This window comes from Porites lutea, chromosome 6 (genome assembly GCF_958299795.1).
Source record: "Porites lutea chromosome 6, jaPorLute2.1, whole genome shotgun sequence".
NCBI lineage: Eukaryota > Metazoa > Cnidaria > Anthozoa > Scleractinia > Poritidae > Porites > Porites lutea.
The window spans coordinates 8,130,412-8,202,500 of record NC_133206.1 but is presented as its reverse complement, the minus strand read 5'-3'; the positions used below and the strand labels follow the sequence as shown (position 1 = coordinate 8,202,500).

Here is a 72,089-nt window from a genome sequence, read left to right as displayed (position 1 = left end):
GACCCTTAGATAAGTTAGATGAGGATGGGAGGCGATTTCCCCCAATTTTTTTTTCCGCCTTTCGGGCCTCAGTTTGGTGTAAAAAAAGAGGGGAGGGCGGGCCCCCCCCGGCCGCTCCCTTGGATCCGCCACTGGTGGGGTAGCGAAATGCATGTTGTTTTCTTAGGTTAATTCGGGTAAAACGTCTCTTTCCAAGAAACGGCCAGGATTACAGCAAACGGAGCTTGGAGCAATTCGGCCCTGATACATGCAGTTTTAAGTTTTTTGTTGTATTACTAACACGATACTGTAATCTACTGATCGCCCCAAATTAGGGAATCCAAGACAGTCTTGGATTCTGGATTCCACGCCGTGGATTCGGGTTCCAGGTAGGCTTAGCTGCATAATTCCAGAATTTGGGGGAATTTTAGACATCGAAAAGAATTTTAGAAAATATCGGAAATTCTAGAAAAAAAAAATGACAAATTTGAGAATTTTAGAGCAATTTGAACATTTACCCGACATTGTGGGGACATTTTACGGGGAAAAATGTTGACAAAACGTTTGTGTTTGTATTCCTACCAACCAAGAGAGGGCACCGTCTGCTCACATGCTACAGCAGTTTCTAGAGCACTATAGGACGTTCGTTTGAAAAGGAAGATAAATACATATATAAACAAATGTAAAGTGATGTTTCGTGGAACCTTTAAGGATTGGTAACAGACAATGTTTTACGATTACAACTCATTCTTTCTTGTCATATCGCCATAAAAAAAAACCGAATTTTTTGTGAGAATTTTCGGGAATTTTAGAGAGTTTTTGGAGAATTTTAGACATTTCTAAAAATAATTTTAGAGCTTTTTTTCGGGAACTTCTGGAAATAATTTTAGGCCATATTTCGGGAATTATGTAGCTAAGCCTAGTTCCACGTAACTGGGTTACGGATTCTTTTTCAGTAGAATCTGGATTCCATATTCCATATTCCAGTCACTAGTGCAAAACTGCGCAGCTTGACTGGTAACTAGAACTCGAGGCTCAGATCATATAACACCAGTTCTTTGTAGACTACACTGGCTTCCAGTCAGACAACGAATTACGTACAAAATACTACTTCTTACGTACAAAGCACTGAATGGCATGCCGCCAAAATATATAGCAGATCTCCTTCAGTCCTATTCTCCCAATTACGATCTTCTTCAAAAAATCTGCCTGTAACACCAAAGTCTAATCTCAAGTTTGACGGTGACAGATCTTTTCAAGTTGCTGCGCCCAGGCTCTGGAACTCCCTAACCGATGACATAAGATCAATCCAGAACCTTGATGTTTTTAAGAATAAGATTAAAACACTACTTTTTAGAGAGGCTTTTATTAGTTAGTTGACTACCCGTTTTTCTTTTATTGTATATATTTTCCTTAGTTAATCTTAGCAAGTCGAATGTATCTTATTTTGTAGAAATTAATTTCTTCAACTGTTATATATTTTCTTTAATAACTCAAATATTTTTTTTTTTATTCTTTTAGAATTACGATTATTGTAAAGCGCCATTGAGCTCACGGAAATGGCGCTATATAAATTCTTGTATTATTATTATTATTATTATTATTATTATGATTATTATTATGATTTTTAGTCGTAGTAGTAGTGGGATCCCGGATTTCTTGAGCTGTATTCCGGAATCCAGATTCCACGAGAAAAAGTTTTCCTCGGCGAAAGTAAAAATTTCCCGGATTCCGGTATCCGTGTTCCCTTATATGGGGCGATACTTAGTAATGCTGTCATCAACCACTATACAGAAAGTACATGTATTGTTGATTAGCTACCGTTTTGTGGTGTGCTGCTAAATTAATGAGCATTTTAAAATTCTTAATTCCGTCTTAATTCGGAAATTAGACGTTGCACTGTAAAAAAGGTGTACTTAATTTGTTTGGAGAATTTAATTAATGTCCATCATTGCTGTAGGGCGTTTTCACATCAGCTTGGCAGCCATATTGGAGTAGCGAAACAATGAAATGGTGACCATGTTAACGAACCCAGCTAATCCTCTCTTCTCATGTAAACACCTCTTTTATTAAAATTTTGATAGCTTCTGGCCCATTTAAGTGATAACGCTCTATCCGTTGCCGTGGTGACAATTAAACTTTACTTCTTATCAATGCTATGTTCTTTGGTGGAAAAGAAAGAAAAGGCTGAAGGATTAGTTTTGCTAGAAAAATACGACGTTTCCCCAGTGACGGTTAGGTAACACGGGAGATTATTTCAAAAGGGGCATATCCCAGGGATACGAGAGACGTGTGAGATTATTCTCAAAGATTAGTGTTTTAAAAGGTTAAGCCAATCGTGGAATCATGCTTGCATTTTCGTTCGAAAATCTGTACTTGTTGTTTAGTTTAGGTTAGTTTCACGTCAAGAAATAATTCCTGTTACCATGGCTTATATAGACCAATTCGTTTAAAGACATGCAAGCCCGTTTCAATCTTTAAGAGCTAAGAGAAACAAACAAACGAATAAACAAACCCACCAAAACCCAAATCTCTAAACGCCTGAAATAGGCCAGATTATTATACGTCTACAGCTACACTGGCGCGCTTGCAAGACATGCGAAACGGTGGCGTAACTTGCACTGGTGACTTATATCTAATACATCCTAGTTGGAATCTTTGATTAAAACAGTAGCACGCGGAAATTTGGAACGTCGTCAGGTTTAAAATATAAGGTGGGAAAGCTGCGTCAGTTTTTAATTTTGTACAAAGACATAGTTGGAAATTTTACCGATTAAATAAATGCTGTTTAAAAATTGGGCTTTAAAGCGATATTGTATTCCGTAAGTAAAAAATATTTTTCTGGCCCTTCTGAATGTACCACTTCTACTATGTAGTACTATCTTCATATTTTTGTAATTATTATTCGTAAAACGACGAGAGAGAGAGATACGTCTGGATACGAGGCAGTGACAATTATATTTTTTGTGGAGTGTTGTGGTCTTCCCCTCCGCTGGATATGGGTGGCGGGGGGGGGGGGGGGTAAAGGCCCCCAGACCTCCGACAACACCACCCCTGATCACTGCAACCATTTTGGGAAAATACGAATATTCCGATGACAAGTCTATGTTTGAAGCATTGTTAAAATCCACAGAGTAGCCAAATACCTGAAAAACTCATGGCAGCGACCTTGGCCGGAACCACTGAAGCTCGACCGTACCGTGACTATGCCTTGAAATCCTTGGGAACTGCCCACCACCCACGCAAACGTAGAAACCCACGCCGTCGCACTTCGACATAACGTAATGACGTATTAATTAAGTATGGCTCGATCTTGGCTATTTGTGTCGTTTCGTCCGCGCTCAGCAGAGGTCGACGTAGTGTGAAGTTCTTCTGTTTGACTGTAAATTTGACTATAAATTCGTTCAATGATCGTTTAAGTTACAATGATAACTCTCACGTCCATTGGAATTGCCATACTACTGTTGGGCCTCGCTCAAGATTTCTTGTCTGTTCCGTTGTTTGTGAGAGGAGAAGATCAAACGCCTGATAGAACTTCTGGTGATCGACGAACCATTTGCCACTACCTCTGCAGTTCTAAGAGAGATGAGCCGTTCAGAAAGGTACGATTTATGATTCATCATTTAGATTGGAAAGCTATTCTTTGTTCGACTAATTCTGTTATTGTGTACAGTAAATCATAATATTATTTCATCCTAAAGGCCACTTAATTCGCTTCTTCGATATGCTTGGTAGAAAGCATAAGCAATGATGCAGTTTTCAGCTGTGTGATCGTGAAAAATTCGAAAACTTATGCTCTCTTAACTCTACGTGGCTCGATGTCAATAAGTGCGTGCAGTTTCTCTTTCCCTCAGTCGACCTTATTTTGACTGAGAATCGCGCCGAAGCCATGCTGCTCTGAAGAATCTAGAGGGATAACACAGATAACTTTAAAATATTTTCTTTACAGATGATTGCTTCCTATGAGTGATATTCATTTAGGCAACCGTAAAAATTGTTGTGGTTCGAGACAGGAAAGAATGCGTAGTAGATTGAATCGGTATTTTAAAATCTCTTGTCAAGATATTTTATTTGAACCGTTTCAGCTACGGAAAGTAAAGAATCAGAGAAACATCGCCGAGACCAAGTTACATTCAAATGTAATCGTCGAACGGACATCATCGCTGAAACGAACGAGTTTATTCTTCGAAAGAACACGCGAATTAGTAATTTGATATTTGACGAAAAAGAAGTCACGCTATCTGCAATGCATACACACTGACACAGTGTCAAGCTTTTGCGGTTAATACTCGTACATATACGTGGACTGAGACTGTCGTGAAGGCTTTAAAGTTATTAATAATTTACGTATAACGATATAAAACAATTTATCATAATTGTTTTGTTCTATTCCTTAGACGGAATGGAATCAAATGTACTGAATTGAGAACGAGTTCCTGTCTCCACCTGCTGTCTCGCATCTTGTCAATTTCACGGCCGTTTCTGATTTATTTCCTTTCAATAGTTGTTTTAATCACAAAGGGTTTCATCAAGAAAGTAGTATCTGTTTATAAACCTGCTTGCAACATGGGAATGCAAATTTATATACTGCATGATGTTTTGTCTAGCGAGTATGTAAAATTAATTACAGGTACTGCCTCCCAATTGCATTTTCCGAATGCAGCCGGTTCCCTATTAAGTGTTATGCTTTTTACGAGCTAGAGAAATATTATCTTCGATCTGGATAGACATCAAACATCCCATACTGTTTTTCAATACCAACGAAAATATTCCAGATTTACGGCTCGGGTGGCTAAATTTTCCTTGAGAAAGGGAAAAAGTCATTTTCGCCCTTGGCGAAATATTTATGATCGCTGTGGTGCAAATGATTGATTACTTCTTTTTTTCGGCAGGTGGTTGACTTATGTATGGATCTTTATGTTTAACCAGGCATGAAGAAGTTTTCAAAACTTTAAGACTCGATTAAAGTTGAAATATACACACATGGATTACATATGTTTATTGCAATTCAAAATATAGGCTTTTCACTGAGTTACAAATATTTCTTACTCTATTAATACTCGCTTACAAGTAACAATTACAACTGATGAAGAACAAAAAACAATTACAAAAAATACATTAAGAAAATGCCGGTGAATAAGTAATTGTGCATTGAGAGGATAATGAATAATTTATTCAAGTATTTTTTTAAAATTTCACCATACATAAGTTCGTTACCTAGAGGTGTATTTTGGAAAGTGCGTTTAACAACGTTCACATCGCTAACAGACCCAAAGCCTTTGCTTAAGTAACTATATGTCTACTCCGGTCCTGATAAGCTAAAGCTGTATAAACTTCTGTCTGTTTTTAAAACCTCTGTCCACTCCAGTACGGTCTAGTAAACAGGGTCCAAAAGAGTCCTTCACGGATGAAATAAGGCTTTGTGCAGAGAGTGGTAAACGCATATTAACCCTTTCGACTACTTTGCAGTGTTGGCTTTCTACAAACTTGTTCAAAATTTCCACCTGCCTGACATTGAAATTTCGACTTCCTGTGTTCTAGATTAAACTAGCAGTCATACTCGTCTGTAAAAAAGAAAAAACACACTCACACACACTTGATTATTTAATATTTTCAACGGCTTTTGTTTGTTTGTATATTATCACCTGAGTTTTTTAAAGAGGGTAAAATACAGGCGGGAAACCGCGCGTGGAGATATTATGTACGAACCCTTTACAGAAATTCGTTAAGTGCTGACTGTATTATACGATTATGAAAAGCCTAGTAAACATATTAACCTGTATTGAAACACCGTGCTCGAAAAAATCGACGGGCAGAGCTATTATGTCATGCGAAAGAACAACGTCAGGAGCTTATGAAGTCAGAGGCTCCTGACAACGTTAATAACAAGGCAAGAATTTGAATTGATAGGATGCACAAAGGCTTTAATGCATAAGCGCAAAGTCCAGTTTATTTTGGTCATTGAGAAGATTTCTATTAATGTGTACGTGAAGGAAGTCCAAATTGTGACGTCAAAGACGACGAAGGTTAATATGCAGCTAAGGCCCAGTTTTTCAACGGCCGATTAGCGCCAGCCCAGGGTTAAAATTTGAATCAGGGTTTCTTTGACCTCTTGTTCAAACGCATTTTCTCGCATAACGTTTTCAATTTTTGGTAGAGCATGGAATTAACAAATTGTATTTAAAAGGAATTAAACTCAATTTCCCTTTTAAGCTTTGATATATGAACTTAACCCAGCTTTGAACAACCCGGGCCAGAAGTTTAAAATTGGCATGCATGTAAGCAATGCAAGCGTGCCCATTCCCTTCCGGGGTGCATTTCAAGCTCATTTTTCAGATCGTGTGTTCCCGGGCCCACGGTGGGCCATTTGTCATCAAGGGTGTGCCCAGGGCGGGGAATTTGTCATTGAAGAATTTAATGTATTCTACCACAGTTCAAATGACAACAACAACAACAACGACAAAACAAGAATAAGTTATAACATGATAGGTCTCGTAGGTTGTTGGACTACCAGATTAAGGGGCTGTTTACATGCGGGGAGGAAGATCCGAAAAGGCGGAACTGACAACTTTTCGTAGGGTTTACATGCAGAAGTTCGGTTGGGCCCTTTTGCTCTCTTTACTAGCACCAATAACTACCTATCAGCAGAATTATGACAATTATGAGCTCGTGGTAACTCCAAACGAAATGGTCGGCCTTTATCGTCTTGATTATCCATTAAACGACCCGCTGTCATTTTTGTCTGGTTTGTCCCTAGAACGAGGATCTTCCCAGCGAAAGCAGTTTACATGGTGCCAGGATCTTCCTAGTACTAGGATCTTTCTACCTCTCAGCTAAAATCTCAGTATTGGGATGATCCTAGCGCTAGTATAGGGACAGGTGCAACCCTTTGCATGAAAACTGAATACAGGAAACATATGGCAATATGATGATCCACCTTCTAGGATGTTCCTCCCTCCACGTAAACAAGTTCTAATGTGTTTCTTGTATTATTATTACTTCAGGGAACTTCATTTGATCGGTGTTTCAGAGAATGTTCCCTCAAGAAAAGAAAAGGTAAGGTTTAAACACAAACGGCCAAATTAATGATAATTATTGACAACTGAACAGAATTTTCCTTTTTCCAGATTCAGGTGAAAGTTTATCTTCTGTTGAAAAAAAGGATGATTTGAACTTTCCTATGACAAGATCACGACGGGAGACCAAAAATTCGTATGAAGGTAGGATAACGGTCGTGCTTCATCAAAATTTGAGTATTGAGTATTTGGCGTCAGTTTTGTCGTACAAAAAAGTTCTAAAATTATAAGTTTTACAAGAATTTGTTTTCTCAACACAGATTGCCCAAATAGTAAGCATGTACTTTTTGGACACGTCGTGAAAAAGGACAAGATAAGTGTGGATTTTAAGAAAATGAAACCGAACCTTACTGTTGAGTGGGAACCGGAGCATCAAAGTAAGTGAGATAGGTGGTGAAACGCTACGAAGATTGATTCTGTGAAAGTAAATTATAGTTTCCCTACACACTTCTTGTCTACCCGCTTCGGTACAGAAGGAAACATAAGTCTGTGGTGACATTCCTCAAGGCTATGCGTGCCCCATGGGGGTACCCCTCGGAATTCTTAGTTGGGAAGTGCTGGTCCGATCTCCAAAATGTAATAGAAAAGATCTTTATGCTATCTGTAGTTATCCAAGCCTTAAAAAAGTCGGTTATGTTCCTCTGTACACCTTTCGCAAATCGTTGTTGGATATACAGCGACTTGGCTTTTGAAATCACCTTGCACAGCACATCAGCCAGACGAGATTCACCCTGTGCAGATTCACCTGATCGGGATTCGGGTTTCACCTGATCACCGCAGTGTCCGTAATAAAGAAGCTTATATGAATATACTCTCTCTCTGGGGCCGAGATTTTGTGTCCGTTGTCCATATTAGAGAGAGTCTGTGTTATAGAGGTTTTTTTTAAAGAAAATATTAAATGAGAATTTTTTCGGGACATTAGAAACTGTCCGTAATGGAGAGGTGTCCGCACCGAGAGGTTCGATTTTATCATCTAAAATCCATACCTGTTTTCAGACCTGGCTTATATAATTAGACCCATGGACTCGAAGTTGTTTTCGGTTCGTGAACTCATTACTTCTGACCGTGGGAAGTCAACATATTTTTGAAACGTTTTATTTTCTTGTATTTTCTAGTAGTATTTGAAAATGAACATTGTTTGAGGTACAAAATCCTAAACCTCAATAAATCCTATATGTGCCTTTTGCGCCATTGTAAATACACTGACACGAAACGGCCATTAAAGTGACCGTACATACTTCATAAAGAGTTGTGTCTGTGTTGTTTTCTTACTGTTCGCCCCATGTAAAAGAATCCGGATTCTGGATCGAATCCGGGAAATATTTACTTGTGGAATCCGGAATCTTGGGCCTTGGAATCAGGAGTACAGCTCAAGGAATCCGGAATCCCACTGACGATTGGAATCCGGAATCCAAGATCTTAAATCCAGTAATTGAAATCCGGAATCCACGGCGTGGAATTCAGAAACAAAGACTGTCTTGGATTTTCTTACATGGGGCGATACTGTTTTTGGTTTTATTAATATCACCTGTAGTTAGAAAGTTAAAATGGCTTTTATAGGACCGGAAACAGTAAGAAAACAACACAGACACAACTCTTTATGAGGTACATGGCTGTTTATGTGCATGTTAACCCTTTTATCGATCTTACGATAAATTACCATACACATACAAATCCTTTTAATTTGACTCCCAGTGGGCTTTTGTGTCTGCTTGGTTACTTTAATGTATCACGTTCTGGTTTATCCACGTAACTCAATCACTCTTTGTACCTAGTAATAGTTGACACTACAGCTGCCCCCGCTCTGTATGTTGTCAGTCATTGTAGCCTTGGTTTTTTTGTAGCTCCTTGAAATACAGGTGTATACCGATTCATTTTGAAGATTTCCACACATAAAACATACAGCAGGTGAAACAAAAAAGCAGTCAGGTTGATCAGTACGCAGCGTTGATCAAAAAACCCTCGGCGTTTCGATAATTTTTTCACACGCCTTCTAGAGGAGAGCAGAGTCTACATTTTCGCGGCGTAAGCTGCCGAGCGAAAAGTATGGTACTGTTACGCACTTTGCTCACACTGTGAAAATGTATCCACTTCTCGCAGGGTATAGTAATCGTTCATCATTCTGCTGATAGAAGCTAGCTTGATTTACTCGTTCGCTTAGGAAAACTTTCTTGTCAGTGGACGGAGCCTTACATTCACGACCCCAAAGTGATTTGTGTCTGACAAAGTTTAATCGTTTCCAATCATTTGTAAATGATAAACTCGTTCTAACGAATCCTCTAAGTGCATACACACAGTTATACGGCACTTATAACTCTTAATACGTCCGCACTTATTGATTTTCGGTCCATAATTTCGGTCATTCAAGAGATTTTCTGTTCTATGGTCTGTGGGTTTTTGATGCTTGTTTAAGAGAGTAAAACGAGACAAAGAAATGAAAGTTACAGTTTTTCTTTCGTACTTTCAAAACAGCTGCTTCACAGAATGCACACACGTCGTGCATAAGAGTATTGAACTATGACTTTACAGTGACTGTCACAAAATCAACCCAAGCGGTCCCTTGGGGAATTTTCTGTTTTACGTCATCTAAACCATTTCGTATTTGTGGGCGTTCAGCAATTTTTAGGGCTAAAAGGTCATCATTACCCAAAGATTCCTCGCGGCCCCCTGTTTAAGCAAATCGAGATTTTTTCTGGTATACTTACTGCATACTGTAACTGTAAGTACATATATAGGTCAAATTTGATTTCAGGTTGCAATTTTTCAATTTGGGTTGATTCTCAATTCCCCTTGTCTTCTAGGGCTAGGAGACAAAGGAAACTGAGAATTCTCTTGGGTTAAATCAAAATTAACGTGAAGACAAATTTGACCTGTAACATATACACGCGAGCTACTAGGATGCCTCCTCGGGATTTTGCCTTCTGGGCAAAAACCACGAGAGGCCAATTATACGGTGGCTCTTTCAGATGATTACAACTGGACTTCCTATGGTTTGCTCTATCATGGCGTTAAAATGGATCAGCGGCATGCCTGCATAATAGTACCAAAAGTGAGTATCTATACTAAATTACTCTTCCTTAAACTCGGAACGGCGAGAAGCGATTCGACATCGCCTGTACCTGTTTTTCTGTCTCCTCTGGTCATGATTGAAGAATTGTACAGTAATTCCAACTTAATCATTTTGCGACTCAAAGTTGTTTAGGTGGGGCAGATGTGCGAAACCGTGGGGTATAGTACTTAACATTTGCATGGGAGAACCGGAAATTCCATTTGCAAACCTTCAGAAAACATGGACTGTGATCTGAGCCGATGCCATTTTTCAACTCTTAGAGTCTGTTCAGCTTAATACATTTTAGCGGGGGTTCATCCACCTCGTCAAACTGTATATTTTTATGTTTATGCAAAAGACTTCCACCCGAGTGATTTGTAAGCACCGAGCTTTTTGTTAATTTTTTGTTAATTTTTGATGTAATTTTTTTTAAGCACCAAGCTTGGTTTCCATGAATTCTTATAACATTTATACTTCTACGTGAGCAATGTCTGCAATTTGATCGGCTTAGAGCAGCGGTATTTCAGCTTAACTTGAAATACCTACATGTGAAAATTACAACCTTTTGCGGGTAGTATAAACAAATACTAGCAGGATTTGTACGTGATATTTGGCATAGATACTCGTGATATTTCAAAACTGTCTCAAATTTCACTCGTGGTATTTATGCCAAATATCACTACCAATCATGCTATTACCTATACTACTAATAGGTCTGTCATATCCTTGCATTACTCTACCGAGTGAACTAAAACTAAATTGTATTAGTCACGATAAAAAATCCTTCAGAGATGATGACTTCAGTTCTTGTCCATTGTCAGACCGCCTCCCACGTAGAGGTTGTTACGGCTTCGTTAGCGGACCTTCCACGTAAGGGAAGCCCTATTAGCGCTTAGAGCGTCTCAGCTGGCGTCTTCGTGGGAGGCTGTTTCTTTAATTTCACGTTGTTGAATGTTTTTAGAGTTACTCATGTGTCAAGTATGGATAAAGCCCAATTTTCTCGGATTTGCTGCCAATAACTGTTTTGATAGATACGTACGGTACATATATAGTAACAAAACTAACCTTAAATAAATGCTAAGCATGTGGAATCACTAGGCTAATCCTTATGGTCGGTTGTGCGTTAACGTAGTAATCACTATTGTCAGTGTTTGATCATAATCAGTGTTTTTAGTGCCTAGCCTAATCACTGTTTACAGGGCGTAACCATAAATTGACACATAACTTGATCCATGACTCCTTAACTCATTTGACTCATAAAACAAACTTCCCTGCTAGCAGAGGTCTCTCTCTCATTTTTGCCTCGTCGTGAGAGACCTCTGCTAGCAGGGAAAAAACAAACTTTCCCGGGACGATAATATAATATGGCATTTATCTCGTTTTGTTCAAGGATCACTACAAGGATCCTTACCGCAGGGATAAGCTTCAATGGATTATTGCAGATGGAGAAGGTCCTTGGAAGTATCCTGACCCTATCCTCCTGGCGGTAAGGAGCTAGCGCTATGCTGTATATTTTTGCGTGGATCTGGCCACGTTAATTTATAGCCCTTAACTTGCTAGTACAAAGATAATTTATTTGCTATTAATACTAATTTGAACTTCGCAGTCGGTGTAAGACCTCAGTTTACCTTTCGTAAATGGTCGATGTGGCGGATTTTTGAGAGTTGATTCGCCCCATGTAGGGAAACCCAAGACAGTCTTGGATTCTGGATTCCACGCCGTGGATTCCGGATTCCAAGTACTGGATTCCAGTCTTTGTCGATCAGTGGAACTTCGATTCTGGATTCCAATCGTTAGTGGGATTCCGGATTCCTTGAGCTGTATTCCAGAATCCAAAGCCCAGGATTTCGTATTCCACAAGCTAAATTTTCCCAGATTCCGCAATCGCGATTCCCTTACATGGAGCGGGTTGATGCCATCATTGGTGATGGGTAATCCTAGGACAGATGCCTTAAATTAAGTTACAATAGAGCAAAAGTACAACTTCAAGCCCAAGTTGAATTTACGTTTGATTACGTTCGGGAGAGGCCTAGGCTCACCTCTCAAAGATGTATCAGTGACAAAAGACAAATCTAAAATAAGATATGATCATCGCAGTTATAGTCACAATTTAATTAAATTGCAAGTTAAGTATAAGCTTGAACATAAATGAAAAAAAACAAAACAAAAACAAAACAAAACAAAATGGGGCTTCAACGGCATCGAAACCCATGGCCTCAGCTGTGTCGGCACTGCGTTGCTCTACCAACTGAGCTATAAAGTCCCATACTTTTGCAGAGGGCCAACTTTTTTGAGTTTATCTTTGACACATGAAAGCCTGAAACTTTCTTCATTCCAAGTTATAATTAATTAATTCCAAGTTATAATTAATGAATGAGGCTGAGTATGATACGAAGGAGGGTGTTATAGAGGCTGAAGGCCGAGGTGGATAACACCCTCCGAGATCTGCTTAATTCTTCATATCCTAAGAAAGCCGACTTCATTAATTGCTTTATTATTCATTCAAAAAATTAATAATTTCAAGTTTAAAAACATAGCTAAAACATGCTTACCTGCATCGATGTTAAGTTTATCTTCGATAGTGTACGTTTAGGTTTGTCCAGCTCCACAAATATTCTCCAAATCGCAGATGTCGCCCTCCGAGTTGTCTTCTTGCTGTTTTTGCTATGTTTTTAGCCATTATTTCGCCTAGTTCCAGCTGTAGTTCTTACTCTTGAAACGAGTGAAGTGTCCTCCATTTTAGTTTTCACAACGGAAACAACTCAACCTCGTCCCCAGGTCTTCTCGGGTAACGGTGCATTAACCTGTAGCGGGCTGCATTTTTGACGTCATTTCCTCGTTAAACACAAAATTCTTCCAAATTTGGTCATCAGTAACTGGTTATGGTGAATTATGCGTGTGCTTTTAAGCAATCAGAATCGGGGAAACATATTGAATGAATAATAACATAAGTTATTGTTTATCGCTTTTTTCTTTATAGATCTTCACATATCCTGGCTTTTATCAAAGCTTGCCTTTGGAAAAATATGGTACGGTTTTTATTTTTATCAGTTGTGGAGGATAACTCCATGTGAATTACACGGTAGCCTGTAAGAGTAGCTATTTTTAAGCCTAGGCCAAACGTCGACCTTTTCATGAGACGAACCAAACTTTGGGTCGACCTAAATTAAGTTAAGATCGTCTTTTGGGGCAGGCGTCCAACTTATCAGCTAAGTCAGACGAAAAATCAGCCAGTAATAAATTTTCTCCCTAACATTTCATACAAATTTTTAATTTGTTAGTTTAGTTCGTCGCATGTGAAGATCGACGTTTGTCGATCCCGGAGACGATCTTCAGACGCTCTATCCGTCTGAAGCAACTCGATTCGAGACGGATACAACTTGTTGGATGATCCAAACTCATTCAGACGAAGTTAACTGAGCCAGACGTTGAACTTTCCATGAACTTAACTCACTGAGTTTAATGCGTCTCATGAAAAGTTCGACGCCAGGGCACGACGGGATATATATGGAGGCAGGGTTTCTGATGCAATCCGTAGCTGGAACATGCATTAAATCGCTCTCTACTCGAAGACCCAGGGGCAGTCAGTTGGGTCGGGAGAATAGACGCCCATCTTTAGAACTTTCGTAACATATTTTCTCCCGACCCTACTGAGTCTCCTAGTATACTCCCTACAGTAATACAGTGGCCCATTATCCTCGACTAACTTATTTTTTAACCATACATAGGTTACCTAAGGCCAGGTCATCCCTTGGCCTCGTCAGATGATTTCTTTTGTCTCATTTTTTGGGAGACTTTTCTATTGTATTTATTTAAATTTAAAAGCGGAGTTTCTTGATACACGAGGATTGTTAATTATAGAGCGGCGTTCTGATTTTCTTTATAAATGTCTTTTTAGCGCCTGATCCCCCAGAGCCTCCACCTCCACCTTCACCTGCAACCTCTAAAGGTATGTGGCTCTAAGTCGGACTATTATGCCGTAATATCTTAGGTGACAAATTGCTCTAAATTTTGGGGCGAAATCTCAACGTCTATTCATGTAATTTCAAAATTGCTATGGCAACGTTCAGAATGGCTCCGCAGTGCCAATATGGCGTCAAGTTTTCAAAAACGAGCGACTAGATATAGGAATGACTCCGATCTTTTATTGAAAGATAGAAAAAGTAATGAGATAATAATTTAAAGTTGACCGTTTGACTCGATGGTGAACGACATCACCGAGATGTGTGACTTCTGTTTCGGTTTTCGTTTTCCAAATAAAGCAGACACTGAAATCAAAGTATAAAACATTTTTGTTTGGTACAAAAAATTCCAAAACTCAGAGCAAAAATTAAGAAGAAGAGACGAATATTCAGTGTTCAGTGGTAATGAGAAAATATTATCACAGCGGCCACTTCGGACTGCGAGAATACAGCTAGAATACTCTGAGCTATTTGTACAGGTAATCACATGATTTCGAGTGCAATTTGGAATAAATAAGCACGAGTAAATTTTTTCAAAGGCTAACAAAATTGCACAAGCTCGTAGGGCGAGTGCAATTTGTGGTCTTTGAAAAAATTTACGAGTGCTTATTTATTCCAAATTGCACGAGAAAAATCATGTGATTACTTATTAATAATATTCATGAAAAAATTGCGAGATAGCTTTAAAATCTCTTTAATAGAGAGTCAACCCGCGTAAACTACGTGCAAAAATAAATTATTCAAATGCTGCAAATATCATCACACGTGCAGTCAAAACAACATTTTGCTCGATGTTTTTAAAGTTTGCAAGCTGCAGAAACGGGCTTAACAGTTCATGGAATTGTTCAATGTGTTTGAAATAAAGATTCTGGGTTATTACCTCGAGTTTTCCGCTCTTGCAGAGAATTTCTTCTTCCTCCTCTGATACTTGTCGAGCTTTGTTTGGGCGCTTACCACGGCCAGCCAAGCGAAGCTGTTTCGCTTTTTCCTCCAACGCCTCTTTGGACGAACTAAATTCTCGGTCACGTACAATGGACAGGGTGCAGCCTTTGTTCTTTAAGTGTCTATCAAGCGATGTCTTCATTACTTTAAGGCTTTCTGGTTCATAATCTTTACCTTTTTTGTATTGTTTACTTCGGCGTAGAAATGCTCGAGCAAAGTGTTAAGCTCAGCCGGCTCATAATTTTCTATTTCATCAGCAATTTCCTTACCTACGCACCAATTCTTCCAAAAAGAGAGCCAAAAACCAGTGCTTTTCGCAGTGTTTTCGTTTTTAGAGCGGTTTTTCAGCTCCTCTACAGTTGTTCGGTCGCAAAAGCAAATGTGCTGCAAACGCCAACCATTGCGGTTTTTCCTCGAAACTGGTCCGGAGCGGATCCAAATTTTGCGCCATTTAGATGGCGCATTTGATTGGCTCTCAGTGAGTTCCTTTGTTTTTTAGCCAATCAGAATGTCACGTTTGTTACTCTTTTCTGCACTAAATTACCTTTTTTCTGCACTCAATTACCTTTTTTCTGCACTGTGTTACCTAAAAACTACATTCCTCTTAGCCAATCACAATCGAGAAATTTTTTCATGTATATTATTAGGGTATGTAACCACTGATTGGTTACTGTGCTGGAATGGCGGTCTCCGAACGCTGATTAAACGCTATGGTTAAATTTTCATTGTCAAAACTAAAGTGCAACCATTGCGTTTTATTTTCTCCACCCTATTTTTTTTATTTAGAAGGTTCTCATACCAAGATTATAGCCGCAGCTGCAGGATTGTTTGCCGGCCTTATGTTGCTATTTGTTATTGTGGTGGCTTATCGAAAACGGGTCAACGTTTGCCAACCTTTTTCGCGAGGTACGTGAATTTATTCTATAACTACTGTTGTCAATTGGTACCTGAGGCGTCCAAAGACAAACAGTAAACTACCATAATATCAACATTTTGTAAAGTTTCAAAACACGTATGCAAGATTTTTCCCACCAGTAATATCAAAAGGCCTAATCTTGTTATGGGAAGGACAATAAGTATGAGCTTTGTTATAGTCACGCATGTGTACTGACGTGATAATTATTGGCCCGTCGCGGGAATATTGTTCAGCGGATTGTACACGTACTCTTAAATGAAACTACATCTTCACGCATTTGCTAAACCTTGTGTTGTTTAATGATGGTTTTTCTTTAGGAGACAGAAATATCTTGGAGAATGTTAGGATTAATAACCCATGTTGTGTAGGTATGTACTGTATGACTACCTTCTCAATTCGCCCCTCTAATTAACCTCGAACTGGAACACTGCTTTGAAATCGGAAATTTTAACACAATTTAGCATTTCTCTGTAAATTTGACATTTTTCGTATAATTCCTAGGTGACTAGTCCAATTCTTGCCCAACGTTTTTTTGATATTCATTGTTACATCAGCCTTTGATAGAGCTCGACTACTGTCTGTGGAGCCGGATTGAGATCGATCATCGGGGCCGAACCAATACTCAGAGTCTAGAAAAAATCTTACTAAAAGAGAAGGCACTTTCTTCCAAACGGCCAGACCCTAGCGTGACTCGGTTGATTTGGATAATTTCATTTCCCTTACGAGATAAAAGATTTAAAAAAATCAAACAACATCAGAAAAAACAAACAGTGTCCTCAGTTACTTAAAAAAGCCATTAATTATCAGAATTTCGATCTAATGCTAACTTAGTCAACGTTCTTGAACTGTTTTGACAGCCTTTATCACGGACGTTTTCACTTACTCATCGAAACATTTGTTTTACAGATGATGATGAGGCAAACGGAAATGTGCAATTGCTGCCAGTAATTAGGAACAATTTACAACAGTCAGGTAAGACAAACATCGTCTATTCATTACTGAGACCGAACGTAGTGTGGAAATCAATAAGTGACTATGTTTATGCCGTACTCCAACTGGAAAGAGAAGTGTCGTTAGCTATCATGACAGTAAACTTCAAATCATACTGAGGCGATGTATTCCGCGATGTTTTACATCATCGATGCTGTGGCGGATGTGAAGTAAAGTCTATACAGTTGTATGAAATTGCTCCAAATTCGCAACTGAAAGGCGATATTGGGCCATCTGGTCGCTTCGGACGGTCAAGTGACAGTGGGTCTGATCCCTCTAGCATCGGAAATTTCATCATCAGTATCATCATCATCATCATCATAGTCATATACATTACCCAAAAGTAATGATAGCAACATTTCAGGTTAAAACACCGTAGTTTTCAATTGCATTTTTGTCTTTAGTATTGTTGGGCCATTTTTTACATGAGGAAACTTTCAAGGTTGGATTTTAAGTGACGCGACACGAGGAAACATCTCTGTTTCAAAAACGTAGTCCTCCGCGGGTTTTTGTTTTCTGTTCCTTTGACTGCTTTAGGAAAAAACCGGAACAAACTAGGAACGCAGAATAAAGGAACTTTAAGTATTATATCAAATTAATTTGGAATAATAAGTATTCATATCTCCGGGAATTCCGTGAAATCCGTATTTTCTGCAACTCTTTTAAGAGTCTTTTTCAGTTAGCAGTCATTCATGACTGCAAGTTATCTTATTAAACATTCATGTCTCCGGGAAATCCGTAGAATCCGTTTTTTCCATCATCCTATAAGAGTCTGTGTCAGTTAGCAGTCAGTCATGTCTGCAAGTTTATCATTAAACATTCATGTCTACGGGAAATCCGTGAAATCTGTATTTTACGCTGCTCTTTTAAAGAGTTTTACTGTGTGTGAATTTCATTTCAATGCTTAATGCATTTCTTTTCCATTTCAAAGATCTTTTCCCCACACACAGGGATTTAACGGTGAACCACCAGAGGTCATGATCAACCTTTGCTGAAATCCAGCACTGATTAGATTCAACAGATAAATTGGATATGCTGGAGACGAACTCACGTAGATATCATGAAACAAAATCGCTCTGGGTTAACCGTTGTAGTCTTCCCGAGTATGAATTTCACCAGCAGTCAATGCTTAATGCAATTCTTTTCCATTTCAAAGAATTTTTCCCCACAAACGGAAAAATGCATTCTACGGATTTAACCTTTGCTTCATTACAATTTTTGCAATCCAACACTGATTGTATAAATTCAACGGATATAACGGATATACCGCAGACAAACTCACGTAGATACCAATGAAACAAAATTGCTCTGGGTTCAAGTAACCCTTATTTGCTGATATAAATTTAAGGCTATCATCTCTTCAAGCAGTATGGGAACAAGTGTGCCTTTCCATGACCGTTCCTCTCAGGAAGAACGCTTTTGCGGTAAAAACGTCCAGATTTATTTGTAGTTTTTAGCAAAAGAACTGAGGATGTGCTTTTAACTTTTCCCTGTATAAAACTACCAAGAGATATAGCTTTAGAAAGATTTTCGCAGAACTTAGTATTACAGTGAAACCTCTATTAAGCGAACACCTTCGGGACCTTCCGCTTAATAGAGGGTGTCCGCTTAATAGAGGTTTGTAAAAATTGCGCAATGTTTGTTAACGATTAACATTCAACGGCTACTCTGTACATGTTGTTAAGGAAACTAAGGTAGCTGTGCTGTACTTTACGCATGAGTTTTAGGTGAACTTTGATCGCGGATGACAATTATACTGCCAGATATCCGTCTAATCTACAGTCTATTGACAGCCAAATGCATTGATTTATCTTTATGAATAGACTACAGTACGTATTTCAAGGAAGTAATCCAACGCTACCATTGTCAATTCAGTCCGGTGTCCGCTGAATAGGGGTTCCTTATAACGGGACATATAAGACGTTAATTTCGAGACCCGGCTTAGTGTCCGCTTAATAGAGGGTGTCTACTTAATTGGGGATCTACTTAATACAGGTTTCACTGTATTTTAAGGCTTGAAAAAAGGGAACTGAATTTTTGGGTAAAGATCACCATCACAGCACCCACCATCACCATCACCATTATCATCACCATCACCATCACCATCACCATCACCACCACCATCACCACCACCATCATCACTATCACCATCACCACCACCATCATCATCACAAGCACCATCTCCTAAACCATCACTATCACCATAACCATCATAACCATCACCACCACCATCACCATCACCATCACCATCACTATCACCATAACCATCACCATCACAACCATCGCCACCACCACAACCATCATCACCATCATCATCACAAGCACCATCTCCTTCACGTTCACTATCACCATAACCATCATCACCATCACCAACAGCATCACCATCACCATCACCATCACTATCACCATAACCATCACCATCACAACCATCGCCACCACCACAACCATCATCACCATCATCATCACAAGCACCATCTCCTTCACCATCACTATCACCATAACCATCATCACCATCACCACCATCATCACCATCACGACCACCATCACCATCACCATCACCATCACCATCACCATCACCATCATCACGATCATCATCACCATCATCATCACAAGCACCATCTCCTTCACCATCACTATAAGCATCATCACCATCACCACCACCATCACCATCAAAAGCACCATCACCAACAACAACAACAACAACAACAACATAAGCTTTATTTGTATGACTATAATTATGTATATACAGTATTGCAAAAGCTTTAACATAAAATTACAATCACCATGGCCATCACAATCACCATAACCATCATCGCCATCACCATCACCATCACCATCAAAAGCACCATTTCCATGACCATCACTATCACCATAACCATCACCATCATAACCATCGCCTCCACCACCACCGTCACCGTCCCCGTCACCGTCGCGAGTTTGTTTGGTATGAAGTGAGCTTACTTCGATCTATTTAGTCAAAGACTCACTCGGCTCCTCGGATGGTCTGCATAACTTTGCCGCCGTCAAATGCAGCTATTGACTCTCAGATTTGCCTCTCTTTGCGAAAATGAGATGCAGATGGCCTGACGATAATCACCATCACCATCACCATCACTGCCACCACCGATGGTTACATCACCGTCACTATCATCACTGAGTTCTTTGAGTTCGATTTACATAGGTCAGGTGTCTTACTTAGGTTGCCTTTCTCAGTTTCTGCTGCTTGGTATGTTCCTTTAACTTTGCCATCCCTATATGAAAGAAGAAGGCAAAATAAAATATGCCCACTTCCATCTCTCATTTTACTGAAGGATTAATAACTTGTCTTTCATTTGTTACTAGGTCCCGAACTTTTCTACGCGTGTTATTACCCAGAAAGCGATGAATTCCAGAAGCTTGTGGCTTCTGTGGTGAATTTCTTTAGAATGAATGGTTACATGGTTGTAATGGACGTAATGAGCTGCAGCGAAATGGTAAATCTTGGACCAGAACGATGGGCAGAACAGCAGATTAAAAAAGCAAGCAAAGTACTCGTGTTTCTGTCACCTCGACTTTTACGTTTGTGTGGTGCAGAAGAGGACGAAACACAATACTCTAGTCAGGTATTGTCATATAATTTCTTTACGTTACAAAAACATGGTTTTTGAATTGCTAGAAGAAGTCAAGTAAAGAAATGTCTGCAATTAATGGACGATTGACGTCACGTATAGACAGCGGCGCGGCGGCTCAGCTGGTTTTGCAGTGCGAAGCTCAAGAAAGTGGAGGAAGCTTACTGAAAGAGTAGCGAAAATAAACAAGAAAACAACTCAGAGGATCGTGGAACTGAGAAACGTTAAAAAGAACTACAATTAGAAGAGAAGAGGACTAGTTATGAGCTTGAGAATGTTTAATTGGAACGACAAAATAAACATCAGGTACATCCGCTTTTGTAGGACATAAAGAATTTGTCATATTTTGAAGAGATATGCAAGAGATTCAAGTTATCGTCATCAACAAATATCAGTTTACCTTACGCCCTAATTTTGAAATGGGTTTTCAGGGAGATGATATTAAGTTTAAATCGTCTAAAGTAACGAGGAAATCGACAAGCCAAATTGCTATTTTATTACTAAATTGTTCATTTATTTATCATATTCAATTATGTCTTCTTATCTACAGGAACACAAGCGTGTTTGGTATGAAGTGAGCTTACTTCGATCAATTTACTCACACACTCACTCGGCTTCTCGGATGGTCTGCATAACTTTGCCGCCGTCAAAGGCAGCTATTGACCCTCAGGATTTTCCTCTTTGGGCGGAATTGAGATACCGATGGCCTGAGGATAAGAGAAGAATCTTGAATCGCTTGAACGACAGACCTATAATTCAACCTTTGTAAATAGAAGGATTTACATACTGTCCTTTTTCCTCGCTATTACTTCAAAATCTGGCAAATTTTTGAATTTTCTCTGTTGATTTGCGATAGTCGAACCAAACTTAGTTCTGTTACCAAGAAAAAGAAAAAACAAACAAACAAACAAACAACAACACACAAGGACCTAAAAGAAATAACATTTTTCTTTTTCCCCTGGTTTGCCCACGCCTTGCGCCGTACTATTTGCCCTTACAATAGCTTGCGAGGTTTGCTACTCAGTGCAAAGGCTAGAGATGAGTTACTCTTGCGATTTAAACCTTCCGCACGAATCCATAAGTCTATGGGACAAGCTAAGAGCTTAAACATTTGCTTAATAGTAAAGAGGCAGTTTACCAATCAAAGCGCGCGCTTTACTTTAAGCGCGAATCTATAAGGGTGCCTGAAGTGAGAAGTTGAGGAAGAGACTAAGGTGATGAACTTGAAAGAACTGAAGTTGGCCAACTTTTGCATGTTTTTTTTTTCAAACCGATGAGCAAAAATACTTAAGTACTTGTTTATAATTTCAGCTCTGCTGTGACTATAAAATGCTTTTTTTTTCGCACCATGACGTAACCCCTTTAACTTGAGAAGTTTAAATAATAAGCTAGTAAGCAAAAACGCCTTAGAGCTAGGGGTATAGGGCTATATACATTGTTCTATATCCTGGCAATGTGGTTTTATTGTTGTTATTATTATCACCATTATTATGATCACAAATGATACCGGTAAAGTAAATTATAATTATTTTACACTATATGTACCCTGCGAGCCGAGGCTACATTTTCGCTGTGTTAGCTGGCGTGCGAAAAGTAGCTTCTGCCGACAACCGTTCAAATCCGTACAGAAATCTGGACGAATAAATTAAAAGACGGGTTTTTTTCCTGTTCTTGACCGGCTTAGAGCATTGCGTGAGTCTTGCGTAGCAGATCAGAGTTGTCGCAATTTTATTATTCCGGCGAAACTCTCGCCATTTGACGACAGACCTGATGATTAATTTTGCTCGCGAATCGCTTGACCAATTTCGCGCATGCACGATAGAAAATTGAACGGCGTCGGCAGAGGCTACTTTTCGCACGACAGCTCACACAGCGAAAATGTAGCCTCTGCTCGCAGGGCACACTATATAAAGCTTTGAGTTTAAACCTTAAAATAATTTGATCAAAAAAGGGTTAGCTTTTTCTTCTTTCTTCGGTGCCGCATATTTCTACGACGAAGTCACGGTTCGAGGTTGTCCGCTATAGTGAGAAGTGATTCCATTTGCTTTTATTGAAATGGATGGATGGAAATTGACCGCTCTTTTTGATATAAAAATCATGTCCAGTGACATACAAATCATGTCAAAGAGAAAGGGTTGGTTGACCCACGCTTCAAAAAAGCTGGTATTAACCACTTCAATAACCGTCGACCTGCGAGCAATTTGCGGTATGTGTCGAAATTGTTAAGAGCTTGCTGTGTTTGATCAGATGCATGTTCACTTTTCCAATCATAACCTTTATCTAATGCTACAGTCTGCTTACTGACAGGGTCATAGAACGGAGATAACACTTCTTAAGAAATAATGGCCATGAATTGCCAACATGTGGTGCTATTGGTTATACTCGATCTCACGTGCTGTGTTTGATACGTTTAAACACATTTCTATCACGTCTCAGTAAAAGCTTTGGAATGAGGGGAACAGCGCTGGAGTGGTTTGCATCCTATTTGTCAAATCGCCTTCAGCGAGTTTCAGTTAATGGCAACTGTTCCAACGCTTTCCAGTTAAAGCAAGGTGTTTCACAAGGCGCCTGTTTAGGACCGTTACTATTCACCTTGTATGTCAGCAAACTGCCTAGTGTGGTCAAAACGAGACTTGCCTGGTATACATTCTTATGCAGGAAGACATGCAGTTATACTTAGCCTTTAAGCCCGACTATGTCTTGAGTACTAACGAAGCTATTTCCGTTATGGAGCTCTGCGTTCGTGAGATCAGAGCGTGGATCTTGTGTGATAAACTGAAGATTAATGACGATAAAACAGAAGTTGTCATTATAGGTAGGCGATAGCCGCGTATTACCATCTCACAAATGGCTGGCGTATAAGAAATTTTTTAAGCACCAAAGCAACACAATTGGTTCATGCACTGATAATAGGACATATCGAATATTGTAATAGTATTCTGTATGGTCTTCCGTCGGTAGATAACAAAACTTCAACGCCTTCAGAACTCTTGCTCAAAGTTATGCTTTTCAACTTACTAATATCAAGGAAAGTCGAGGGTACAACTTGAGCTGGTCAAACAACGGACTCCTCCTACAAGCTCCAAGAGTTATTGATGACCGTGCCTTGTTGGCTGTGTCACCAAAACTGTGGAACAGCTTGCCGTCAATATTCGTAATGAGGAAAATTTTAGTACTTTTAAATATTGCTTAAGACACATCCAAACTAGTTTTTAGCAATTGTTTTAAAACTAGCTTTTTATTAGGTCCAATAGATATGTTGTAAATTCAGTTAATCATGTAGTTTTGCCTTCTTATAGTTTTTTTTTTTTAGTTAATAAGCTTTTAAATGTTATGAGCATTTAATCATATGAAAATATTATTTGCACAATGTAAGTAATAATTTTATTAGTATTATTTTGGCCTGGAAATGAGGTTCATCGATGGTATATTTGCCTTGAAACGAGGCTGTATGGGCGATACAGAGTAAACTGTCTCAAAGACGGACACCTTTAGGTACTATACGTCCCTCTTAGAGGAATGCCCGTCTTACATAAGATAGAAAGGCAGCCAAAGGAGTAAAGAAAGGCAGGGACCAATTGAAGGTCACCGAGTTTTAGCGAGGTGTCCGTTAAGACTAGACCATCCATCAGCCCGGTCCAGATGCGGTCACCTAACTGTTTATTCAGACTCAGTAAACTAGGCTAAAAGACAAAATTATCTAGGAAATAATAATAATGATGATGATGATGACGGTGGTTAATATCATTTTTGTTGATACTTTTACATGGCACCTATTTAAATCATTAAAACTAACAGTGCAGCATGCGCACTAACGAAGAAAAAATGTTGGGTGCGCTGCATGATACAAGCCATCTCTCAACAGGTGTGTTTTTAGCGCTCTACTTAACCCTTTGACGACTGCATTCAATTGGTCGTTTTTGTTCCGTATGGAACGATGCACATTTTGTTTCCTGGACCCTGATTTAGCTTTCATTTTAAGCTAATAAGTTGGTGAGCAACAACGTCAGCAAAGATAGATCTTTCCACCGATACCTCACTTTGCCATATTCCGACGAATCCTAACACTGAGTTACTATCACAAAAAAGTAACATTTTGGGGAAAAAATCCACTTCCAATTTCGCTGTTTACCTACTACTCTTTGAAGAGTAAATTGTTCCCTTTCCTAAAAAGTTAGCCAGCCACAAAACGCAAAAAAAAGACGATAAAGTTTGCAACCATCCTCAGAGACCCAGGGGCAGATAGTGGGGCTGAGGGAAAGTCTAAACGGGCGGAAAAATAAGGCACGAAGAAAAGTAAAGAACGGCGAGAAGAGCCCCTGGGGACAATGTCTTACCGGACCAGTTCCGAACGGTCGCCGCCGTTCTGGCATCTGATTGGTGCCAGAAAACTTGTGTTTTTCCCTGAATCCGCCACTGGTTGTGAAATGTAGGTTGTTTTCTTAGGTTAATTCGGGTAAAACGTCTCTTATCCAAGAAACCGCCAGGGCAGTTAAGGTTACAGCAAACGCGTTTGCTGTAAACGGGGCTTGGAGCAATTCGGCCCTGATCCATGTAGTTTTAAATTTTTCGTCGTATTACGATATTAGCGATATTAGCGATATTGTAATCTACTGATCGCCCCTAGTAAGGGAATCCAAGACAGTCTTGGATTCTGGATTCCACGCCGTGGACTCGGGATTCCAGTTACTGGACTCCGGATTCTTTGTCAGTAGAATCTAGAATCCAGATTCCAGGTAATGGATTCCGGATTTCTTGAGCTGTTTTCCGGGTTTCAGAGCCCAGGATTCCAGATTCCTCCAGAAACGTTTTCCTGATTCCTGATTCAACGAGCAAAAATTTGCCGGATTCCGGTATCTGGATTCCCTTATATGGGGCGATACGGCTTAGAAATACTGTCATCAACCACTATACAGAAAGTACATGTCTTGTTGATTAGCTACTGTTTTGTGGTGTGCTGCTAAATTAAAGAGCATTTTAAAATTCTTAATTTCGTCTTCATTCGGAAATTAGACGTTGCCCAGTAGAAAGGTGTACGTAATTTGTTTGGAGAATTTAATTAATGTCCATCATTGCTGTAGGGCGTTTTCACATCACCCTGGCGGCCATATTGGGGTACCGAAACAATGAAATGGAGACCCTGTTGGCGAACCGAGCTGATCCTCGCTTCTCATGTAAACACCCCCACTTATTTAAAGAAATTTGGATAACTTCTGGCCCACATAAGTGAGAACGCTCTATCCGTTGCCATGGTGACAATTAAACTTTACTTCAATGCTATGTTCTTTGGTGGAAAAGAAAGAAAAGGCTGAAGGATTAGTTTTGCTAGAAAAATACGACGTATCCCCAGTGACGGTTAGGTAACACGGGAGATTATTTCAAAAGGGGCATATCCCAGGAATGCGAGAGACATGTGAGATTATCCTCAAAGATTAGTGTTTTAAAAGGTTAAGCAAATCGTGGAACCATGCTTGCATTTTCCCATGTTGTTTCTTGGGCGGTTCGAAAAAATCTATTTGTTGTTTAGTTTAGTTTAGTTTCACTTCAAGAAATAATTCCTATTACCATGACTTGACCAAATTCGTTTAAAGATATGTAAGCCCGTTTCAATCTTTTAGAGCAGTAAGCGAAACAAACAAACAAATTAACAAACCAACCAAAACACAAATCTCTAAACGCCTGAAAATACAATTTGTAGGCCAGATTCTTATACGTCTACAGCTACACTGGCTTGGAAGACATGAGACGGTGGCGTAACTTGCACTGGTGACTTACATCTAGCATATCCTGGTTGGAATCTTTGATTAAAACAGTAGCACGCGGAAAAATGGAACGTCGTTCGGTTTAAAATATAAGGTGGGAAAGTTGCGTCAGTTTTTAAGTTTGTACGAAGACTTAGTTTCGAAATTTTAACGATTAAATAAGTGCTGTTTAAAATCTGGGCTTTAAAGCGATATTGTATACTGTAAGTAAAATAAATATTTTTCTGGTACTTCTGAATCTACTACTACTACCTTGTAGTACTACTACTATTTCATATTTTTATGATTATTATCCGCAAAACGGCGAGAGAGAGACACGTCTGGATACGAGGCAGTGGCAATTATATTTTTTGTGGAGTGTTGTGGAAACGCCATGATATTGATCTTCCCCTTTACTTGGGGTGGGTGGCTGGATATGAGGGGCGGGGGGGATTTGGGGGGTAAAGGCCCCCAGACCTCCGTCAACAGCACCCCTGATTACTGCAACCATTTTGGGAAAATACGAATATTCCGATGACAATTCTATGACGGAAGAATTGTTAAAATCCACAGCGTAGCCAAATGCCTGAAAAACTCATGGCAGCGACCTTGGCCGGAACCATTAAAGCTCGACCGTACCGTGACTTTGCCTTGAAATCCTTGGGAACTGTCCACCACCCACGCAAACGTAGAAACCGACGCCGTCGCGCTCCGACACAATTTCTTCGGGTAATGACGTATTCAGTATGGCTCGATCCCGGGGGAGGGTACTGCCATATATGGGTAATATGGGTATGTGCCGCTGTGAAGGGTATGGTTTTCAAGCAGTTTACTCTTGGATAGGGTATATAAATCAGAGCGTTTAGGTCTAGAATAGGGTGTCATTTTCCAGGAAACTGATCAATTGGTTGAAGATTTTAGTCTAGAATAGGGAAACCGGGAATTACCACTCAAAAATATGAAAAATCAAACCGGTTTTGTTTTGGCTGGACTGTGTTTGTGACCTCAGTAGTTTCTGGAAAACAGCTACTCGGGGATAGGGGGGATTTTGAGAGTTTGGTCTAGTATAGGGTAGCAAAATTCAATTGAACGAGCGCTGTTATTGGCTAAGGGTTCCAGGGAACTCAGCGACACATATCCCCACCCAAAAATTCCTTAAGTACCCCCCCCCCCCGCTCCGGGGCTCGATCTTGGCTATTTGTGTCGTTTCGTGCGCCCTCAGCAGAGGTCGATGCAGTCGATGTGGTGTGACGTTCCTCTGTTTGACTGTAAATTTGACTGTAAATTCGTTCAATGATCGTTTAAGTTACAATGATAACTCTCACGTCCACTGGAATTGCAATACTACTGTTGGGCCTCGCTCAAGATTTCTTGTCTGTTCCGTTGTTTGTGAGAGGAGAAGATCAAACGCCTGATAGAACTTCTCGTGATCGACGAGCCATTTGCCACTATCTCTGCAGTTCTAAGAGAAATGAGCCGTTCAGAAAGGTACGATTTAGCATTCATCATTTAGATTGGAAAGCTATTTTTTGGTCTACTTATTCTGTTATTGCGCATAGTAAATCATAATTATTTCACCTTAAAGGCCATTGTATTCGCTTCTTCGATGTGTTTGCTAGAAAGTGGGATGAAATTGCAGCTTTTAGTTGTGTGATCGTGAAAAATTCGAAAACTTATGCTCTCTTAACTCTACCATGGCTCAATGTCAGCAAATGCTTGCAGTTCCTCCTTCCCTTTGTCGAGCTTACTTTGACTCAGAATCACACCGAAGCCATGCTGCCCCGAGGAATCTAGAGGGATAACCTGTATAACTTTAAAATCTTTCCTTTACACATGATTGTTCCCATGACTGATATTCATTTAGGCAACCATAAAAATTGTTGTGGTTCGAGCCAAGATCATAATGAAACAGACACTCAATTGTAAGAATACGTAGTAGATTGAATCGGTATCCGGTTATTCAATTTTTAAAATCTCTCGTTTAGATATTTTATTCTATTTTAAGCTACGGAAAGTAAAGAATCACAGACAACTCGCCGAGACCAAGTTACATTAAAATGTAATCGTGGAACGGACATCATCGCTTAAACGAACGAGTTTATTCTTCGAAAGAACACGCGAATTAGTAATTTAATATTTGACGAAAAAGAAGTCACGCTATTTGCAATGCACACACACTGACACAGTGTCAAGCTTTTACGGTTAATATTCGTACATATACGTGGACTGAGACTGTCGTGAAGGCTTTAAAGTTATTAATAATTTACATACAACGATATAAACCAATCTATTATAATTGTTTTGTTCTATTCCTTAGACGGAATGGAATCAAATGTACTGAATTGAGAACGAGTTCCTGTCTCCACCAGCTGTCTCGCATCTTGTCAATTTCACGGCCGTTTCTGATTTATTTCCTTTCAATAGTTGTTTTAATCACAAAGGGTTTTATCAGTAAAGTAGTATCTAATTATAAACCTGCTTGCAACATGGGAATGCAAATTTATATACTGCATGATGTTTTGTCTAGCGAGTTGGTAAAATTAATTACAGGTACGGCCTACCAATAGCATTTTCCCCGAATGCAGCCGGCTCTCTATTACAAGTGTTAAGCTTTTTTCAAGCTGGAGAAATATTAACTTCCATATGGACAGACATGAAACATGCCACCCTGTTTTTCCGGCAACGCCAAATTTACAGCTCGAGTGGCTTAATTTTCTGAGAAAAGGAAAAAGTCAATTTGGCCCTTGGCGAATGCTGTGGAGTAAATGATTGATCACTTGTTTTTTCGGCAGGTGGTTAACGTATGTATGGATCTTTAAGTTTTTGTAAGCGTTGCTTAACCAGGCATGAAGAAGTTTTGAAAACTTTAAGACTTGATTAAAGTTGAAATATACATACATGGATTACATATGTTTATTACAATTCAAAATATAGGCTTTTCACTGAGTTACAAATATTTCTTACTATATTAATACTCGCTTACAAGTAACGATTAAAACTGATAAAGAACAGAAAAGAATTACAAAAAAATTCATCAACAAAATGCTGGTGAATACGTTATTGCACATTGAAAGGATAATGTATAATTTATTCAAGTATTTTTAAAATTTCACCATACATAAGTTCGTTACCGAGAAGCGTATTTTGGGAAGTTCGTTTAACAACGTTCACATCGCTAACAGACCCAAAGCTCTTGCTTAACTAACTATATATTTATATATATATATATATATATATATATATGTCTCCGGTCCTGATAAACTAAGGTGTATAAACTTCTGTCTGTGTTTATAACCTCTGTCCACTCGAGTGCGGTCTAGTAAACAGGGTCCAAAAAAAGCTAAAAAAGTCCTTCACGGATGAAATAAGGTTCTGTGCAGAGAGTGGTAAACTCATATTGATCATTAATTTCGACTACTTTGCAGTGTTGGCTTTCTACAAACTTGTTCAAATTTCCACCTGCCTGACACTGAAATTTCTACTTCCTGTGTTCTAGATTATGACTTCCTACAAACACATTTGGACTGGCTTAACTAGCAGTCACTCTTCTGTAAAAAAACATGATTGTTTAATATTTTCAACGGCTTTTGTTTGTTTGTATATTTGTTTTATCACTTCTCAATTCATCGTTATCACCTGAGTTTTTTAAAGAGGATAAGAGTGAGAAGAAAAACCGCGCGTAGAGATGTTATGTACGAACCCTTAACGGAAATTCGTTAAGTGCTGACTGTATTATACGCTTATGAAAAGCCTAGTAAACATATTAACCTGTACTGAAAAACCGTGTTTGAAAAAAATCGACGGGCAGAGCTATTGTGGCGTGCGAAAGAACAACGTCAGGAGCTTATGAAGTTAGAGGCTCCTGACAACGTTAATAACAAGGCAAGAATTTGAATTAATAGGATGTCCGAAGGCTTTAAGCGCAAAGTCCAGTTTATTTTGGTCGTTGAGAAGATTTCTATTGATGTGTACGTGAAGGAAGTCCAAATTGGGACGTCAAAGACGACGAAGGTCATATGCAGCTAGGGCCCAGTTTTTCAACGGCCGATTAGCACCAGCCCAGGGTTAAAATTTGAATCCGGGCTCTCTTGTTCAAACGCATTTTCTCGCATAACTTTTTCAATTTTTGGTAGAGCATGCAGTTAAAAAATTGTAGATAAAAGGAATTGAATTGCTTTTTAAGCTTTGATATATGAACTTCAAATTTTGCGCTAGCCCTGGGTTTTCTTAACCCATCTTTGAACAACCCGGCCCAGAAGTTTAAATGTCGCATGCGGCTAACTTTATTGTAGGGATTGTGAGCAATGCAAGCGTGCCCATTCCCTTCCGGGGTGCAGTTCAAGGGCATTTTTCAGATCGTGTGTTCCCGGGCCCACGGTGGGCCATTTATCATCAAGAGTGTGCCCAGGGTGGGGAATTTGTCATCGAAGAATTTAATATATTCTACCACTTCAAAAAACAACAACAAAACAGGAATAAGTTATAACATGATAGGTCTCATAGGTTGTTGGACTACCAGATTAAGGGGCTATGCATGGAGGAAGATCCGAAAAGGCGGAACAACTTTTCGTTGGGTTGATGCAGAAGTGCGGTCCGTATGGTTACCAGGTAGATAGGAACTTAAAGAATGGCGGGCGAGAAAATGCAATTCGGGCCCTTCTGCTCTCTTTACTGGCATCAATAACTACCTTCAGCAGAATTATGACAACTATCAGCTCGTGGTAATGCAAAACGAAATAGTCAGCCTTTATTGCCTTGATTACCCACTAAACGACCCGCCGTCATTTTTGTCTGGTTTGTTACTAGAACTAGGATCTTCCTACCTCTCAGCTAAGATCCTAGCGCTAGTATAGGGACAGGTGCAACCCTTTGCATGTAAACTGAGTACAGAAAACATATGGCGCTAGAATGATCCACCTTCCAGGATCTTCCCCCCTCCATGTAAACAGCTTCTAAATTGTTTCTTCTATCATTATTACTTCAGGGAACTTCATTTGATCGGTGTTTCAGAGAATGCTCCCTCAAGAAAAGAAAAGGTAAAGTTTAAACACAAACGGCCCAATTAATTATAATTATTGCCGACTAAAGAGAATTTTCCTTTTTCTAGATTCAGGTGAAAGTTTATCTTCTGTTGAAATAAAGGAGGATTTGAACTTTCCAATGACAAGATCACGACGGGACACCAAAAATTCGTTGCCAGGTAGGAAAACGGTCGTGCTTCATCAAAAGTTGAGTATTGAACGAAGACAGTTATAAATATTTCAATGCGGACCTCTTCCGTAAGACGTCCTGGGTTGTATTGTGTAATTACTTCCGATTCCTGTGGAACTCTCAAGTCGGAAATTGCGATATTAGAGACCTTTAAGAAACTACGAAGGCGACGACAAGGAAAACGTCAAGAAAGTAATAGGTTTAATGAGAAAAACAACAACTCAGCACGTGCATCACGCTTTTTTGTACATTTCTTTGCCGTCCCTGTACGTGACCAAATTTTAAGCTTACTTGAGAACGAGAACAACAAGGCAATAAATTCTACCTGATCTCTGTCTGAATTCGGGCGCGATCCTCTCTCTTTAGCTCCAACCAAAATTCCCTTCTTTTAAGTAACAGGGCGAATTGGGATAATCGCGAAAAAGTTGAAAAGGATGTGAAGTCTATTTTTCAGCGAGGTTTCGCCGTTGTTGAATCGTAAAGTCCCTATTGCAGAATGCTGGTGCGTTTGGTACGATGTTTATGCTCACATATCTTCGCGAAACCGAATTAGGAGAAACCTTTTTGATTAGCTCATAGCAAAGCCCAAGAGTAGACTACGACAGCGGTTTGTGCAAAAAAAACAAAACAAAACAACAACAACAATATAGCAGCAACAACAGCAAAAGCAAAACGTTGATGGCGCATATACTTACGCCTGTAATTCCAAATTGCCCATTTCTTGACGTCACTTTTTTCGTACAAAAAAATAAACTTATTGGTTAATTACAAGAATTTGTTTTCTCAACACAGGTTGCCCAAACATTGATACTAAGCATGAAGGTCTTGGATACATCTTGGAAAAGGACATGATAAGTGTGGATTTTAAGAAAATGAAACCGAATCTTACTGTTGAGTGGGAACCGGAACGTAAAAGTAAGTGAGATAGGTGGTTACGCTGTGAAAGTAAACTATAGCTTCCCTTCACACGGTCATTCAAGAGATTCTCTCTTTCGTGATCTGTGGGTTTTTGATGCTTTTTCAAGAGAGTAAAACGAGACAAAGAAATGAAAGTTTCAGTTTTGCTTAGTACTTCCAAAATAGCTGCTTCTGATTACAGAATGCACACACGTAACGCATAAGAGTATCGAACTATGACTTTACAATGACTGTCACAAAATCAACCCAAGCTGTTCCTTTGGGAATTTCTGTTTTACGTCATCTCAACCATTTCGTACTTGCTGGCGTTCAGCAGTTTTTAGGGCTAAAACGTCATCATCACCCAACGATTCCTCGCGTCCCCCTGTTTAAGTAAATCGTGATTTTTTTCTGGTGTAATAACTGCATACTGTAACTTTAAGTACTTTCCTATATATATGTTATAGGTCAAATTTGATTTCAGGTTGCAATTTTTAGTTATGGTTGATTCTGAATTCCCCTTGTCTTCTAGGGCTAGGAGACAAAGGAAATTCAGAATCCTTCTAGGTTTAATCAAAATTAACGTGAAAACTAATTTGACCTGTAACATATGCGCGCGAGCTACTAGGAAGCCTCCTCCGGATTTTGCCCTCCGGGCAAAAACCCTGCGAGGACAATTATGTGGCGGCTCTTTCAGATGGGTACAACTGGACTTCCTATGGTTTGCTTTATCATGGCTTAAAAGTGGATCAGCCTGCCTGCATAATAGTACCAAAAGTGAGTATCTATACTAAATTACTCCTCCTTCAACTCGGAACGGCGAGAAGCCATTTGACATCGTCTGTACCTGTTTTTCTGTCTCCTTTGGCCATTATTGAAAAATTCTACAATACTTCCAACTTAATCATTTTCCGACTCAAAGTTGTTTAGGTGGGGCAGATGTGCGAAACTTGGGGTATAGTAAATACCATTTGCATGAGACAACCGGAAATTCCGGTTGGAAAATCAAATGGATCGCCCCATTCCGTTTGTGAAGCTTCAGAAAACGTAGACTTTGACCTGAGGCGATGCAATTTTTATTCTCTCAGAATCTATTCTGCTTATCTGTTCTCCCACCACGTCAAGTTTCAGTTTTATCAGCAGTGGCAGATCCAGGGGAGGGGCCCGGGGGTCAGCCCCCCCCCCCCCCCCTTATTCTTAGACCAAACTGAGGCCCGAATTAGTTTTTATGCAAAAGACTTCCACTCGGGTGATTAGTGTAAATGGTAAGCACCAACCTTGGTTTCCCTGAATTCTTACTAGGGCGCTATATAACTGAACAGTAATTTTATATTTTACATTTACATTGTTACCGGCTCAACTTTCGCGCTACAAAGTTACATTTCCTGTCAAGGTCTGCGCATATCCTTGCATTACTCTACCGAGTAAAGTAAAAATAAATTGTGTTGGTCACGATAAAAAAAATCCTTCAAAGATGATGACTTCAGTTCTTCCCCTTTGTCAGACAGCCTCCTACGCTGAGGTTTGCTGCCAATAACTGTTTTGATACTGACGTAAGGTACATATATGGGAACAAACCTAACCTTAAGCACGTGGAAGCACTAGGCTAATCATTATGGTCGGCTGTGCGTTACCGTAGTAATCACTATTATTGTCAGTGTTTGACCATAATCAGAGTTTTAAGTGCTTAGCCTAATCACTATTTACAGGGCGTAACCATAACTTGACACATAACTTGATTCATGACTCCTTAACTCATTTGACTCATAAAACAAACTTTCCCGGGACGCACATAATATAGCAATTATCTTGTTTTGCTCAAGGATCGCTACAAGGATCCGTACCGCAGGGATAAGCTTCAATGGATTATTGCAGATGGAGAAGGTGCTTGGAAGTATCCTGACCCCATCGTCCTTGTGGTAAGGAGCTAGCGCTATGCTGTATATTTTTGCGTGGATCTGGCCACGTTAATTTATAGCCCTTAACTTGCTAGTACAAAGATAATTTAATTGCTATTAATACTAATTTGAACTTTGCAGTCGGTGTGAGACCTTAATTTCCCTTTCGTAAATGGTCGTCGTGATTTTTGAGAGTTGATTCGCCCCTTGCAAGGGAATCCAAGACAGTCTTGGATTCTGGATTTCACGCCGTGGATTCCGGATTCTAAGTACTGGATTCCAGCCTTTGTCGATCAGTGGAACTTCGATTCTGGATTCCAATCGTTAGTGGGATTCCGGATTCCTTAAACCTTTTTTCCGGATTCCAAAGCCCAGTTTCCAGATTCCACGAGCCAAATTTTCCCGGATTCCGTAATCGCGATTCCCTTACATGGAGCGGGTTGATGCCATCATTGGTGATGGGTGATCCTAGGATAGATTCCTTAAATAAAGTCACAATATCTAGAGCAAAAGACTACTTCTTCACGCCCAAGTTGAATTTAGGTTTAATTTGATTACGTTCAGGAGAGGCCTAGGCTCACCTCTCAAAGATGTATCAGTGACATTAAGACAAATCTAAATGAAGATATGATCATCGCAGTTGCAATCACAATTTAATTAAATTGCAAATTAATTATAAGCTCGAACAAAAATGAAAAAAAAAAAAAATAATAATAATAAAATGGGGCTTCAACGGCATCGAAACCCATGGCCTCAGCTGTGTCGGCAATGTGTTGCTCTACCAACTGAGCTATAAAGACCCATACTTCGGGAGAGGGCCAGTTTTTTGAGTTTATCTTTAACACATGAAAGCCTGAAACGTTCTCAATTCTAAGTTATGCTTATACTTTTTTCGGAATTTTGTCGGTAGCAATGGTGACGGATAGCGGTTAGTGTACGAAAGGCCGGGGTCTGATTCTTCTGATCAGGGACAGGGTTTAAAAAAACCGCGAACCAAGTTATGATTATTTATCATAGGTATTGTTTCGTTATTAACATGCTGCTTTGATTAATTACAAATGTTTTGTATACTCTATTAAAGAGTCGATTGAAAACGCTTCTTTTTTTTATATCTAATGAATTAAGTATGTATCAGACCGAAATGATTATAGGTGAATATAATACATATGTATTATCATAAGTTATTGTTTATCTCTTTTTTCATTATAGATCTTTACATATCCTGGGTCTTATCCAAGGTTGCGTTTAGAAAAATATGGTACGGTTTTTATTTTTATCAGTTGTGGAGAATAACTCCATGTGAATTACACGGTAGCCTGTTAAGAGTACCTATTTTTAAGCCTAGGCCAAACGTCAAACTTTTCATGAGACGAACCAAACTTAATTTGGGTCGACCTAAATTAAGTTAAGATCGTCTGTTGGGTCAGACGTCGAATTTATCAGCTAAGTCAGACCAAAAAGCAATTTTAGCCGGCCAGTAATAAATTTTCTCCCTAACATTTCATACAAATTTTTAATTTGTTAGTTTGGTTCGTCGTATGTGAAGATCGATGTTTGTCCCAGAGACGATCTTCAGACATTCTATCCGTCTGAAGCAACTCGATTCGAGACGGATACAACTTGTTGGACGATCCTAACTCATTCAGACGAAGTTAACTGAAACAGACATTGAACTTTTCATGAACTTAACTCGTCTGATGCAAAGTTCGACGTTTCGCCTAATCTTTGGCGTGAATCTCGGTACTTTTTGCCAGCCATTTGTTTCGGGAGTAGCCGGAACATGCGTTCAATTGCTCTCTACTCGGAGACCCAGGAGCAGTCAGTTGGATCAGGAGAAAAGACGCCAATGCTTGAGAACTTTCGTAGTACCTTTTCTCCCGACCCAAGTGTACTGAGTCTCCTAGTATACTCCCTACAGTAATACAGTGGCTTTCCCTAGTTGTGACTGACTAACGATGGACCTACAATAAGCGTGAAATGTTGGTCGAATAAGCAGGTAGTTGACTCATCATATAAAATACTGACAGAAATGACACGTAACTATGACCTATCGTCTGCCAAATATGACGCATATGACTTGAACGCCCTTTGTGCCCTTTTAACGACTTGCTGAATCAAAAACGTTTCTTTAAGTATAGAAATTTCTAGAGACTCAGAGCAAAATTTGAAACAAAAACAAACATTTCGTTTGAATGACTCGAACTTCATCAGCCACGTGAAGTGTCAGGTAGCATAACAGAAGAGTTGTTACGTTTCCCCAGGAGAGGATTGAAAATGGCCGGTAGACGTTATGGCTAGGTCAGCTTAAATGCCTGTATTGCTTCGTAATAAAGAAGTGATTGAATTTATTTTTTGGGTTAGGAAAATTGATCTTAATAACGGAGTGGCCATATCAATGAGGTGGTCGTATATGATGGGACCAACATCCACATACAAATTCTCATAACCATTTCTCTTGATCGTTAGGAGAAAATAAATGTTAGGGACTTGAAGGGACATAGTCAGCTATGGGAATGCGCTGACCTGGACACTAATTTTGCCAGTTTGAAATACTGAAACAATTGAAAGAATGATATGTCATTGTTTTCTGCGACCAATCGGGAGAGACCTTATGAGCAGCTCTTACACAACTGGTTTGAAAAGGGTTTACCTCAACCTGAAATCAAATGTACGCGTCGGATACATCTAGAAGAGCCGCTTCAATCTTTCCCAGTGTTTCATTCCATCCTCGATCTTTTACTGAAAACCTCTTTTTCAGCAAACGTTTTCTCATTCTATAACATTAACTTCCTATCATTTTAACAATAAAATGACTACTGAATACGTCGGATTTATTTATTTATTTAGGACCAATTTGTGAAGAAAAAAAGAAAAGAGAGGATTTGGAAAGGCCAGCAAGCTCCCAACATAAACTGCAGCATCGTTAATTTTTCATATTAGTTTGATGTTTGCCGGTTTTTCATAACCATTATCCTCCACTAACTTATAACCATAAGTTAACATAGGTTAACTAAGGCCAGGTCATCCCTTGGCCCCGTCAGAAGATTTCTTTTGTCTCGTTTTTTGGGAGGCTTTTCTATTGGATTTATTTAAATTTAAAAGCGGAGTTTCTTGATACACGAGGATTGTTAATCATAGAACGGCGTTCTGATTTTCTTTATAAATGTCTTTTTAGCACCTGATCCCCCAGAGCCTTCACCTCTTCCTCCAACCTCTGAAGGTATGTGGCTCTATGTCGGACTATTATGCCGTAACATCTTAAGTGATAAATTGCTCTAAATTTTGGCGCGAAATCTCAACGTTTATTCATAATTTCAAAATCACTATGGCAACGTTCCGAATGGCTCCGCAGTGCCAATATGGCGTCACGAGCGACTGGACACAGGAATGACTCCGATCTTTAATTAAAAGATAGAAAACGTAATGAGATAATAATTTAAAATTGACTTTCCACCGTTTTACTCGATGGTGAACGACATCACTGAGATGTGTGACTTCTGTTTCGTTTTTCGTTGACAAGTCACGGGGAAAGATTCCAAGTAAAGCAGACACTGAAATCAAAGTATAAAACATTTTTTTTTGGTATAGAAAATTCCAAAACTCAGAGAAAACATTACGAAAAAGAGACGAATATTTAGTGTTCAGTAGTAATGAGAAAATATTATCACAGCGGTCACTTCGGACTGCGAGAATACAGCTAGAATACTCTGAGCTATTTGGGGATGTAACCACTGATTGGTAACTGTGCTGGAATGGCGGGCTCCGAACGCTGATTAAACGATATGGTTAAATTTTTATTGTCAAAGCTAAAGTGCAACCATTGCGTTTTGTTTTCTCCCCCTATTTGTTTTAGGAGGTTCTCATACCAAGATTATAGCCGCAGCTGTAGGATTGTTTGCCGGCCTTGTGTTGCTATTTGTTATTGTGATGGTTTATCGAAAACGGGTCAGCGTTTGCCAAACTTTTTCGCGAGGTACGTGAATGAATTCTATAACTACTGTTGTCAATTGGTACCTGAGGCGTCCAAAGACAAACAGTAAACTACCATAATATCAACCTTTTTTAAAAATTTTCAAAACACGTGTGCAAGATTTTTCCCACCAGTAATATCAAAAGGCCTAAACTTGTTATGGGAAGGACAATAAGTATGAGCTTTGTTATAGTCACGCATGTGTACTGACGTGATAATTGTTGGCCCCGTCGCGGAGTATTGTTCAGCGGATTGTACACGTACTCTTAAATGAAACTACATCTTTGCATTTGCTAAACATTGTGTTGTTTAATGATGGTTTTTTTTTAGGAAACAGAAGTATCTTGGAGAATGTTAAGATTAATAACTCATGTTGTGTAGGTATGTACTGTATGACTACCTTCTCAATTCGCCCCTCTTAAATTAACCTCGAACTGGAGCACTGCTTTGCAATTGGAAATTTTAACACAATTTAGCATTTCTTTGTAAATTTGACATTTTTCGTACACTTCCTAGGTGACTAGTCCAATTCTGCCCAACGTTTTTTGGATATTCATGGTTAAATCAGCCATTGATAGGGCTCGACTACTGTCTGCGGTGCCGGATTGAGTTCGATCATCGGGGCCCAACCAATACTCAGAGTGTAGAAAAAATCTTACTAAAAGAGAAGGCACTTTCTTGCAAACGGACAGAGCCTAGCGTGACTCGGATGATTCGGATAATTTCATTTCCCGTACGAGACAAAAGATTTAAAAAAATCAAACAACATCAGGAAAAACAAGCGGTGTCCTCAGATACTTAGAAAAGCCATTAATTATCAGAATTTCGATCTAATGCTCATTTGGTGAAAGTTCTTAAACTGTTTAATTAACAGCCTTTATTACGGACGATTTTCACTTACTCATCGAAACATTTGTTTTACAGATGATGATGAGGCAAACGGAAATGTGCAATTGCTGCCAGTAATTATGAACAACTTACAACAGTCAGGTAAGACAAACATCGTCTATTCATTACTAAGACCGAACGTAGTGTGGAAATCAATAAGCGACTATGTTTATGCTGTACTCCTACTGGAAAAAGAGGCGTCGTTAGCTATCATGACAGTAAACTTCAAATCATACTGAGACGATGTATTCCGCGATGTTTTACATCATCGATGCTTTGGCAGATGTGAAATAAAGTCCATACCGTTGTATGAAATTGCTCCAAATTCACAACTGAAAGGCGATATTGTGCCGTCTGGTCGCTTCGGACGATCAAGTGACAGTGGGTCTGATCCCTCTAGCATCGGAAATTTCATCATCACTATCATCATCATCATCATAGTCACGTACATTCTCCAAAAGTAATGATAGCATCATTATCATCGTGCATCATCATCATCACCATCGCCACGACGATCACCGTCACCATCACCATCATCATCCTTATCACCACCACCAACATCATCACCATCATCATCACTTTCGCCACCACCCGTACCGTCACCATCACCACCTCCACCACCAACACTATCATCTTCGCCAGCACCACCACGATGACCATCACCATTATCATCACGATCACCATCACTATCACCATAACCATCACCATCACAACCACCATCATCACTATCACCATCACCATCACCACCACCATCATCATCACCACCATTATCACAAGTACCATTTCCATCTCCATCACCATCACTATCACCATAACCATCACTATCACAACCATCGCCACCACCATCGCCACCACCATCACCACCACCATCACCATCACTATCACCATAACCATCACCATCACAACCATCGCCACCACCACAACCATCACCACCACCATCATCACTATCACCATCACCATCACCACCACCATCATCATCACCACCATCATCACCATTACCACCACCATCACCATCACTATCACCATAACCATCACTATCACAACTATCGCCACCACCACAACCATCACAGCCACCATCATCACCATCACCATCATCACCACCATCATCATCACCATCATCATCACAAGCACCATCTCCATCACCATCACTATAACCATCATCACCATCACCACCACCATCACCATCAAAAGCTATCACCATCACCATCACTATCACCATAACCATCATCGCCATCACCATCACTATCACCGTCAAAAGCACCATTTCCATCTCTATCACTGTCACCATAACCATCACCATCATAACCATTGCCACCACCACCACCGTCACCGTCCCCGTCACCGTCCCGAGTTTGTTTGGTATGAAGTGAGCTTACTTCGATCAATTTACTCAAACACTCACTCTTCTGCTCGGATGGTCTGCATAACTTTGCCGCCGTCAAATGCAGCTATTGACTTTTTTGGTTTGGCCGGAATTGAGATACAGATGTCCTGACGATAATCACCATCACCGTCACTATCACCATCGCCACCACCACTATCATCATTCAGTTCTTAGAGTTCGATTTACATAGGTCAGGTGTCTTACTTAGGTTGCCTTTTTCAGTTTCTGCTGGTATTTTCCTTTAACTTTGTCATCCCTATATGAAAGAAAAAGGCAAACTAAAATATGCCCACTTCCATCTCTCATTTTACTGAAGGATTAATAACTTGTCTTTGATTTGTTAATAGGTCCCGAACGTTTCTACGCGTGTTATTACCCAGAAAGCGATGAATTCCAGAAGCTTGTGGCTTCTGTGGTGAATTTCTTTAGAATGAATGGTTACATGGTTGTAATGGACGTTATGAGCTGCAGCGAAATGGTAAATCTTGGACCAGAACGATGGGCAGAACAGCAGATTAAAAAAGCAAGCAAAGTACTCGTGTTTCTGTCACCTCGACTTTTACGTTTGTGTGGTGCAGAGGAGGACGAAACACAATACTCTAGTCAGGTATTGTCATATAATTTATAATATGGTTTTTGAGTTGCTAGAAGAAGTCAATTAAAGAAATGTCTGCAATTAATGGACGATTGACGTCACGCATAGACAGCGGCGCGGCGGCTCAGCTGGTTTTGCAGTGCGAAGCTCAAGAAAGTGGAGGAAGCTTACTGAAAGAGAAGCGAAAAAAAACAAGAAAACAGCTCAGAGGATCGTGGAACTGAGAAATGTTGAAAAGTAGTACAATTAGAAGAGAAGAGGACTAGTTATGAGCTTGAGAATGTTTAATTGGAACGAGAAAATAAATATTAGGTACGTCCGCTTTCGTAGGACATAAGAATTTGGCATATCTTGAAGAGAAATGCAAGAGATTCAAGTTATCGTCATCAAAAAAATATCAATTTACCTTATCCACTAATTTTGAAATGGGTTTCCAGGAAGATGATATTAAGTTGAAATCGTCGAAAGTAACGAGGTAGCCGACAAGCCAAATTGTTATTTTATTACTAAATTGTTCATTTATTTATCATATTCATTTATGCCTTCTTATCTACAGGAACACAAGCGTGTTTGGTATGAAGTGAGCTTACTTCGATCAATTTACTCACACACTCACTCGGCTGCTCGGATGGTCTGCATAACTTTGCCGCAGTCAGAGGCAGCCATTGACCCTCAGGATTTTCCTCTCTGGGCGGAATTGAGATACCGATGGCCTGAGGATAAGAGAAGAATCTTGAATCGCTTGAACGACAGACCTGTAATTCAACCTTTGTAGATAGAAGGATTTACATACCGTCCTCTTTCCTTGCTATTACTTCAAAATGTGGCAAATTTTTGAACTTTCTCTTTTGATTTGAGATAGTCGAACCAAACTTAGTTCTGTTACCAAGAAAAAGAAAACAAACAAGCACAAATACACAATGACCTGAAACAAATAACATTTTTCTTTTTCCCCTGGTTTGTCCACGCCTTGTGCCGTGCTATTTGCGCTTACAATAGCTTGCGAGGTTTGCTACTCAGTGCAAAGGCTAAAGTTGAGTTACTCTTGCGATTTTTTTGTACTTTGAAACCTTCCGCACGAATCCATAAGACTATGGGACAAGCCAAGAGCTTTAACATTTGCTTAATAGTAGAGAGGCAGTTTACCAATCAAAGCGCGCGCTTTACTTTAAGCGCGAATCTATAAAGGGTGCCTGAAGTGAGAAGTTGAGGAAGAGACTAAGGTGCTGAACTTGAAAGAACTGAAGTTGGCCAACTTTTGCATCTTTTTTTCAAACCGATGCCGAAAAAGCATTCATGCTTTTGATGACTAAAATACTTGTTTATAATTTCAGCTCAGCTGTGACTATAAAATGCTTTTTTTTTTGCACGTAGCCCCTTTAACTTGAAAAGCTTAAATAATAACCTAGTAAGCAAATGCGCCTTAGGGCTACGGTTATAGGGCTATATACATTGGGCTATATACATTACATGCATAGGGCTGTATACATTGTTCTACATCCTGGCAATGCGAGATTTATTGTTGTTGTTGTTATTATTATTATTATTATTATTATTACAAGTGATACCGGTAAAGGTAAATTATAATTATTTTACACTATATATACCCTGCGAGCAGACGTTACATTTTCGCTGTGTGAGCTGGCGTGCGAAAAGTAGCTTCTGCAGACAACCGTTCAAATCCGTACAGAAATCTGGACAAATATATTAAAAGACGGGTTTTTTCCTCTTCTTGACCGGTTTAGAGCATTGCGTGATTCTTGCGTAGCAGATCAGAGTTGTCGCAATTTTTTTATTCCCGCGAAACTCGCGCCATTTGACGACAGACCTGATGATTAATTTTGCTTGCGAATCGCGTGACGAATTTCGCGCATGCACGATAGAAAATTGAACGGTTGTCGGCAGAGGCTACTTTTCGCACGACAGCTCACACAGCGAAAATGTAGCCTCTGCTCGCAGGGCACACTATATAAAGCTTCGAGTTTAAACCTTAAAATAATTTGATCAAAAAAGGGTTAGCTTTAAAAGCCGTAAAAATTTAGCAACTTGGATTACCACTAATCTTAGCCGTACAAGTTCACATACATGGTACATGTAAAGCCGCGTATTACCATCTCACAAATGGCTGGCGTATAAGAAAATTTTTACGTGCCAAAGCAACACAATTAGGTCATGTAATAGTATTCTATGTGGTCTTCCGTCGGTAAATAGCAAAACTTCAACGCCTTCAAAAGTCTTGCTTCAAGTTATATTATTGAACTTACTAATATCAAGGAAAGTGGAGGGTACAACTTGAGCTGGTCAAACAAAGGACTCCTCCTACAAGCTCCAGGGGGTTATTGGTGACCGTGCCTTGTTGGCTGTGGCACCAAAACTGTGGAACAGCTTGCTGTCAATATTCGTAATGAGGAAAATTTTAGTACTTTTAAATATTGCCTAAGACACATTTTCAAACCACAATAGTTTTTAGCAATTTTTTTAAAACTAGCTTTTTATTACGTCCAATAGATGTGTTTTAAAATCAGTTAATCATGTAGTTTTACCTTTTTATAGTTTTTTTTGTTAGTTAATGAACTTTTAAATGTTATGAGCATTTGATCATATGAACATATTATTTGCGCAATGGAAGTAATAATTTTATTAGTATTATATTGGCTTGGAAATGAGGTTCATCGATGGTATATTTGCGTTGAAACAAGGCTGCGTGGGAAATACAGAGTAAACTCTCTCAAAGACGGACACCTTTAGGTACTATACGTCCCTCTTAGAGAAATGCCTGTCTTATATAAAGCAGGGACCAATTGAAGGTCACTGAGTTTTAGCGAGGTGTCCGTTAAGACTAGACCATCCACCAACCCGGTCTAGATGCGGCCACCTAACTGTTTATTCAGAAGTAAACTAGAAAAAAGGCGAACAAAGGCTATCCGAAGACGAAATAGCTTCATTTCTGACTAAAACAGAACGAAAGTAACCCTAGAGTGCGCAAAGAACACATTGCTCGCGATTGACGTTATCTACGTTTTGAGGAGTACCAGTCCTTAAAAAAACTCTTTTCATATTATGCCGAAAAATAGGAAAAGTTTACAATAAAATCAACGAGGAAATATTTTAAATGAATAATAAACAATTATTGAATTGATTTTCAACCTTCCCTAAATGAAAATGTCAATAGTGAAAAACTTTACCAAATGCATTCTTTTCCTTGTATATGCAAATTTTCTACTACAGCTGTATATGTTATCTTCTGTTTCTTTAATTGGTACTTATTCTACATTTGTTCAACGGTTTATTACTTCTGAAGATGTATGTTGGAACATTTATATGAAACGTCACGTCAGTGAAAGTCTTCTTTTTCCAGAAATGGGTTTATATTTCCTCATTGCAATTTGTTTCTTCTTAAGCTAAGATGGCCAAAAAACAAATAGTTGTCCTATTTGACCCCGTTTTTTGTCTTGTTTCCCCACTGAGGAGTCTGGTCCCAGGCTAAAAAACAAAATTATGTACGAAATAATAATGATGATGATGATGATGATGATGATGGTTAATATCATTTTTGTTGATACTTTTATATGGCACCTTTTTAACTCATTAAAACTAACGGTGCAGAATGCGCTCTAACGAAGAAAAAATGTTAGGTGCCGGCGCTGCATGATGCAAGCCATGTCTCAACAGGTTTGTTTTTAGCGCTTTACTTAACCCTTTGACGACTGCATTCAATTGGTCGTTTTTGTTCCGTATGGAACGATGCACATTTTGTTTCCTGCACCCTGTTTTAGCTTTCATTTTAAGCTAATAAGTTGGTAAGCAACAATGTCAGCAAAGATAGATCTTTCCACCGACACCTCGCTTTGCCATATTTCGACGAATCCTAACACTGAAGTTACTATCAGAAAAAAAGTAACATTTTGGAGAAAAATCCACTTCTAATTTCGCTTTTTACCTACTACTCTTTGAAGAGTAAATCTTTCCCTTTCCTAAAATGTTAGCCAGCCACAAAACGCAAAAAAAGACGATAAAGTTTGCAACAAGAAGAAAAGCCAAGGAAAAAGAAGAGAGCGAAGTAGAAAGATCGAAATAAATTCACAGCACTGATCAGGCGGTGAAACGTAACGCTCACTGAAACAATTAAGCTAGCAAGGCTGGGGGAATTCGTCATATACCCGCGAAAAAGGAAATTGAAATAATGAATAAATTGTTCATTTCGCTACCCTGTTTGAGAGTAAGGGATATTATTTTGTGATCCTTGATGACTCTTTTCGTTTTGGCTTTTTCAACTAACATCATGGATCATATTTTTTTTGGACAAAAAAAGATGGCCGTTTCCACGAATGTTTACCGCTCATCGCCAACGTTCGTACTAGTTTCAGGTCTTTATAGATCCTACGTTCTGCGGCATATTCGTTTGCGGTCCTTTGCAGTCCCTTGTGGTTAATGTTTGTACTTTATGAATTTTTGGGCTGTAGATCTTTTATAGATCCGATATTCTGTAATTTTTGCATGGTTTTGTCCATGTTTTTTAGGTTGGTTTTGGCCAACTCTTTATTTTCTCTGCGAGACATCAACTTGACACTTGGACTCATGCCCCCCATAAGACATGTGGTATGACGTGATTCTGTGGGTGTTAGAAGTTCTGGGTCAGGGCTAAAATCAGAGTGCGCGGATAATTTTTCGTCAGAGCCTGATCTCTCGGTTGTTACGCCATACTGACGAGCCCCATAGAGGGCGAAGTAGCTGTCTATGGCTACAATCCCGCTCTGTTTTGAGTGCTTTCGGTGTCGTGTTGAGTTAATTTTCACGTAGTAAGATCAGCATTGCAGTATTCTGCTTGCAGAATTTAATATGTCTACATTATTATTTTTGCTTATCAGGTCTTTATAGATCCTACGTTCTTCGGCATATCCGTTTGCGGTCCTTTGCAGTCCCTTGTCCTGATTGCAAGAGGCTTAATTGAAAATGCTCTTGCAGTTTTAAAAGGAATAACACTGCGGTTACAAACATCAGACGGTGACCCTGAAAACCTGTACCCTGTTCAGGGCATAACCCGTTGAGGCGAAATAACAAAGCGCCTCTCCCCCCACCCGGACTCTCGTTGAGACTGTAACATTACCAACGAAACCGTGAAAGCCACAGCTTACATCAGGCTTTTAGTGAAGCTAGAACCTTCCAAGAATAGAGAAGTCTAAACGAACAGTACTTATTCAAGTTGAGAAACGAACTTATAGTGTCGTACCCAAGTTGTCCTCCGCCCGGCCGACATTTGAGTTCCGGTTTTCGGCGTGGACAGTTTCGAAGCATATATTGGTTTCCGAGGGGTGCGTTGGTCAAGAAAACAATTTGTGAACGTTTAATTTGGTTCGAGTCTGTGAACAGCTTCTGTTTTCAATTCATCAACTATTCTATACTCCAAAAAAGCGGACACTGCCCCTCTGGTTGATGCTAATCTTTTACCTGTGTCTTGTTCTCAATCCGCTGTCAAAGTACGTCACACCGCTGCCACTTTCGGAAGAGTCCGAATTTAATCCTGCATGCACGGGCAGACAGAAACTGCGAACGCCATTTGTTAACATTCATCAGCAGCAAAGCTTATATTAGAAATCATTCTTAACAAAGCCAATCCATGGCCTTTGGAACTCTGCTAGTGTTGCTAGCTATGCTTCAATCTTCAATAACTGGGCGATCGGACCATCTGTCCAAGAGAGATATAAAGCCGCAGTCTTCAGCTATGAATGACAAGGTATGACACGACTTCATACTGTAAATTTCCTTCTAAATTCTATAACAGAGTACGTTTATTTAGCGGATTGTCAGTGCATAATTTAACCTAAAGCCCTTATTTAACTAGAGAATGCATGGTAGTTTGCTTTTAGCACTGAGTTTCGTGAAGAAAGGCGTGTTTTCGAATAAACGGATCGAAACATAAAAACAGCTTTTGTTTAGGTGTCAAGTTCAGTCAGAGACTTGATTAGTGTACTGAAGGAATGCATATAAACATCCTTGGAAGGTTGTATGCAAACACTTTCGGTTTTTGCTATTAAGTTTACTACATCAAATTCTAGGTTTCCCTCTTTTGAGCTGAAATTGTCAGCTGCCATTACATTCACAGAAGGTAGAGACCACTGACATCAGAGCTAAAAATGGATCGTTTATGAAAAAGTGTTCTCGCTGCCGAGCACTAAAAACACTGCCGCGGGGTCTCATTTTATGAGTACAACTGGATCAGTATTTATTTGCCTATAACCAGCTGTTATTCGCAGTAGCAAAGACTCTGAATCATACAATGGTTGTGGTTCAACATGCGAATTTTGCCACATTCAGTTACGACTTAATGATCCTTAATCTCGTTTAGTAGCGGCTAGCTGCCCGCGAAAAAGAGCAATCATGCTTTTGAAACCCATTTTTTTCGAAAAAGTGAACTGTTTCGCAGAGGAAACATGTTCTTCAACGAGATTTATCCCACATTTGAAGTGAGAATCCTTGCCAAATTTTCCTCATTTCTAAGAAAATTGGCAGATACACGGGTCAGTATTCTATTACAAGCACGTACAAACTAACGCCAGATCAAAGGGTCAAGCTTATGTCAATAGGAAATCTTGTTACTGCTATAATTATAATAAAAATAAGAAGTATGAATTTTCGTGAGAGGAAGAAGAATCTTGATACTTTTTAGGTAGGTCATAAAAGGCGGAAACTGAAGAAAAATTCTTTAGGCTTACTCGCTTGAGATTTCGGTCGGGGTGGTTAACTGAGCAGAATGAAATAAAGAAACTACAGTCAACTAGCTTTATAGCGGACACTATAGAGACCTTGAGTCAGTGTCATCATCAATGAGAGTCCAGAATAGAGGGAGTTTATTTCATTCAAATATTTGAAATTCATTTTTGCATGGGATTTAGCTGCTGTCCGTATGTTTCAATAACAGTTTTTTGGTTGCCATGGTAGTTCCTTACTTCTCTTTTTAAAATTCTTATTGGGAAATGCTGGCGCACTACCCTGCGGTTAGAGGCCCCTCAGTCGGGAACCTCCTAGTTTATATCTCAAGCCACTCGTCATTCAGATGAATTTGCAACAACATGTCCACTGATTTCCCGGAGGGGTACTATAGTTAATTTTTTTTGGGTATGTACCGCTGGTATCTCAGAGACCTACCCCATTACCATAACATAACATAACATAACATAACATTTTATTAGCATTAGCATTCCCATATACTGAAATGGTACTGCTTTTAAACTATTACAATACTGAATATTATAAATTAAGTTATATTTAAAAAAATCAAATAAGCCAGTAGTATGTAATTAAAAGTTATAATTAATTAGAAGTCTCTATTTCCCATGCTTTTGTTCTATGCTGTAAGTTGAAATGCTTCATAAACATAGTAGCCAAGTTTTTTACAAACTTATGGATCAATATTGTTAAAAAGAAATATAACTTTTTCAAATTTGTCTACGAATTTGGAGTACTTGGCTTCTACGTCTTGAAAAAAGTGTTGTCTTAAATTTTTGTATAAATTGCATTCGAATAGAAAATGAATATCATTCTCTACTTTATTCAACGATAATTTATTCGATATATTTGAATGAAATAAACTCCCTCTATTCCGGACTCTCATTGATGATGACACTGACTCAAGGTCTCTATAGTGTCTGTTATAAAGCTAGTTGACTGTAGTTTCTGTATTTCATTCTGCTCAGTTAACCACCCCAACCGAAATCTCAAGCGAGTAAGCCTAAAGAATTTTTCTTCAGTTTCCGCCTTTTATGACCTACCTAAAAAGTATCAAGATTCTTCTTCCTCTCACGAAAATTCATACTTCTTATTTTTATTATTAATTAATTCCCAGGAATTTTAGGAAGATGGTATCTATAAATTTCAATTCTTAACTTGTGATTACTTGATCGTAATTTTGCTACTGCCTGGCGATGTTTTTCGTTCTTAATAAGGTCTAATTGAATTTTCAGATCTATAGACACCAGTCTTAAAAATGGAATAGAAATTCAGTTTTTTGTAAGATCGCAACATGTCAGGGGCACCCAACGAGAATATAGTTCAAAACCACTTAAACATAGCATTGTTTAACGTATTTTAGTTTTTAAAGGGTAGATATAGGCACATTTTTATCCCCTAAAAATTTTTCATCTGTTCGGATTTCCTAGCTGAAAGTCTAGTGATGCGAAAATTATAGGGATCAAAACTTAACTTTTCGAAAATTTCAGCCAGAAAAAAGGCTCCCAAAAATTCTAGGTGACCTTTTAAGGGTACACATCCGTTAAAAATGGGCAATTATACCATTTTTTAGATGTTCGAAAATCCTAGGAGAGGCAGGCAAGCAAGAAATTTTACAGCAAATGTTCCGAAAATTCTAGCTCTGAAATCGTCTTCCGAACAGATATTTTCTGAAAATTGTGGTTGGGTGCCCCTGACATGTCCATCTGATCCTTTTTGAAGTAATCTATGATAGCCTGTTTTACTTTTGGCTGCTTTGAGTTAACCAAATTTGGCTCTACACGAATTCTTGTGCTACAGTATTGTACTTTCATGATTTCGTGAAAAGACAGCATGAAAGACGGTTTTCGGTTATTTGCAAGTTGATTTGAAAATAAAAGGCATTGCTTTGCAATACTAGTATCAGGTAGAGTAACAGGATGAAACCAAAATTTTATGACATTTAGATTAATATGAGATTAAGTGATAGTCTTCCTACTTCATTACCTAACGAGATTTAATGTTTGTAGTTCTTTTATTTAGGCCAATCAAATGTTTGTAAAGTTGTGTGTAAATTTTTTCAATGGGGTATTTTTCCCATTTCTTAGCATCAGTTCTATCATAGGCATCCCATACCTCAGAACTGTATAACAATATAGGAAGAAATAGGGCATCAAAAAGTTTATTGCATACATATAACCACTAAAAGCTTATAAATATTAAAATCAAGATTATAGCGTTTTGCACCAAATATTGATCTTCTTGTTTTCTCCGCAGATAATTGTTTGGAAATTGTAAAACTTCCATTTGAATTAAATGTTATGCCTCGATAAGACTATTCAGTGACATAAGCGATTTGATTCCCATTTAGGAAGAAAGTGTATTTATCTCGTGTTGATTTACGGTTTTGTTTTTGAAAGATGTGTGCTTTTGTTTTTTAAGATTTATTTTTAGTAATCATTTGTTGCAATATTCATTGAGGATATTAATTTGTTTTTGAAGACCCTGTACACTTTTGGAAATTAACGCTAAATCATCTGCGTAAAATTATCAAGAAAGGGGTAATCCGTTAGATTATTGGGTCTTTTGGGAGTCCAGCATACTTGCTATATTGTCTAGATATAGCTTAAATAACAATAGGGAAAGGATACATCCTTATCGTACTCCTTTGTTATAGTTAAAGTAGTGGGTCCTCTTATTGCCAATTTTTATAGCACAGTTTGATTTTGAATACCTGTCGGCGATGAAATGATAAGACTTATCAAGCACTCTATAAAAGAGCATTATGCCATACCGAATCAAACGCTTTTTGATAATCAACAAAACAGCAAAATATAATTTTCCTTTGTTGGCATTAACCACATACTTGTCTATCATTGAAAGTTCTAATGAGAAAATGTGATCAGTTGTTCTAAAGCCTTTTATGAAACTAATTTGCGATAAATGTATCAAGTTATTTGTCTCAAAAAAATTGCATACCGTTTATGCCTGCGTTTATTCCATAGGAAACAGAATAATTTCCCTAGGTAACTGGTGACGTAATACCTCTGTAATTTAAAGGATCGACTTTTCACCTGATTTGAATATTGGGCTAATTAAGCCGGTGGGCCAAGCATCTGGACAGCCCGAGAAGACAGTGTCTAGTTTTCAGTAAAAAGTTAGTTTTGTGAAAGATCGGGCTAGTATATGAATACCACATTTCAACATCTCACTTCGTATTCTGTCCGGACCTGGTGCTTTTTTAGATTTTAACAACTTAATGGTTGCTTTTGTATCATTTTCTGTAAAGGGCTGGTCAAGATTGTTTTGCAGCATGAAATTCAATTCTTTATTTTTCAGGCCTTTTAACCCTTTAGTCCCAATAGTGACCAACATCAATTTTCTGCCAATGATATCCGTACATTGTCAAGAGACCCGGTTATGAGAATTAATAAAATGATCACCTAAGAGAAAATACTTTGATCTTTTGTCAAATTCTCTGAACTCATTCTTTAAGGAAATATATAGAGACCAGTTTGGAGAATTTGTGAGGTTTAAAGGGTTAAAACGTTTTCTTGAGCTTTACCTACTTGTCAAAATGACTGTACAATTTGTCTGTTGGAAAAGCCGTGTCTCGCGGCACAGAATGTGTTTCAGTAGACTTCGATTTTCAAGTTGACCAAAATTTGGTTGGATTGGATGTAGTAACAAGTTCGTCGATTTTATAATTCTGGTAATCTTGTTTTTTTGCGCCTCAGCAGGGTCTTGTAATCTTTTTTAAACGAAAAATAATTAAGTCTTGTTTGTTCGTGAAAAGGGATGGTATGTTTTTTGTTTGAAACTGAGTTTAGGTGTTTTCTAAAAAACTACATTTCTAATCAAACCAGGGCTGTGATCGCCGTTTGCTCTTTTTTTGCTTGACAAAGCCTTATTGAAGAGATTGTTTTGCTGCTGTTTCTAGTATTACAACAAATTTTGATACTGCCTCATTGATATCAACAGCTTGTTCAAGGTCAGAATTTTCAAAGTCTGATATTAATCTTGTTAGCTCTGTGGTTTGCAGGGGGGGCTAAAAATTTTTCTCGATCTTGAGTCTGGAGCCCACCTAAATTGCCTAGGTAGATCAAATACGTCTACTCTAGATTCATTATTTCTTTTAAAAGCGTTGGTGGCACGTATCTTGATCGAACAAATTATTTGACCATGATCGGAGAAAGGAGATGGTTGATGTACTATCAAGTTTTGAAACTGTTGTAGGACATCATGACTAACGATAACATAATCAACCGTGCTAATGCCTTGATTTCCATGAAAGGTTATGTGACCGAAGGTGTCACCTTTACATCTCCCTTTTGAGATCCTGAGATCCAGGGATTTACACATTTCGAGTAGAAATGTCCCACGGTCGTTAACGAGACGATCAAATTTTCTGTCTGCGACGCGTCATAAGGGATGGGTAGGTCATCTACAGGTGGGGAGGGGATTTGCTATTCTTGTCGACTAGAAAGTCTCTTTCTACGCCAGTTCTAGCATTAAAATCCACGGCTAGAATAAAGGAAAAAAAAAATTTTGAAATTATTGACGACCTCGCTCTCTAGATTTGAGAATGTGTCAGGATCGAAGTACAATGAGTCTTTCGTAGGGATGTAGCAGCAACAATTACGCCCTTCCTCATATGAAAAAGAGCTTTATCTATCCTACAGCAGATGTAATTGGGAGTTTTCTTGATAACTGTAATTTGTGGAGCTAACAACTTTTTGACTGCAACTAAAATACCTCCAGACCAGCGACCCGAATTTTTTTATAGACCCGATCTTAGTCACCTCTTGGCAAATATGTAATTTTTGCGATCCCAGCTTAGTCACTTTCTATTTTTATGAATTGACCCAGTTTTAAGATTGATTGAAAAACACTTTACTTTTGATCGAAAATGCAGTACAAACATTATGGTACGTTTGCTAACCGTAAACAAGGAAGAACTGCCTTACCCCAAAAAATGTGCGACCCCATTCTAGTAACTTTATCGAAAATGCGTCCCCATTATAGTCAATCCAGTCGGAAAATGCCATCCCATTCAGCGGTACACCCCCATTATTAGCCTCTTAGAAGGAAGTCCCCCCCCCCCGCCCTGGGAATGATTTATTCTGTTCAATACTACTGGGTCTAGACTTGCCCACAAGTCGAGCTCAAATTTTTTCTTGGCGCGAACTATTTGCGTCCTGTCCCGTGTGTCGTCGCGAGCTGTCCAAGTACGAAAACAAAAACAGAAAGCACATCTTTTCCACACTCGATCACTTGTTGTTGATAACATCTTTGTAGTTCACTTTCCTTAACCCATACGTGATCGTGTCCTTGATAGAACGCATTTGCACATTTGCACTCGGCTTTGTAATTGAATACAGTTGTAATACAGCCCGTAAAAAGTAAATAGCTCAATTTGGATCAAAACAGTTCGAGTCACGTTTCATGTGGCGTGATCGGGTTTGATTGACGGCGCAGCAGTAAACCCGTTCGTGATTGGATAAAAACCACAGGAGGAAATTCCTCCTGTGGATTTCGCGGCTGCAGGGGATAGAAGTCCTTCGTGCTGGCGCCAACTACCAGAACCGGGAATGAGAAGCAAAGGAGTTTGAGAAGGTCTAGGTTGTCTCCTCTGAAGTCAAATTTTCTAAATCAATCGTTAGAATTTTTGTGACGTTCAAATAGTTATTTTAAAATGAAGATCTAAGTCTAAATGCCTGTATCATGTGCTTCAGTTTACGCACCGATCTTATTTTTCTTAATCCACGACGGTTTGAATTAAATTTTTCCCGTGTTTTGTTTCGAAAGCTTTTATGATGAATTAACAAATACTTAAGTTGAAGAGCCTGAAAATAAACAATTATAGCTTTTTTTCTGTTTCTCTACCGGATTCAACGAGGAAAGTGGCTAGAGCTTTTTTAACGCCAATGCTAAAGCAGGGTTAAATCTATCAAGTTAAAGATAAAGAGGTCAAATTCAGACACTGAGGTCCTTTTTTTTGTTTAATACTAACCACAATCGAAAACTCAAGAGAAGCGTCAAGGAGAGAAAGCGAAAGGAAGAAAGTCGAAATCATGCCTTCATGTGCATGAACTAAACTAGGGAAGTGGCAATTTTGAAGTCTTGTGCTCGACCTATGACAATATTTTGGGCATTATACTATATTATAGAGCGTTTTCACATGACCTCACGGCGGCGACCATGTTGGTGTTCCTACCAAATCCTGTGATAGTCGAACTCTTTTCGCATTTAAAAATTTTCCATAAATTTGTATAGATTCTGGCCACGTGATTGAAAACGCTCTATAGTGGCTAGACAACGCCTCGTCCGGCATCAATAGGCCTTTTTGGGCACAAGCTCCTGAGGGTGAATGGGTTGATTACTTCATAATATTGTTTTGTTTTTTCTTTCAGGATGCATCCCCAGTTTCTTGTAATAATAAAACATGTGCACCTAAAACTAACAAAGGTGAGGTTATAAATCTCCGTCTTTGATTTTTTTATATAATTTGTCTTCATTCATCTGTAATGAAAACGTTATTGAGATATCCACGTTGACTTCAATGATGTTTACATTTTCGTATAAGGGATTTACACATTCTATATATTTTTCTTCCGGAAGAATTTGAAAACACGTTAATCCGGCTTTTTTTTTGTTTTGCCGGTGCTATCTATGTGATTCGCTGGTTTTGCACTGCCCATCTCTTACTGTGCATAAAAAGATGGCCGCCGTGAAAAAGAGCATTCTGAAGAAAAATTATTAAAATGATGTTGACTGAAGAGAAATTCTATTAAAATTTTCGCTTGCGGTTGTTTCCTGCCGAGATGAGACTTAATGTGTTGGGAATGTGCATAACTTAAGTAATTGACAACTGCAATTGAAAAAGAAAACGTGCTGCTTTGTTTTTGACTACCTCAATGAAATTACATGTTTCCCATTAAGGAATTATTTTCAACGATTTCACCATAATTCGTTACACGCCAGAAACAATGGGTAAGCAGCAAAACGACCTAAGGTGAAACTGGATTTTGCGCGCCGTAGTTTTTATTTCTTAGGTGCCTCGCTTTTTAATTCATTGCCATTAAGTTTAAAAACATTAATTCTAAAGTTTTATTTAGAAAAGCCTTGGACGATTTTTACTAGTAACTTTTGTAGTTTTTAACCGTTTTCAACCTAGTGCATGTTTCTTTTTTATATATTTTTGTTTATTCTTATTTATTAGATTTTGTAATTTTTTATTCAGCACGACCCCGTTGATAACTTGGTACTGAAGGGTTATCCTGGGTAAATTTTCGATTATTATAATTACTATTAAGCGTGTTGCTGAGTTCGACTTCCTCACGGAGAACCTCGATAGTGGAGCGGTTAAACTTGTGCTAGCTCAATTTGATTTTCATTTAAGTGCAATCTTTATCACATTTTGTCCTAACTGTGATATCTCGATGTAAATTCTGTAAAAACGGATTTTTTTAAAATCCTTTCTTGCTCCTTCCACATACATGCCATTTTGAAACTCGCCCCAGTCCTCTCTCAAAAATCGGAGGAAATTCATTTGGTGCGCACTTTCTGCAGCTCTACCACAAAAACGAGCACGGTGACCCCCATTTTTTATTTCATGATTTTAATAAGAAGATTGCTTCCTTTCAATGAGAAAACAATTGGCATAAATCTATGTTCGGTTTTTTTGGCGATTTTACTAAATAGACCTTTTTACCGATACGGCGACCATATTGAATTACATCGATTTAAGGAGTATTATACGATGCCCAGGGGGCATGAGCACATTTCGTTTGTATTTTCGAACGCTTTTCGGAACATTTTTTCTTAAAGTTTCCTTAGAATAAGATTGTAATGGGAAAAAAGATCCTTATGCCGTGTTTGGATGTAATAATGATCGCCTTTTTCTAGTTTAGTATTAGAAATATGGTCTTTCACTGTACATTTCTCGGGAAAAAGGCGATCATTATTACATTCATGTACAAGCTAGGATCTTTTTTCCCATTACAATCTTATTCTAAGAAAACTTTAAGAAAAAATGTCCAGAAAAGCGCTCGAAAGTACAAACGAAATGTGCTCATGGCCGCCGTATCGGTAGAAAGGTCTATTGCACGGATTGAGCTATAACGGGTCGAATAGCGCGTGTTCAAATTAGGTCTTAGACTATTTTGGAGCGTTGAGTCAAAACAAGGGCATTGAAGGGCATCTTTTGGTGCGTAAGTGAATAAATAATACGCTTAAGTCAAATTCCGTGCGATACCACTTGTTAGGAAATTATTGCGTCATTGTGGCGGGAAAACTCATCACGTGATCTGAGAAATGATCTTTGTACAAGAGTCTTGGAGCTGTGTAGTCGTTCGGAGTCGTGGAGCTGGACGAGTGTGTAGACTGAGTATGGATCATCAAAATTTTTGCGCGAATTGATGTTACTGAATTCTTTAACTGTAGAACAAGAATCTCTCCTTTTTGTCTCAGTTTTTGGCTGCGCGCGGTTTTTGTCAAAGAGTCTTAAATAGCCGTATTTGTCAGCATTGTGACGTGGAAACGAGCGCGGTGAACCCCATTTTTTATTACTTTTTTTTATCATCATCTTGACTTGTCACATTAGTGTACCAAGTTTCATCTACAATCTATGTTGGGTTCTTTTACTAAGGAATCACCTTAAAGAAAACATTTTGTGGTGGTCTTATAAAGATGCTGGGTTAAGGTATTTCTAATCACTTATTTTTTTCAAGGCCTCGGCTGGCTTGTGAGCTATCCGATTAGTCTTAAAATGAGGGCGGAGAAAGAGGTTTTTAGCCCCAGGGGGTAATAGGGTGCCGGGACTAAAGGGGGACCAGTGCTCAATGATGTATCGTAAGAACTGGTAGTGCCTGAAATACCTCCTTCGTTCGCACCATATTATAATTAAAAGCTTTAAAATATTCTCCTAATATATTCTCAATATTCCCCTTGACTAGTTTTTTCACACCCAAAACCTTGACTGGAAAGAAGCATTGACAGTTTACTTTACTCTGAAATTGATAGACATGGATAGTGTTCAATTTTTTTTTACCGCGATCAAACAGTCATAGAACGAACGATAAGGTAACTGTTCTTTTTTAACTTGGTTTCAGAGACCCTTCATCTTCTGATCAAAGGGAGTCGGCAAAAAAAGGAAAATTAGGATGAATTATTAATGCTAATAAATGTTTTAAGAAAACATTTCTATTTCTCATACATAGTACATTTATAACTTTATAAATCATCTATCTATTGTATGAACACACGACGAACCCTTCATTTCTTATCACTAACGACCGCCATTTGGAGTCTGTACAGCGGGTTTGGGGATCTTTTCGGGTCGGGATTATTTCGGGGAAGTCCCTTGTCAACTGATTAACTCCGTTCCTAACAATGTTCACTGGGCAGGCCTGACTTAGGGTCAATATGTGGTCCAATTTTCAACGGCTTATTTGATATGAATCCTAGTGTTGACTGAAATAGCTACTAACAGTTGGTGTCAGGATATCGATGGTATTTGATTTAAAAGCTAAAACTTTCCAGTAATTTAGTACGATAGCCAAGCTACCATTTTGTATTGATTTTATGATCAACCGGCATATACCAGAGGCCTTTTATAATAGTTTAAGTTGGCCTTAATTTTCTGGCATTTCCAACGTCACAAACATGACCTCTTAAGACTTGTCGATTGTAAAAATTTAAAACTTTGTTTCAGTATCAGGGAATGTTTCTTACGAGTGCACCCTTCTCTCGAAGTTGCGTGCTGCCATGTTTTGTGCGAAAAACAGGCATAAAGTCGATTTTACCAACCTTTCATAACTTCCGCTTTAAAATGAATGGTTTGAACCCCAAAATATTTTTCCTTAATTTAGTCAATAAAAGGGATGTTTTGGCAAAACATTGTGATTCTCGATTTTCTCAGAAAATGGTTCTTATAAGGTAAGGAAAGTACATAATTACGTAATAAGGAATTTAAAAAAGAGGAAAGAGACAAAGTACACCTTACAACACGTATAGTAGACCTTGTCACGGTTTTCGACGCCATCTTGATGAGTAGGCAAACGTGTGAGAAATTACTGTGCTTGTATAAGAATCTAATGTCGAATAATTTCCCAAAAACGGCTGTTCTGAAAAAAACTATCAGTTGTAAACTATAGCTACAAGGCAAAGGATTGTCCTAGACAGTTTTTGGGGCGTACCCGTGCGTAAATTTCTCCAGAGGCTAATGCTTTAGATTTTCCATATATTTGTCTGCAATTTTCCTGGGACTTGCTTACAGACAAATGTATAGAAAGTTTAAAAAGGTGGTTCTAGGCCTTCTGGTGCATTTATCGACCTTAATTTTTTTCAGTAGAATCCTTAGCAGTGAAGCTTTAGTTTACAAATCATGTTTTTTTCAGAAGAGCCGTTTTACGGAAATTATTCGACATTAGATAGCCTACCCAGTCAAGATGGCGTCGAAAACCGTGACAAGGTTTGTTCTTTTTACAATATAATGGCCTGGCTTTAATAATTAATGGAGTTGTACTCCGTTTTCTTTTCTCGTCAACAGTATGTTCTTTCAAAGTGCCTCCGCAGTGGAAGATAAAAAATTTTACCGTTGTTTTCCATGAAATGTACAGAGGAAAAGCTTCGAATTGGTCTGTTGAAGTATCATGGAGTCCCATTACGGGTAAAGCTTTATAAAACATTTCATGCAAATTATGCCGTGTAAAAATATCTGTGCCTTTTTTGGCACAATACAGGTTCTGACTCTATCCTCAACACGCGTAAATAGCTCTAAGTAAAGGACACCAGTTGCTCCGAACTTTTGTCACATTAACTAACTTGTGATCAAAGTATTAATTGCATCTCTTCTTGAGATAAAGGTTTTATCCATTCACCACTACCTTAAAATTCCCCGCTCACTGATAATAAAAGGAACATCATGATATGTTATTTTGTGATCGATATGACCCTGTTGGAAATCTGTTAATTCATTTAATATCAACTGATAGTCACTGTCCTGGCCGCAATTTTGCAACCTCGTCTCCAGGGCGCTTTTTCCTGGGCGCTTTGGAAAAAGCGCCCTGGGGACGAGGTTGTCAATTTTGCAAATCATCAGTCTGTGGAAAAACGTTGGGTTATGGTATGGTTTGTACGTCAAACTTTCATGGTGCTGACTGGCTTCTTTTTGTTACTTACTCTTTTGGTCAGGTTCGCCTCAAAATTGGAGTGGTTATTGTATCTATTATACGACTGATTTTACCGAGAATTCTCATCCAGTAAGAAACGTTTTTCTGCTTAAGGTAAAGAATTATACATAAAAGTAACTTCTTATATTTAGCGTATAACGTTTTGTTTTTTTTGTGTGTTTCTCGAAGAAATGCCCCCGTCAATTCGTACCCTTTTCCCCTCCATTCTACTCCCCATTACGCTACTTTTCGTTTCTTACTTTATAACTCTCAGTGTACAATTTTATAGATGCAACAATGAATGTCTTTTCCTATTTTACTTAATATACTGAGTCAGGTATCAGTATCAGTTTCTTGATCTGCTTATGCTTTCTTGGAGAGTCTTATCTCTCCTTATATTCACCGAATTAACCCCTTCATCTTTATTTGACTGAAATTTTGACTGAAATACATTTCAGTTTCCATTTTCTCACGATTTCTTTGAATTTTATAATGTTTTTTGTTCGTTTCCTTTAAGAATCAAACAAGTGTGAACCTTACTTTTTCTAAAGGAGAAAAAACACCATTTTACGTCATAGTAAGTAGAATAAAATTTATCAATATTTAAGATATAACCAGACCTTTATTGTAAGTGGTCAAATGAGGCAAGAAACCTCCTACAGATAGACGCAAGGAAGAGGGGAAGAGATGGAGAGAAAAGGGCAGGAGATTTGTCAAAATATCAGCTGTCCTTAACGGACAATCAATCTTAACAGACAAAGGAAGAAAGAAACTACAACAACAACAAAAAAAACGCAGTAGCCCCTCCCCCCTCCTCCACACCTCTCTGAGCCGTGCTCTCTGCATCATTAGCCGTCTAATTTTCCGTTTAACCAACTTTCGAGGACTCAGAGCTATCTTACGATGGATACCTGAGATCAAAAGGGCTATTGCAAAATGATTCAATTTAGTCTCGGGCTTCTTACCTTTCGGATTGGCTAACGGATGGAGATGGTTTAGCTTTTATATTGAAACCTCAGTGCATGCATATTAATTACGTGGGCTTATAAATCTTCGCGTGGGGATTTTAGGAGAGATTAAAAACGAAAGGGCTTATAACCGGAAGTGATTTTAAAAAGCGTATCGAATCAAGCTGAAGCAGTTCTGATCACAATACGTTTTGCATTAACTGGTTTTTAATTAAGCATCAAAACCTCATAATAAATTGAAGTTATTATATTGCAGGCAATAATGGGGAGGTGGGTGGGGTGATACAACCGGGGGTCTTAAATAACTGGGGGGGGGGGGGCTTAAAAGTGGGGGCTTATAAAGCGGTAGTTTACGGTATCGGAAGTGGAGGGTCTCATCGCGTTCCATTTGCTGAAACCCAATTTCAAGTTTCTGCGGCCATTTCTTGGCAAATGCGACGGGCCTGATTCCAAAACAAGATTTACTATTACCCTCGGACGTACACTCAAATTCATACCCACACTGTGGTACAAGCGGGGGGGGGGGGGGGTAGTGTTTTTGATATGCTGCAGTATTTCGAAACGATTTTACCTTTAGTTGAAAGCCTTTTATCTTCTTATCAAGATGAGGTATATTTTATGGGTGGTGGCGCTGCTGGAGGCCTGTGACGTCACCAACAATGGTTGCTGTCTTGGCCGTCATCTTGGATTTTACCAAGAATTAAAAATCAGGCTAAAATCGCGAGAAATGGTAATTTTTTTAGCTTTACGTGAAAAATAACACATAAAGAAGCACTTTGCACGATTTTAGCCACAAGATTTACTTTTATTATTGAAAGAAGTTGGAAAAACATGTATTTTCAAACAAAAATGGCTTGACTACCCGCTACTTATGACGTCATATACCGTAACAATAGCAACTGACTATCACTGAACGTGTCTCAAAATGTGCGCGAGGGATGTGAACGATTAGCTACTGAAATCGTCGGGTGCTGATGTTTTATCCTTTAGCACAAAAACCCAGGAAAACCTTATTGGGGGAGTGGGTGGAATCCACCCCCTCCCCCTTGTACGTCCGAGGGTTAAGTTTTGTTTACCATATGCCCACACAGTTAACCTACTTGTCTGCCCATAAAAAGGGTAAACAACCATTTATATGGGCAAATGTAAGAATATTTTTCCATTACATATGACGGTGGTAGTAAAAGATCACGTCATCTTTTTGAGGTCAACTCCGTGAGTAGCCTTGCTAGATTTGGTAAAATGACTTCATAATCATCAACATTATCTTTCGACTGCCATCTTAGATGAGGTCTTCCTGTCTCGCTAAAGAGCCTCAAATGATATTGGCGCAATCTCTTCCAAGTTCATTTAATCTTTCTCTTTCGATTACGTGCGGAAAAACGAGGACTCTACTCAGCGTTTATATAAGGCATCATGAAATGTTACCTATTGTTGGTGCATGTTTTATTCTTGCAGGGCTATGCTGTCCCGCTGTTTCCTGATACGAGCTTACCGGTCGAAAAATTACAATTGTTGAACTTCAGACCAAAAGTTTACGTGCCGACGAATTCTGGTAAGAATATTTCACTGTAAAATGACCATTTATAGAGCAAGTCGAAAATCGCTTCAAAGCTGCTGAAGAGTTTGATAGATAATGTGAATCGATGCCACTCATTGTGCTGATATTTAAGACTCGTTGCTGGTATAACCTGCGATCAGGCGTCCTTGGTGTTTGTATAACGGGGCAATCTTTTTACCTTCGCCGTTCGCCCACTTTTTCTGTCCCGAAAAAAAAAACACCTGATGACAGGTTATTGCTGGTGCTCAAATTTGGCAAGGACTAAGAATATTAAATACAATTCAGACCGGGTTTATTTTCTTTCTTTCTTTGTTGTTGTTGTTTTATTTGGCTTCCTGCGAAAGCCACCCCCCCCCCCCCCCCCCGCCTCCTTCCTCTATAACTTTAAAACTGCTCATGATAGTCGGCCACCAAAATTAGCTATTATACTTATACGTACAGTGTCTGATAAAAATTAAGTAATTGGTCAAAACAAATGGTCATTAACAATGTCAGTGATATCATGATGACGCCATTTATTATTTAAAAAAGGAACTGGTACCATCCCGCCATCTTGAATCCCCGTTTTCAATTAATTATTTCATATTTCTTTAAACCCGACGTATAAACCGAAGTAATCTTGATGGAAAATCTAATCTGTGTATGAAGGATGCTTAGGAAGCCAAAAAAAAACCAAAACAAACCAAAGTAAAATAAAACAAAAGCAAAAAAACAAAAAACTCTGCATATTATGAAATTCCGAGGCAGAGAGAAAAAAAGAAAAACACTGTTGAACTCAGGATCTGCCATTTGGCCATTTATATTTCTATTTATTTTTTGTTAAAGTATGGATTTCACTACTATTTACAAAACTTTGATGAAATAATAATAATGTTAAAGTATGGGTAAGATAATAATCCAATACGTGATACGAGGAGGTGCAGTATCCATGGCTTCAACACCCTTCTTTTTTTTGAACTCAGTCTTTTATATTTCAGTTAATTCAATGCTTAGTTTGAAATGTCCTTAAACCTATTCGTTTTGATGAAGAAAGGAACAGGTGTGTAATTTCAAACTCTCTTATAACGCAACTTCTTTTTCAGCTTCTGCAGTCGACTTTACTTACAAACGGAGCACTACAAAGAAAAGTAACGGTATGAGTAACAATAGTAAAAAAATAGAGTACCTTCATGATTTCGTGTTTGTTGTTGTTTTGTTTGTTTTAAAAGTAATATATCAAGCATGAGACACACGCGGAGTATTTTTGACGAACTTCCAGGTGTTTCATCTGGTAATGGGCAGAGTGTGGAATGCTTGTTATTACTTCATAAACAAATGATTTTAGAAGGAGAAATTAAGAATGCAAAAATGAGCAGTTTTGCTCTGATTTCCACACACTCATTAAACATTAAGATGGAATCCATCAGGAAATTGAGTAATTTTAATTTTCAGTAGACAAAAACCTTGTACCAGAATAATTAAAAAAGTATCGCATTCTTTTTTGCATTTTTCAAGGCCCATAGATATAATTAGCTAGCTGTAATAACACCAAAGACTATTTCTCATGGGAGCCCGAGAAAAAGAATGTCAAATTTCACAAGAATTGTGAAAACACCTGCGTCAGGTAAAATTCCGATAATTTCATGTGTAAAGTGTCATTTTATGAAATTTGACATTTATTTTCTCGGGCTCTCATGACAAATTTTCTTTGGTGTTATTACAGATGACAAATTACATTTATAGCCCTTGAAAAATGTAAAAAAGAATGCGATATTATTTAAATTATTCTGTACGAGGTTTTGGTCCACTGAAAATTAAACTTACTCAGTTTCCTGATGGATTACTTGTTAATTCCTTTGTATTTTCTTTATGAAATATTAATGAAATTGAAAACTTTATTATACATTTAAACCTCGGGGGTCAGATGAAGTCCTGACACACTATTTTCCTTTCTGGAAAATAATTTATTTCGTCATGTAATTTGTAAGTTATTATATGTTTGGTTTCAAGTTGTGTACGGAAAGCTATTTGTATACCCCGAGTGGCGTAGTACATTACGGCTGCAAACAAGGAGATCACTGCCAGGCCTTGCCTTAATTTGTCGCTTACAGGAGGAAAACAATGGAAAACTAATGTAAAGATTTAGCCAGGGCTATAAGCGAAGCTCTGGTTAATAATACTTATCAACAAAAAAAATTAAATCGTGTAATGCTGCATGAACGGAGACGACAGTGAAAATGGCTTCAAGACTAATAGATCTAATTAGCAAAAACAACAGATTGCACGTGCAGCACACTTTTTCTTCTAATTAGCAAAAAGCAAATTTGCGCACGCTTTTTTGTCTTTCCCTTGCCGTTGTTTTGCACGACTACAACGCTATTTTGTACGACTAAAACGTCAAACTTCCTAATTACACATTATTTTTATGGAGGAATTGTCGTATGTGTTTACCCAATATTTTGTTTCCTGTGTTCATGTTCTCTTATATTTTTCACTGCCGCTCAGTTTCACCCTGCTGGCCGCTCCTTGCAGGTCGCTAGCATTTCTCATTTTCTCACCGCCACTTTGAATTTCGATGTTTTTCTCCCTACGAAATTCGTCTCCGTTGTTTTCCATAGCTCGCTCTAGCTCTTTCTCTGTTATCCACGCGCGTTAGTGTAAACATAAAAAATAACGCCGAAAAAGACACGACTTTGTTGTTGTTTTTCTTTCTAAAAGTCCGGGCGGCCATGTGATTTCTTTCCAAATAAAACCTTGAGTTGCATTTGGGTTGCCATACCTGTTCATTGAGTTATTTTACATTGACATGCCTGTGGTGCGAACGGATTGTCGCTCGGTGTACGGGCACGTGATTACCAAATTTTCTCGGATGGGTAGATTACCACATTTCCTTAGCTATGGCGCAACGCCGCGCGTGGAGCTCCGCTATTAAATTACCTTCAAGACAAAAATTGCAGTCGCAGGCTATAACTGCACGAATCCTCGTTCACTAATAGATAGTCTCCCGTTTCACTCAAATATACATCACATACATTACAGCGGTAGAGCTCTGTTATCGGTCACAAACAAAGAAAGGAATACTTGTAAGTAATTACTTAAGTTTTGTATCTCCCCATTTTTTCTCGATAACCGAGGAACGTATGCAGCCTCGATCCTCGCCCCCCTCATACATAGTTTTATGGTTCCAGCTTACTAATTCAAAGATTTTTATGTGTTTTCATTTCCAGATTCTGCTTTGTATTTGTCCACCATATCCATATCTGTTGGCGTCCTTGTAGGACTCGGTTTGGTCGCGGGTCTTTTACGGTACTTTTTTCGCCCCAAACCGGGTAAAGGCAATAATCCCTTACCTCAAGGTTTGTATATCGTGAATTCCTTTCACGTCAAATTAACACAAACCACTAGATGATGATCATCCCAGTCACTTCATTTCATACAAGTCAGTACCCTCTTGGGCCTTCAACATCATTCTTCCCCACGGCGTCAATTCCGCTTCTCGCCGTAATGAAAATTCAAGGAAACCCAGAGCTCTGAAGCTGTGAAATCTAGGGTGCCCAGTATATGATTTGTATGAAAAAAGTAAATTGTTTTAGTCGCCCAAGAGCAAAGGTTAGGCGCCAGGGGCCACTGGGCTCTGCTAGAGTACGGCCATGAATCTGACCAGGTGGGGGAAAAGGAAGTGTGATGCTGTTTGTTTCAAATTTCAAATCATGAGCCATAATTCATGAAAGTATAAATTAAGGTTGCACTTTTACAGTATTCACCAACTACTGCTAGTGACTGGGATGTCTGTGAAAGATTTGAACGACCCTGGAATGGCCTTCATCTCATCCTTACGGGCCCATTATCGTCTCTTTTGACGCTGTTGCGATGAAAACGTCTTCAAGCTGTAACTTAACTAAACGACACGTAATGTGACAGGCACGTTTGCCAAAATTTTCAGTGACTGTTAAGTTTCAAGGGAGGTCTGACAAAACTTCGACATCTCCGGTTTCTAAACTTAAAGTTCAATTAATCCTGTTATGAATCACTTTTATCACATTAAAAAGAGATCTGGGTTGTTCTCTAAAATAGCTTCTCCCTTTGTTAACTTAAAAAGTTTCAAATGCTCCCCTCGACTCGATTTAGAAAGCGATTCACCTTCTGTGACTAGAGAGAGGGCTGTGATTGGCGTTCATTGTATATAGTGGATATGGGTATGGTGTCATGGTCCTAAAGGAAGCAGTAGAAAATAAGACCCAGTTCATGATCGACGTTTGAACCAATTAAGTCCGACATGTCTAATTTGGGTCGACCCATGAATTAAGTTCGCTTGGCCCTCATAAGAATTTCGACTGTGGAGCGACTTTGTTTCAAACGTCGAACTTCTCATGTGCCGAGCCTAATGCATAAATAACTAAAATTTATTTTCTCTTGTAAGCATTTTAGACAATTGAACATCATGATAATATAGTTATTAAGTTCGGTACATGAGAAGGTCGACGTTTGAAGTGGGCCCAACTGGCTTTTTGGTAGATTAATATAGTTTCTTTAAATGTTTAGAGTTATATACTATCCTCAAAATAATGGCCACGCTTTGTTTCTTTGTTCGTTTGTAATCTTTTTCTTTCGTCTCTTGCAGATTTTAGATACCACGCATTTATAATATTCAACAGTGGAGACAAACGTTGGATGAAGACCAAGCTTCTGCCTCTATTGGAAGAAAAGCACCATTTAAGTTGTTGTATACACTATAGAGACTTTGCCGTAGGGAAGCCTTTTCGGGACAGCATGGCAGAAAGTGTTTACAATAGCCACAAAGTCATAGCATTATTTTCCAGTAATTTTGTGAAAAGCAATTATTGTAAGTACGAGCTTGACGTCGCCATAGGACGGCTTTTATCGCATCGCGATCGTTCCTTGGCTGTCATCAGGATTGATAAAGTTGATAGTAATATGCTGCCCAAAGAACTTAAGGACAAAAGCTTTATAGACTACAGCAATGCCACCGAAAGGCGCATTTGGAAACAAAAACTCCTAGAATTTCTTCGTCTGCCTGGTGATGAGGAATGCCATGACTCTGACGTTAATCAGAACTGTAAAATTAACAGCTCAAATGACGACAACAGAGAAAGGCTAGAGAGTGCCAGCAGCATGGAATCTGATGCGCACCAAGAACACCTCAATGCTGACATGGAAGAAATCATTGACTTAAGCAGCACAAATGGTAACAGAGAAAGAATTAGATTTATGAGGTTGGAGAGCACTATCAGCAATGATACCGTTATATCTGTGGTGTAAACATTGTTAGATGTAACATGGAGCCTTTCTTATCAAAATATTGGGGCTGAGAATGCGAAAACAGGTGAACATGTTAAGAACATAGCTGAGCCTCCTGAAGTACAAATTCCACCAGTTTGTACCTGAAGAATAAAGCGAAATTACAACAAGGAATGCAGTTAAATGTTGGCATGAACTTTGGTCTCTCCATTTCATCCTTTGGCAGACTAGTTGCCCAATCCCGCCCACCTGATACTTACGGCACAGTTATACAACATGTTGTGTTAGAGAAATAAACTTCTAACTTTAACTGGACTTGGTTTGGACTGTTCATCATCAGGCTGGTATCAAGAGTTGTTTAGTTCTTTGCAACATGAGCATTGGTCCTGATCACTGTTAATTCCTTTTACGCGCTCAGTTAATAAGAGTAATAATACAGCACACCGTGACTAATGATTGACGGCTTAAGACACTTATACTGGAACCAAGGTCTCCTTTTCTATTTTATAAATTTAAAATAATCATCATTTTAGTGCAACTTACACTTAAGTGAAACGAAATAAATATTCATTGGAAGGAATTACACGGGTTTGACCACGACAAAGAAATTCAAGGCGAAAGCATCGAGCGTCAGGGCGCTTTCCAAAAGTCAAGATTGGCCTTTAGACCATGGCCGAACCAGTCAAATAGCGGCTTTTTCCATGATTCTTTTTCGGCGTGTGAAAAAACTATCTCTTTCGTCCATACTATTTAGGATAGTTTTGATTTAGATTCTCGTTAAGACGGTAATGGTCTGGCCGGTCAATTCTGGCAGATGGAGAGCGCCCCTAAGTACCAATTTCAAGTAGGTTCTGGAGCTGTTTAATATTTTATTTATAAATAGTTTTTGGTGCAAATTTTTCCGAGGACAGCTTAAAGCCCTATTGAGGAAAGGAAAATGGCGCCTTGCAAAGTCTTCTGCCTCGTTCAATATCTTACCTCATTATATTGACACGAGTGTTTTACTGGAAAATATACCACTCAAAAAATTCATAAAAACTACATCCGGGACCCGAGTGGTTTATTTTCCATAATCTCACACGTGAGTTTATCGATGACGTAATTTTGGTAATTTTCCTCTATTATTTTATCCATGTTATTTTTATCTATATAATAAAAAGAACAATACACAGCGGCTTGAAGATATGAATTTTATTTTCTCGTGGCAAAAACAATATTTTACGAACGAGCGCAGCGAGTGAGTAAAATACTGTGTTGCCACGAGAAAATAAAATTCATATCTTCGCTCCACCTTGTAATATCCTCTATATATTTTGTTTGATTTGGATACATACGTTGACAGTGAACCAGTGCTTCCGGGCTCGGTGAGGTAATGGTCATGAAGATTGTGCGCTTTGTTCCCAGCGGTAACAAGCGTTGAAGTCCATTGAACTGATATCAGCTCTTTTGGGCAGAGCTGGAGTAAATGGCGATACAATTCGCCTTTCGAAAAAGAAATTGCCGAACTTAGCCCAAAAAACATCTATTAGATGGAAACTTTCCTGACACAGTCGATTAATTCATCACAAGATCCCAGAGGTAGACGAGCCGTTGTGAAAGAGAAGATTGTAAACTAAGTGCCTGGCCTAATCAGCAATCTGCATCAACTCTGCTCTCGCCGAATAAACGAGACTCCTACAAACTACTTTTTGAGGCCAGAGACTCGTCACCGCCCACATCAAAGTTCGCAATGTGATGCCCTTCCTTCTCAAGCCCGAGATCAGTGTTTCACCCTTTTCGCCAAAATGAGACGAAATACGGTAATTTATTGGACGACGGCAGACTGCTAGTTCGTGAGACTTGTTCATTCATAAGGCTTAAATGATGCCTTCCAGAAAACTTTGCTGCAGGCGGCCAACAAGAAATCTAGAAAATTAAACGACCACGGAAAGCAACTTCTACCGCGCACGCTCATTATGACAGAGAGAGAATTATGCGAAATGATAGGTAAGGGATAGGGATGGGGAAGGGGGGGGGGGGGGGGAGTTGTGGGGAAAGATGTAAGCAGCAGTTTTTAGCACGTTTGTTTGGCTACTGCGGCTTGTTAGGAATTTTTTTTTTGTACTAAAACATCATAACAAACAAACAAACAAACAAAAGTAGGTCAAGTGCAGAACAAGCCTGAAATGAGACTGTTGCTAAAAAATCCTGGAGGTACCTTTTTGCAAATCCAGACAGATATATATCAAAAACAAAAAATGGAAATAAAAAAAAATGCAATCAAGATTGATGGGCCGTTGCCATTCGCCGACGGGAGAATTAGTGACGAAATTGATTCCTTCTTCATTTAACTTTAATTTTTAATTGTGTTGGTGTTTATATGAGTGCCTTAAAGAGGGTCTCAATGGAGTGGTGGCTTTTACGGTTATCGGCTAAAATTTTGGCTCTTTTTAAGTTAAAAATTAACTTCCTTTGTTTCAAAAAGTTGAATATTAATTAATCTGTATTTTTTGTATCTTTAAATTAAAATAACAGTCTTCGGATCATCTCGGGATGAAACAAGCTATTCTTTTGAAAAATTTCAACATTTGATAGATCATACTTTTTATAAAGTATTTCGCTTCTAATATTATTTTGCACATAGAAATGTCAATAGTCAATTTAAAAATAATCTTTGTGAAAAAGCAAAAGCGGGCACGCAAACGCCCAACTCAAGGCCGGGGCGCGACATCCTTTATAACAGAAATGGCCGTTTTCACACTAGAGACGGATTATTCGTGTGAGACAGGTTATCCGTTTGATGATTCTTGTCAGATAGGTAATACTGCTTACTTTGAAAATGGAATAGTTTTAATTTTGAATGATAATCCGCCTGACTTAAACCGTCAATTTCGACGGACAGTTTGAAGACCGGATCAGTATCCGTTCCAGATAGCCTGTGTACAGCCGCCCCCTCCCCCCAGAAAAATCGGAGAAGTGGTGTGTGGGGGGAGGGCGCGACTGTACACAGGCAAGTCTCAGACGGATAATCCATTTCTAGCTCTAGCGTGAAAACGGCCAATAACAAGATTCCCTTGTCCAGTGTTTTTAATGATAGCGAAGGACTGTAAGGAACGACTGTCTGCCGTTGCCTTGTCCGTAGGCCTCATTACTCCGTTCGGCTAATGCGTTTCGGATCACGTGGTCCTAGCGAGTCCGAAATGCCTTGACCGAGATGGCGTGGGAAGACGCCGTACAGGGACTAGGCATGGCAACGTCTACCGTGGTGTCACAGAAAAACAGAGAAATGTTGTTTATGGGCAACATGTTTTACAAACAGTGACATCTCTGCTTGTTGGTTCATTAATGTTTCGAGGGCACGACCTCCTGAAAATCGCAAATATTGAGCAAGAAGCCACACTTTCGCTATGGAAAAAAATTAGTTCCCCGAGAGAGTGGAGGAAATAGAGCCTAGGTCTTGGTCAACACCTAAAAGGCGCTTCGCCTAACGTGCGTACGGAGTCACACTAGCCGGGAAATAAAAAACGCAACCATAAGTGCGTTTAGTACCTCCCTTAAAAGTAGCAAATCTAGGGAACAGTAGTTTACGGTTAGCTCTTTTTTACTCTATTTACCGCTAACGGCTAAGAGTTTTCAATTTTTACGGCTATCGACTGAATTTTTGGCCGTTTTACGCAACCACCACGGGGTAGATTTTGGCTCTGACGATCTGAAAAAGTTATGAAAACGTTCAGTCAAAACAGTTGAAAGACTTTATCTAGGTCAGTAGTGTATACTAGCACTGACAGATGGATAGATACTGTCATTCACTAAGCTTTTGCAAATTATGTTAATTTGTAATAAACTAACTGAGCGGTTTAGGTATTAGCCTGGATCCCCCGCGGTTGCAACTTTACTAGCTTTCATTGACAAACTCCAATACTACGTTATTTTATCTCCTCGATCCAGTCTTTGCGACGTACAGTTCGCTGTTTCTTTAATGAGATTTCACTGCGGCAAACAAAGCTCAGCCTGCTTCTGAATCAAAACATAAAACAGTCGTGTATCTGTGACTAAACAATGCGGACCAAAAAGAGAGACTTCAGCAGGGTCGTTTCATTGTCACTGACACTGATTCTGGTCGTTGTGTTCTGTGACAAATCGAGCGAGAGACGACAAGAGTCGATCACTTATTCAGCAAAATGCTTTAGAGGATGTTTTCTACATTTGAGGACAAGCGCCAAAACAAAGGCAAGTTTCATTTTTTTCACGTTCAATGCTTAAGTAGAGTGCAAAACTAACATTCCTTAAAGACACTTGGAGACAGAAAAATCTCTGCGCACAGTTTATGATAATAGTTGCTCTCTTGTCAGGCTAAAATCACTATTCGCATTTCCCTTGTAAAACACCCCTACAATGCGTGAAGCTACAAACTAACCGCGGTTTTTAACACTGACTTCAACAGAAGGTTTTTCCTGAGAAATTCATAATTTACCAAGCATTTTCCCAGAAACAAAATTATGTAAAACAGTGTTGCGTTAACCGAGGAGCGACGCGTCATTTATTCGGCCTCGTTCTGCAGGGAAACAGTGATAAAATAACCGTTTTGACCGAGTCGGAACTTAAAATATACACTGCTCACGTCGGTTCTTTGAGTATGCTGGCAGGAAAACGGATTGTGAACTGACATGCATAAACAGTAAATCATTTGTAGTAAGGCTCGATTCACTGAATTTGGCTTCTCTGGAGTCACGACATTTGGGTATAAAAAGGGTAAAAAAAATCACTGCCAGTCTAAAGATGTTTGAAAGCAGTTAGAGTTTCAGAATTGATTTTTATAATCAGCAACCGAAAGTGAACACACTGAGTATTTAGTGGAGTATTATTTAGTGATTAAGTAGGCGAAAATATTACACGAATGATAATATTATTGGCAATCTATATGCCATGTAGTAGGTGAAACCAAAATAGACTCGTAAATGCCATCCCCGGTGATATTAACGCCGAGTCATTTTTCATTGCACCCCAATTTGCGAATCTAATGGCAGTCCTTTCGTTCTTGGTAGTCCTTCGTTATCGTTTTCTTTTCCGCGAAGGAAATGGGAACTAGGAACTCATATTCGATCGTGAAAGCATTTCAAAAATGTAATTTTTCTATGACCCCGTCAAGATCCGAAAACACACAAAAGTCTTAACAAGTGTTTATGCACAAACAATTGGAGAGTGACAGCCGAGACTGGATTTAATTCAACCTCTTCATTTCACCGCCAAACCGCAAAAAACTGTTTTGTTTCTTTAGGCATACGCAGTTCTAAATTGGAACTATTCTTTTTGTCATTCGAATAACTTTGTTTTAAAACCAGACTTCTGGTACTTCTT

At 38.9% G+C, this 72,089-nt stretch overlaps 4 protein-coding genes across 7 annotated transcripts in view; all 4 read left to right on the top strand.

The window, feature by feature from the left end:
• LOC140942408 (uncharacterized) overlaps window positions 1–1,795 on the top strand; it is a 30,870-nt gene extending 29,075 nt beyond the window's left edge. Inside the window, exon 13 of the mRNA XM_073391378.1 lies at window positions 1–1,795. This exon is cut by the window's left edge and continues 478 nt beyond it. The gene's annotated coding sequence lies outside the window, so the exon portion shown is untranslated.
• A 1,467-nt stretch (window positions 1,796–3,262) lies between these two features.
• On the top strand, window positions 3,263–24,251 carry LOC140940088 (uncharacterized). Of its 2 annotated transcripts, XM_073388976.1 has the most exons (13): window positions 3,263–3,581; window positions 6,984–7,035; window positions 7,107–7,199; window positions 7,316–7,432; window positions 10,022–10,104; window positions 11,495–11,590; window positions 13,085–13,133; window positions 14,003–14,053; window positions 15,795–15,914; window positions 16,242–16,292; window positions 16,831–16,896; window positions 20,257–20,516; window positions 21,073–24,251. In XM_073388976.1, exons 1-13 carry the CDS (start codon window positions 3,405–3,407, stop codon window positions 21,289–21,291), a joined length of 1,434 nt encoding a protein of 477 aa, XP_073245077.1. In that variant the 5' UTR covers window positions 3,263–3,404; the 3' UTR covers window positions 21,292–24,251. The 2 variants fall into 2 exon arrangements, with proteins under 2 accessions (XP_073245077.1, XP_073245078.1); XM_073388977.1 differs by lacking the exon at window positions 16,242–16,292.
• A 3,231-nt stretch (window positions 24,252–27,482) lies between these two features.
• Window positions 27,483–43,776, top strand: LOC140940511 (uncharacterized). 3 transcript variants are annotated; one of them, XM_073389494.1, is made up of 13 exons: window positions 27,483–27,751; window positions 31,248–31,299; window positions 31,371–31,463; window positions 32,267–32,389; window positions 33,069–33,148; window positions 34,195–34,290; window positions 35,479–35,527; window positions 37,445–37,489; window positions 38,126–38,242; window positions 38,570–38,620; window positions 39,164–39,229; window positions 40,859–41,118; window positions 41,663–43,776. In XM_073389494.1, the coding sequence occupies exons 1-13, from the start codon at window positions 27,575–27,577 to the stop codon at window positions 41,879–41,881; spliced, it is 1,428 nt and encodes a 475-aa protein (XP_073245595.1). In that variant the 5' UTR covers window positions 27,483–27,574; the 3' UTR covers window positions 41,882–43,776. The 3 variants fall into 3 exon arrangements, with proteins under 3 accessions (XP_073245595.1, XP_073245594.1, XP_073245596.1); XM_073389493.1 differs by having other exon boundaries at window positions 38,123–38,242; XM_073389495.1 differs by lacking the exon at window positions 38,570–38,620 and having other exon boundaries at window positions 38,123–38,242.
• Window positions 43,777–46,218: 2,442 nt separating this feature from the next.
• Window positions 46,219–67,511, top strand: LOC140941040 (uncharacterized). The gene is made up of 9 exons (XM_073389993.1): window positions 46,219–46,840; window positions 54,225–54,279; window positions 58,364–58,483; window positions 59,008–59,099; window positions 59,503–59,562; window positions 61,412–61,508; window positions 62,597–62,647; window positions 64,721–64,849; window positions 66,115–67,511. Exons 1-9 carry the CDS (start codon window positions 46,724–46,726, stop codon window positions 66,771–66,773), a joined length of 1,380 nt encoding a protein of 459 aa, XP_073246094.1. The 5' UTR covers window positions 46,219–46,723; the 3' UTR covers window positions 66,774–67,511.
• Window positions 67,512–72,089: the final 4,578 nt, after the last annotated feature.

Bases quoted from the DNA above. Each gene is read 5' to 3' on its own strand.
- LOC140941040 (XM_073389993.1), top strand. From the start codon at position 46,724: ATGGCCTTTGGAACTCTGCTAGTGTTGCTAGCTATGCTTCAATCTTCA. The intron at 59,100-59,502 runs GTAAAGAATTAT...GTTTCCTTTAAG, and splicing joins GAAACGTTTTTCTGCTTAAG to AATCAAACAAGTGTGAACCT. The intron at 64,850-66,114 runs GTTTGTATATCG...CGTCTCTTGCAG, and splicing joins CAATAATCCCTTACCTCAAG to ATTTTAGATACCACGCATTT.
- LOC140940088 (XM_073388976.1), top strand. From the start codon at position 3,405: ATGATAACTCTCACGTCCATTGGAATTGCCATACTACTGTTGGGCCTC. The intron at 7,433-10,021 runs GTAAGTGAGATA...TGGCTCTTTCAG, and splicing joins GTGGGAACCGGAGCATCAAA to ATGATTACAACTGGACTTCC. The intron at 10,105-11,494 runs GTGAGTATCTAT...GTTTTGTTCAAG, and splicing joins CCTGCATAATAGTACCAAAA to GATCACTACAAGGATCCTTA.
- LOC140940511 (XM_073389493.1), top strand. From the start codon at position 27,575: ATGATAACTCTCACGTCCACTGGAATTGCAATACTACTGTTGGGCCTC. The intron at 32,390-33,068 runs GTAAGTGAGATA...CGGCTCTTTCAG, and splicing joins GTGGGAACCGGAACGTAAAA to ATGGGTACAACTGGACTTCC. The intron at 35,528-37,444 runs GTACGGTTTTTA...ATGTCTTTTTAG, and splicing joins GTTGCGTTTAGAAAAATATG to CACCTGATCCCCCAGAGCCT.